The following is a 71,588-nucleotide window of genomic DNA, read 5'->3' on the forward strand; positions in this document are numbered from 1 at the left end:
ATGGGCTTACTGACTCCGTAAAAAGTCTCAGGTCTTTGTGACCACTGGAGATCCTGTGCGCAGGAGTCACAGGAGAGCACAAGTCAAGCAAGGAGATGTGCAGATTGAGTCAAGGACTTAATGAGAGGACAATTACAGGTCAGAAAGCGGTCACTATGCCTTCATAAATTCTGGACACACCCATCTGTAGTCAGACCCCCAGGTTCCTCAAAGTCCTGGGAAGGCCCAGCAACAAGCAGGCATTTGGCTAGATGACAGGCAGGTCAGGCATCAATGGCCCTGTTGCCCTACAGGACCTCCTCTCAGACTGTGACCCTGGGCCATAATCATTCCCCAGGACCTTCTCTGTCTGTGGCAGGAGACCATACACATCAGAAATAAATCCATTTGATTAGGCAAACCCCTGGGCCTCTCAAAATCCCCAAGGTGTTTTAGAGGAGATAGGGTTTGATAGTCTGGGCCTCGTCTAGCTCATCTGGTCTGCCATGATGATTCCTGAACTCCCAATGTGAGCGTTTCCTTCCTCAATCAATGTAGTTCTCCAAAAGCCCTCTGAGAACAGTAGACCAGGAGGAGGGATGCTGGGCCATTGAGGTTCAGGGAAGAATCAGATTCTAGACAAGAAGAGGTCACAGGCACCACAGGAAGCTTTCTCCAAGCATCATGCCCTTTTCCACAGGCCTGTCCATTACCCCATGATCCACAGCCCTGCCCTGCCTTGGAGTAGGAGCCGGGCTTACAGGTTCATCAGAGAAAAAGGGACAAGCTGTCAACGACATCTATGAGGTACAGCCCTATTCCTTAAACTACACTTACATCTCAAGCCCATCTCCTATGCTTGGCCAAGACCTTGTAGGGTTTAGGGGTCAGACATAGCACTCAACCCTTCAAATAGGCCAGGTGTCCTCCCTGTCTCCCCCCACCCTGATGACTCCTGGGTTCCACAATCTTTAAGGGAGGTTCAAAGATGTAAGAAGTTTTCTTACCCCAGAGCACTCTGGATCTGGCACCTTCTCCAGTTCCAGGTTTTATACTTTTAGTGGGATAAGGACACAGACTGCACTTGAGATCGAGGAAAAAACAGGGGCAGGAGTGTGACTTGCAGATGAAGGAGAACTCAAAGTAGCAAAGTAAAATGGAATAAAGAAGCAGAGAGGAAGTGGTCAGCTTGGGTGTTTGTTATGTTATGTTGATGTATAAACTATATGAGGAAACGTGTGAACATCATAGATGTACAGCTCTGTGAATTGTAACAAAGTCTACACGCCTGTCTTGCAACACACACATGAAGAAACAGAACTAAACAAGTGCCCAAGCGCAGATAAGAATTCATGTGCTCCGTGAGCCTTGAGAGTTTGGAAGAGGCTGACGGGATTCGCGAGAATTGTGTGTTTGGGATGACTGATGTGTCCAGGAGTCTTAAGGTGTTTGGGAATGTCGATGGGCTTGGGGAGTTTTTTGAGTCTAGGAATTAAGACAACTCACCAGTTGGGTGAGGTGGAGTCAAATGCAGGAGGGTCTTCTTTATGTAGTTCCATCCACAGTGACCGGGTAGAGAGGGTGGGCAGGAGCTGGGCATGCACAAGTGAATGAACTTGATGTTTTCAAACAGACAGAGCTCCTGGACAGGACGGGAATTCAGGAAAGCAGCAACTCGCATGAGTTCTGAAATCTATCTAAAGAATTCAAAGCACAGCAAAGTCACTTCTTCTTCTTTTTTTTTTATAGATTTTATTTATTTATTTTTCCCCCCAAAGACCCAGTAGATATTTGTATGTCGTAGCTGCACATCCTTCTAGTTGCTGTATGTGGGACGCAGCCTCAGCATGGCCGGAGAGGCAGTGCATGGGTGCGCGCCCAGGATCTGAACCCAGGCCGCCAGCAGCGGAGCGCGCGCACTTAACCGCTAAGCCACGGGGCGGCCGGCAAAGTCACTTCTTGGCTCTGCATTACTGTAGTCCCCTCCAGTTAGAGAAGAGAAGTGAATCAGGTATTTGAGAAGACAACGTGAAGCCTCGGTGAAGCCACAGAGCAGGGAGATGGTGAAAGTTTGAGAGTGAGGTGGAAAGGAACAAGTGGAACGAACAGAGAACGGACGGCACAGGTCGCGACGGGATCGGAAAGCAGAGAGAGAGATCAGGGAATGTGGTCGAAGAGATCGGGACAATGAGAGGCATTGGGGAAGAGGAGAGAGTGCAGGCCGGTGAGAGAATGCAGGAAAATGAGGAGAAAGCGGGGAACAGGAACGTGGAAAAACAGCAAGGAATATGGAGAGAAAATAAGCCATAGTCCCGGAGCTGCAGGAACAGCTTCGGGGGCTGCTTATGGCACAGTTCCATCCTACCTTTACTCCACCAGGAAGTCTTGGTTTTGCTCAAAAAGGAGCACCTCCCAGGAATCTATATGGCAATATAGTTCCTTGTTATGCAGATAACTTTGAGGGAACACCTGGTACAACATTAGAGCCAGCACGTGTCCAGAGAGCTGCATAAAATGACACACCATGGTTCATAGGGGTCAGTCTCAGAGCCTCAGAACAGCCTGAGGCAGATAAAGAATCCATGAGGACTGCCTGTCCTGCCAGCACAGTGTCCCGGTGACAACTCAGAGGGCAGAATGCCTGGGGTGAGGGACCCTATGTTACCAGATCTGTGAATGGACCCCACTAGAGGGATTCGTGCAGGACCGGGGGATTGGTATAGGTCAAATAACCCATGTGAGGAAATCTTTGCTGGAGAATCCTGCCTCATTGGTGTTCTCACACAGAATCACTGATGAGGCTATTAGAAGATAGCAAATATCTCTCAAAGCTTGTGATCCTCTATAAGGAGAAAAGGAATGCATCAAGTGGGACTGAAGAGCTTCTAGAGGGTGAGAGGCCAGAGTCTTGTTATTTCAACAAGATCTGCTGGAGACCTGAGACCCTCCTTGCTCCCTCAGCCACAGCAGAGTTAAGATGGGGGGTGTCGTGGGGATATGAGTACAGGGAAGCATTGAAGGATTTACCCCGCTGATGTTGAACTCACGAAAATGTGTATTCTCAGCTGCCCTGGCTGACATCACCACCAACACTGTATCAATATAATATGGATGAATCATAGATACCAGAGACTTGTAACAAGTTCCTATAAGAAACAGTGTCAAAGAGAATGGAAGCAGACCTTAAACTACCCTAGGATCAAATCCAGGATATCGCCTTTGTCCCTCGCAGTTCTCCATTTAAAATGGGGATAATTTTGACTTCCAAGGTTGTTATGAGTAATTAAATAATTATTAAACATATAAAGGACACGGAGCAGTGCCCAGCACATAATACATGTGACTCTAGTATTATTTTTCTCAATTTACTTGCACTAAATATTGTAATTATTATATGGTAGCAATAATTAACATTACATGATAAATGAGGTTACATCTCATTTAAGTCTCTCAAAAGATATTGTAAAGTATGGATTATATAACCCTACTTTATGAAAGCATCTTCACGTTTAGTAGCAGTACTAATTGCAATTATATTGGTAAAAATAATTATAATGTCAAAGAGGCATTGTATTTATGCCTATTTCACAGTTGATGATAGAGAATAACAAATTGTCAGACAGTGATGCTAACTATTGCTATAACGGAAACATAATGCAAATGAACAATGAGAAGGTCACCTCCATTTCACATGAGGAGACAAACAAGGTGCAGTGATGTCTTTCACCAGGCACAAGCCCACACACTGGAGGGTGATCTGTGAAGGTTACACACAGGGCAAATCCTAGGGTCCCGACCGGGCCCTCCTCTCAGGCCTGGGCAGACACTCTGTGGATGGTCTGCCAGGTTCTCCCCCACCAAGTGCATATCTAGGACTAGTCATGAAATTACACACACACAGGCCCTCTTGTGAGAGAGGAGTCTAAATTTAGGCTTAAGATTGTGTATGTGATAGAGACCTCCTCTGTTTTCTTTTCACCCATCTGCCCTGCACTAGCAGCCTTCGTATCACTTATTGCTACACAGGACATCAATCTCCTCAGTCCTCTCCCAAGGCCAGACACATGGAAGGATGTCACAGGCATGTTGGGGAAAACCTACCATACACTTGACATGCATATGCACATTTGGCCTGACCCTGCCCCTCAGGCTGCAGTCACTTCTAAGGCCCAACTGTCCAGGCCTATCTGTATCCTCTGGGACCATAGAGGGCCCATCTAGGACTCTGTCCCTCCACACATCCAAAGTCCCCTTCCTTGACACCACTGCTGGGCTTTTTACATCTCAAGTATCCTTAAGGAAGTTTCATGACATGCACTGTCTGGTCTGATCCAAGAGCTCTCTGGATGCAGCATCTTCTTTAGGCCCAGAGTTTATGCCCTCAATGCGGGCATAAGGTTAAGGATGGAATTATTGGATGAAGAAGAGTATGGAGGACTAAAAGCTTTGAATGAAGGAGCAGATAGGATCTGACAACGGTGAGTTTTCTGTCATTTTTTTGGTAGTTTATTGATATTTGATTTTTTTTTGAAGTTTATCGATGCGTAATCTAGGTAAAAAAATATATTCACATTCTAAGTGTACATGTCTACACATTTTGACAAAGGATACACACCTCTTATGCAGCACCCAGATCAAGATATGGTCTTTAAATAGCACTCGAAAAAAAGACAATATTGGAAATGCTGGGAGGGGGCTACGAGCTTCATGAGTGATGAGTTCTTTGGGAGTTTCATGGTCTGGTGGATCTTTTGAATCTTCGTTGGAAGGCATGTCCCACAAGAAATGGATAGCCTTATTTATATATACCCGTTTGCAGAAACCAGGGGACACAAGCACACAGGTGCTGGTCTCAACATGTATGAGGACTGTAACTGGCAGGGCAGGCAAAATTAAATTATGTCTCAGCCACAAGTCGTGTACAAGTTATGCTGTACCTAGGCAGTTTTGAGAAACCATGCCAAGTGGAGCTTCCCAGTCTTCCCAGTCCTCAGTACCAACCCATTTAGAAAACAGAAGAGTGGCAGGTGCTAGAGATCAGCAAGTAGATCCAAGGAGTCTAGAAAAGGATCAGTTTCAGGTTTACAGAGCAAGAAATAGGTAGAGAACACAGACAATGAGAAGAACAAATTAAGCAACAGGCCCTGGGATGCAGGAACAGCTGAGGCAGCTCCTTACAGTTTGGTTACATCATTTCCTGTAGGATCTCTCAAGATTACACCAATGCGTGTTATCCAGAAAAATCTCCCATTCTCAATATCCTTAAGCTTACTCACATCTGCAAAGGCTGTCCTGCCACATAAGGTGACATTTACACGTTCCATGAAATAGGGTTTGGACATCTTTAGGGGCCATTATTCTGCTTCCCTCACATCACTGTCACTACTGCTTATAAGGAATAAAATTATAACAGTAATTAGCACTGCTCCACAACGAGGGTTCTAACTAATTTAAAACTCATAAAAACTTATGTGCCGTAAGGATTTTCTTACTCTACTTTACAAGAACATCTGCATGTTTAAAGTAGTATTAGTTAGAATTATAAAAATTAAAATGACAATAATGTCAATAAAGCATTGCATTTATACCTATATCCATATGATGGTAGAGCATAACAGGATTGTCAAGTGGCAATTGGCACTGATTGGCACTAATTATTGCTACATGGTATCATAATGCAAATGGATAACCGAAGAAGAGCACCCCTGTTTCACAGTAGGGAATAGAGAAGGGGCTTTGGTGACAATGATGGCTTTCACCAGGCGCAAGTCCATGGACAGGCAGGAACTCTCTAGAGGTCACACACAGGACAAAGCCTGTGGTCCCGACTGGGCCATACCCTCGGGGCTGGGCCACTCCATGGATGGTCTGCCCCAGGCCCGCCCCTACCCAGTGCATACCCAGGACTAGTCATGAGATTACACACAGGTCAGTGACTGTGAATATGCACCTGCTCCACCCTACACCTAGGGGTGTCCACACAGTAGCCTCACTGTGGGTCAGTTTCCATGCTGTGGTGAAAGAGGAACTCAGACTCAACAGTAAATATGTGTATGTGATAGGGGCCTCATTTGCTTTCTCCCGACCAATCTGCCCTACACTAACAGCACCCTTATCCTCTGATCACTGCATAGGAAGCCAATCCTCCAGACCTAATCTCAGGGCCAGACACGAGGAGGGATATCGCAGACCTATGGAGGACACACTAGGCCTAGCTCTGGTCCTGAGACTGCCCAGGCCCAACTGTCCAGGCTTGTGTATATCTTCTTGGAAGGTACAGGGCCCACTTAGGACTCTGCCCTACACACATTCAGTCCCCTCCCTGGGCCCCAACCCACAGGTATTTTCATATATCCCAAAGTTCTTTAAGGAAATATCATAACATGCCCTGTCTAGTCAGCTCCCAGAGATCTCGGGATCTAGCACCTTCTTTAGTCCCCGTGTCTTATGCCATTAAAAGAGAGGGAGAATGAGAGACAGTGTGCTTCAGGGTACCAAGGAGCATGGTTATGGAAGTTATTCCTCCATGAAGGAGAGCCCAAAGAGGCAGGAAGAAGAATTAAAGATGCTGAAAGGATCTGTAAAGAGGATAAGGATTCAGCCATTTCTTTGGAGTTTATTGATATTTAAGGCAGAAACTACATAAAATATGTGCACATCATAAATGTACATGTCTGCGCATCTTGACAAAGGTTACACACTCTTCACTGTAGCACTCTGACTAAGAAACAGCCCTTGAGGAACATCCTAAAAAGATGATAATTAAAACACTTGGAGTGGTTCATCAGCTTTACAAGAGTAGTGTTCCTCAGGAGTCTCATGGTCTTTGGGCAGATATTTGGAAATGCATGAGATGATATGATGTGGGAGAAATAGCGAGATATTAGATGGGTTCATTTATATTTTTCCATTGGCAAACAAAAGGAGACACGGGGATGCAGGCACTGGTGTTGTACAAGTGTGAGTACTCTGTGGGGCTGAGCTGGGAGCGGTCCCATCGGCATGCCTGGACTGGGTCATCAACCAAAGCTCTTTCATTCTCGGACTGTATCTGGAGAGTGGAGAAATCAGTCAAGTTTGTCACTTTTCCTCCCAGGTCTCAGCTCCATCCCATAGGAAAAGTGTGGGAGGTCCCAGAGGATGGAAAGTAGATCCAAAGGGCGTACAGAAGAGGAAGTTTCAGGTTGAAGGAGCAACGGACAAAGACAAGAAGCAGGTGATAGGAAGAAAGAAATAATTAACAAATCCTGAGCTGCAGGAACAACTGAGGGGACTACTCACGGTGCAGTTACATCCTGCCTCATAGTGTCTGCGAAGACCTTGTTTCTGGTGTTCGTTGACGTTCTCCCAGGGCATCATATCACACTTTGTCACATTTAGTTGATTTTTATTAATCAGAGGACCTGAAAGGAACAGATGCTACAACAAAAGGATCACCATAGTGTGTCCAGATGTCCACAGACAGGCATAAATTTTTGTCCATAGGTTTCTGACTCAGAGTCTCACGACACTCCAAGGCAGGTATAGATTCAGCCAGGTCAGAAGACAGAGTATCCTGCAGAAAACTCCATGGGGAGAGGGTCTGGGGCGGGAGTTACTGTGTTGCCATCTTCATGAATGTGGCTCACATCAAGGAGTCCATGTTGGGGGATTAGGGGACATGAGGCTTGGGTTAGGTCAACTCACCCCATATGAGAAACTTGTCATTGGAAAATAATATCTCCGTATGGATGTGTTCACAGGCATGATTTGATCTAAATTCAAAAATTTCAAAGGATGCAGTACCCTTGATGATCTGTGAGAAGAAAGTAGGAGAGTGATGTCAGATGGAGGAGTTCTGGTGGGGTGGTGGACATCACCAGGACCCACTGCACTTCTGGGACCTCCTCACTCCTGCAGCCGCAGCAAGGTCCAGGGGCTTGTGTGTCTGTAGGGAGATGAATCTGGGGAGGAGATGATGGATTTACCTCGACGATGGGGAAATCATAAAACAGCAGGTTTGCGGTAACATCAGTGATTCTCGGGCCTTTACCAACAAAGACTGTGGGTAAGAAGAAAATATTCAGGAAAAACTCTGCCCCTCCTCATGTTTAGGGATTCATGTTTCTCTTCATTCACCTGTATCCAAGCTTCCAAGGGACAGCGTTTATGGAAACCAATGAGTTTCCCTCTCCAGCCACCTTTTGGAGGAGGAGATTTTTTTGCCCTTTAGTAACCTCTGGTGAGAATCCCCATGAGACCCATGGTAGTGGCCCTTCTAGGGCCCATCCAGGCATACCAATGTCTGAGTTGCAATAAATCGTTTGGAGGTGAGGCTGGAAGCAATTACAATGAGGCACAGCAGGGGTGACAAACAGGGACATCACCACAGCAGAGGTCAGCAAGAGGGTGTGTTCCATGGTGGAGACCTAAAAGGCACAAAGGAGAGGTAAATTGCAACTCTCTCACAGTAAAACTTATTCCATTCCACCCACTAATGTCTGAGATAGGGCGAATTTTGTAAAAACATCTATCATCCTTAACTTCTGTGGCCCTGGGGGAAATGGAGTGTTTCTCCAGAGACTAATGGCAGAAAACACACTGAGTTCCTACCTACCTTTGCCAGTCTGGAAGGTTCTGCAAGAAGCCAAAGCTCAAGAGTAGATAGTCATTATCAGGAGGGTGTGGTCTGGACATTCATGGGCCTATGAGCCACACCTCTCACTCTTAATCCTTCTACAGATCAAGCTCTGGCCATCTACCAGAGTGGAGAAGAGGAAATGGATGGCAGTAGCCAGGGCTTTAAGAGTTTCATAATCAGACTTTCAGATCATCCTCTTGTCTTAGCTACATGCACCTTTACTTCCAAAGGGAACTCCTAGTTCATCATTCCTCTTTCCTTCCATGAGTGGTGGGCACCATTCTTGGCATGGGAGACCCACAACATGCCCTGGAAAGTTAAGTAGGACCCTTTGATAAATAGGAAAATGTCAAATCCCATGTTAGCCACAGACAAGGGAAGGAAAGGAAACGCGACCCTTTTAGTGATTACAGTAAACTCTAGCCATGTTACGGATCAATATACCACAACTGGAGATATTCTGTCTTCTTTCAGGCAGAAAGCTTGAGGCAGGTAGGACAGGTGGGGAACAGGAATCAAGCTAGAGAACAGAGGCAGCCATGATTCACTTACTCAGGACTAGGAATTACATTTTTTCTGAGCTTTTTCCTGTTTAATTTTATTTATAGCCTTAGCCTGATTTGTAGGAAAATCAGATGCAAGTTGAAGATTAATGAATCTTCTATGAGCATTTGATGTGTGTGAATGTCATGCTCAGTTCTTCTGACCTGATCTGCTTTATGTGAGCCCGCTGACATTGCCACCGCCAAAGCATCAATATAATATTGATAGAACATGGAAACACATATTCAAGATCTCCCAAAAGTTCTCCTTTAATCACCCTGAGAAGAACAGTGTTGAAATGAATGAAGCCAGCCTCAAACTACCCTAGGATGAAATCCAAGATATGTTCCTTCCAGGCTGTGGCATCTCAGAGCAGGATATTTATCATCTCTGTTCCTCAAAATACAGTATTAAAATTAAAACATGCAAAGCACATGGAGAAGTACATGGCACACACTAGTGACTCAATATACATTACTGGTGTTTTGTTTTTATAAATCTTCAAAATCATTGTGTATTTCTTCTCTTACTGCTGTAACAAGACACCATAACCTTAGCAGCTTAAAATCTCACAAATTTACTATCTTATAGTTCTGTAGGTCAGAAGGCACAAACAGGTCTAACCACGCAAAAATCAAGGTGTCACCAGGGCTGCTTTCCCTCTGGAGGTCCTAGGGGAGAATCTGTTTCCTCGTTTTTGAAGATTCTATAGAACACTGTCATTCCTTGGCTCTTGGACCCCTTCCTTCCTCCATCTTTAAAGAAAGCAACATATCATCTCTCCGATGTCCTCCTTCCATTGTTAAAATTCATTCTGAGTACAGCCAGGGAAGGTTCTCTGTTTTTAGGATTCATGTTTTAAGATTGGACCAATCTGGATAATTCAGAAAAATTTTTCCTTCTAAAGATCCTCAGACTTAACCACATGTGTAAAGTCCCTTCCACCATGTACGACAGCATATTCACAGGTTTTGGGGAAAAGGAAGTGGACATCTTTAGGGGTGATTGTTATTATTTCCACACATTACTTTAATTACTATTTATTAGGCATAAAACTACAGCAGTATTTAACACTGCTTTACAAATAAAATTCTGACTCATTTAAAAAAAATCATCAAAGTGTGAATTGTCTAACCCTACTTTACAAGAACATCTATATTTTTAAAGCAGTATTAATTGCAACTATAGAAATAAAAATAATGAGGTGGGAAGAAGAATTGAATGAAGGTACAAATAGAATCTGTCAGTATGATGAGGTTTTGACATTCTTTGTAGTTTATTAATATTTGAACTTTTCTGAGTTTATTGATGCATAATCTAGATAAACAATTGTGTGCACATCTACGCATTTTGACAAACGTATGCCTCGTTCGTTGCAGCACTCAGATCAAGAGCAAGTCATGAAGAACACCCATAAAGATAATATTTGAAATGCTTGGGGAGGCTCATGGGTTGCATGACTAGGTGTTCTTTGGGAGTTCATGGTCTTGAGATCTTTGGATGTCCATGAGATGGCATGACATGGGAGAATTGGAGGATATGTTGAGGCCTGTTACCAGGAGATGCAAATACTGGTCTAATACAAGTGTGTGAGAACAGCAAGCCATCAGGGAGGATAGAGGGACAACAGCACCATTGTATTATGATACTGACTTCAGTCATATAAGTGCCATAATAATTTGGGAAGTAGAAAAACCTCAGCAAGTTGACCCCCCATTCCTTCTTCCTTGAGTCCCGTTCCATTTGGAATAAAGAAATGTGGCAGGTGTGAGAGCACAGGGGATGGGCCAAGAGTGGAGAAAAGGAGCACTGCTCAGGTTAAGGGAGCAAGAAATGGAGAAGAAACAGACAATAAGTAAAAATCAACCCCAGGGCTTCACTGTAGGACCTGCCGAGAGGCTGCTTAAACTAGAGCTACATTCTTCTCTATAGTTTCTTTCAAAACAAAATCTTGTTTCTGATCTTGGTTGACCTCTCCCCAAGAAATCATATCACACTCGGTCAAGTGTAATTTATTCGTATCCAAATCACCATGGAGGAACAGATGCAATAGCAGAAGGGTCAGCACAGTGCGTCCAGATGTCCACCGCCCAGCGCACACTGCTTGGAGGTCATAGGTGGTCAGTCCCAGAGGCTCAGAAACCCTGAGGCAGGTACAGAAGGAGCCAAGGACTGCCAGTTCTGTAAATACAACCACCAGGGGGTAATTCAGTGGGTGGAATTCCTGGAGTGGGGCATCCTGTGTGACTCGGGGCACACATGGGGCCCCAGTTGCCGGGGTCCATTCTGATAGTTAATACGACAAGAAACGTGGCAAGGGTCAACATGCCCTGTGTGAGGAAATCTTTGTTGGAAAGCCAACCTTGTTGGCTTTAGAACACAGAATCACTGACTTAGCTAATTTGAAGATATCATATTGTCCCTCAGGCCTTTTAATCATGTATGAGGAGAAAGCGTGTGAAAGAAAGGAAACTGAAGAACTTTGGTGGGGTGGGGAAAAAGAGTCCTGACATGTCACCAGGACTTGCTGGACCTCTGAGACCCTCCTGATTCCCTCAACCACAGCAGTCAAGGCTGTCGTGCTGTGGGGAGATGAGGAGGGGAATGCGTTGATGGAATTATCTTCCTGTTGTCGAATTCCTGAAGCTGCATCTGTTCACCTGATCTTCTGATATCAATATTGATTGATATACTGACACCAGCAGTATATCAATAGAATGTGGACAAAATATAGATACTAGAGACTTGTAACAAGTCTCTGTTTAATTGCCCTGAGAGGAACAGTGTTGAGGAGAATGGAGCCAGGTCTCAAACTATCCTGGGGATAGTTTGATATATTCCTTCCAGGCTGTATTTCCTTAGGAAAGGACATTTATCCCCTCTGTCTCTCAGATTCTTTAAAGTAATATAAGAACAATTTTGTCCACCAAGATTTTTGGGAAAACAGCATTAAATAATTTAAAGCACATATAAGACACAAAGCTGTGTCTGGTACATGGTAATCCTTCAGTGCGTGTTGCCATTATTATTGTTTTTATTAATTTCTTCATAATTATTATGTATTAGTTTTCTCTTGTTATGTATATAACATAATACCACAACCTTAGCCACATAAATAACGCAAATTTATAATCTTATACTTCCGTACATCAGAACCACAATAAAAGTCTCACCAGGCTAAAATTGAGGTATCAACAATGCTACCTTCCCTTCTGGAGGCTCTACAGGAGTATCTGTGCCTGACTTTGTGAAATTTCAGAGGCTGACAGTATTCCTTGGCTCTTGGCCTCCTCTGTACATATTCAAACCAGCAATGTAGAATCCCTCTGACTCTTACTTCATTTTCTTAACTATTTATGATTCTTTGGGAAATGTTCTCCACTTTTAAGGACTCATGTCAGAACATGGAGCCACTGGATAATCCAGGGTAAATCTCCTCAACTCAAGTACCTTAAGCTAAGCATGTCTACAAAGTCCCATTCACCACATTAGGTCATATATTCAAAGGTTCAGGGGATTGGGATGTAGGCGTTTTTAGGGAGCCGTTATTCTGAATACCAAACATGACTAGCACTAATATTTATTCAGAATAAAATTGCAGCGATAGATAGCAAAGCTTTGTAAATGAGGTTCGACCTCATTTAAGCCTGAGGGGAAAAACAAAAAAAGGAAAGAATGAACTGGCAGGTGCTCTTTGGAGGTCACACACAAGGCAAAGCTTATGGTCCCAATTGGGCCATCCTCTCAGAGCTGGGCAGACACTGTGAGTGGTCTGCCCCAGGCTCTCCCCTACCCAGTGCATATCTAGGACTAGTCATGAGATTACACACAGGTCAGTGATTGTGTCTATGCACCCACTCCACTCTAACCCCAGGATGGCCATAGAGTAGCCTCACCCCGGGTTAGGCCAGGCCCTCTTATGGGAGAGGAGTTTGGATTTAGTTTTAATATTGTCTATGCGACGGGGGCCTCCTCTGCTTTCTTCTGACCCATCTGCCCTGCACTAGCAGCTTCCACATCCCTTATCACTACACAGGACATCAGTCTCCCCACCCAACTCCCTGGGCCAGACAGACAGAGGAATGCCACAGGCATGCTAGGAAAAAATCACCACAATCCTGACACTGATACTTGACCTGGCTTTGCCCCTTGGGCTGCAGCCACTTGTCAGGACCAACTGTCCAGGCCTGTGTGTATCCTCTGTGGGGATAAAGGTTTCGACCTAGGACTGGACCCTCCACAAGTCCAAAGTCCTATTCCTGGACCCCAACCCACAGGGCTTTATACATTTGAAAGAAAATTAAGGAATGTTTATGCCATGCCCTATTGCGGTCTTACCCCAGAGCTGTCTGTATCCAACACTCTCTTTAGTCCCAGGGTCTTATTGCTCCCAGTAAGGAGAGACAATGTGCCTCCAGGTAAGAAGGAACAGACACATGGATGTGCCCTTGGATGAAGGAGAGACCAAGAGTATAAAAGAGGAATTGAGTGAAGGTACAGATGGAGTTTCTGGACAGCTTAGGGCTTTTTTTAAGTCCAGGAACTTTTTCAAGTTTATTGACATACAAACTATATAAAGAAATTTGTACTTGTGATAGGTGTACATCTGCGTGAAATTTTTTTAGGTTCACAACCACTCTTACCAGTACCCAGAGCAAGAGACAGTCCATGGAGAGCACCTCAAAACTGACAGTACTTGATGGTCTTGGGGAGGTAGGATGGTTTGGAAAGGCTGGTGACATCTGTAGCCTGCTAGAATTGTGGGGACTAGTATGTGGGCAGTTTTGTATGCTGGGGAGGGTTGCTTGCTTGGAGAAGCCAGAGGCTTTGAGAAATTGGAGAGTTCATATTTTGGGGAAGTTTGGATGTGTTGATTTGAGGAAGGCTGGAGATTGAGAGTGATTGTGGGTTTGGAGATGTTGATGGGCTTGGAGATTTTGGCTTTGTGGATGATGTGGGATCAGGGGACAAAGGAGTATTTGGAGAATTTTAAAGAAATTAGCCATTTTGCAAGTTGAAGAATCTGGTGGATTGGTTCAGGGCTTGATAAACTTGAAGTTAATGAGATTGGTGGCTTTGGGGAGTTAAATGGACATGGAGATTTGAGCCTCATGGAGAATTTGGGATTTGAGGAGCTTGGAAGGTTTGGAAATGTTGATGCCTTAGGAGAGGCTAGAGGTTTGGAGAGTTTGATGTGTTCGAGCCAGTGGGTATATTTGAGCAATGTGGTGTGTTCAGGAAGTTTGCAGGTTGAAAGTGATGAATGGCAAAGGGATATTGGTGGATTTGGGGCAGTTGGTGGACATGGGACATTATCAGGCTTGAGGAGGTTGATGGGCATGGGACAACGGTGAGTTTAGGGAGATTGAGGTTTTGGTGTGTTTGGTTTTAGATGTTGGTGTTTTTTGGAAGGTTGCAGACTTGTGGAACTTGGAAGCTTTAGGGATGTAGGTAGATTCATGGATGTTGGGGTGTTTGGGAAGATTAAGTGTTTTGGACATTTTCTTGGGCTTGAAGAGTTTGAGAGCTTGGGGAATACTGTTGGGTGTGGTGAGGATGGGGTTTGGGAGAGGTTATCAGATTTGAGGAGGCATAGTTTTTTTACATGGTTTTGGGGAGGTTTTGGAATTGGAGACAATGCATGTTTTATGGAGGTTGATGACTTAGGTGTGTTTAAGGGGTTGTATAAATTGGTAAATTTGAGGATTTTAGAAATTTGAAGAAGGTGGTTGGCTTGGGGAGGATGGCAGGCTTGGGAATGGGGACAGACCCCTGTTGAGTGACACAGATGGAGTGCAGAAGGCTCTAAATTTGTGGTTCCATTTACATTGATTAGTACCATAGGGTAGGCAGGTGCTAATCTTGTTCAATTTTTGAACTTGATGAATGCAGGGCTGGGGGTGTTCCATTCAAAACTATGTATCTCGGAAAGCATCCAACCTTTTCACTGTGGAAGTCTATTTGAAGAATGCAATAAATGCAGCTAAGATCATCATTCCTCTTCTCCCAATTCCTGTTCCCAACCCCATAAGGGTATCAAAGACAAGAAGAGTGACAAGCTAAAGAAGTGGCAAAGGATAGGGTGACAGAGCAAGGACTGAAGAAATAGAGCAGAGAACAGCATGACGGGGCAGGGAAAAAAAGTAGGAGCAGGGAGCAGTGATACCAACCAGAAGAGAGCATGGAACAAGGTGAGGGGGCATAGAAAAGGCAGAAGGAGCAAGGAACAGCAAGAGGGGGCAGGTAATAGGGAAATGAAGGCACTGCGCACTCAACCAAGGGAGCCAGTCACAAGTATACAACTACACAAATGCACTACAACTTGCCTTGTTTCTGCTCACAGTTGTGATCCTCTTCCCAGCCCAATTCCCACTGTATATATGCAAGTTCAATTTCCTAGCATTCAGGAAGTCCAGAAGGAAAAAACCCCACACTGTGAGAGTCATCACAATGTATCAGGATAGGCATAGACAAGTTCCTAGTAGGTTATGAATTGTCAGTTCCAGAGGCTCAAGACATCCTGGGGCAAGTATAGACCTAGATATGGTTTTCAGTGCTAGGAATATAATGTTCTAGTGACCTCATGAAAGAAAATGTGCATAGAAAGGGACTCTTTCCTGGGCTTGCGGGTGGGGCCCAATATGGAAGTGTTCGTGCAGACAGTGAGACGGCAAGGATCTGGAGACTGATCAGTTCACCTCAAACGAGGACTTTCTCATTGGGGATGCCCATTTTGGGATGTAAGCACAATTATTCTCCATAGCAGTCATATACATGAACTCAAATACCCTCTGTTGCCTTGATCCTCTGTAATGAGGGTTGAAAAGTATTTACATGAATCCAGGGTCTTACTATTTCACCAGGATTCACTGGACTCGAGAAACTCACTCTACTCTTTTGGCCAGAGCTGTTTTTTAATGTCTTGTATTTTGGTGGAACATGGATGAGGGAGGAGTTGTTTACCTGATGATGTTAATTCACGAAAAAGCATATTCTTGCTGACATGACAACGACCATGGAATTTAGCAGAGCACGCTGAGGGAAAGGGAGTCACAGGGAACCCCTGTTGTGAAGGGATGGGAGAGTTTACCCCTCAATCTCCTGAGGAGGGAGTACTCAGAGTCTGTTTCTCCTAAGATTCTCCAACGTAATGAAAATCCTGCGGGCGATGGAGCTGGGGGCTTTGCCCAGCGGGGCTCCGGACGGGCGCCACTCCTGGGAGAGAGAGTGGGAAGCCAGAAACCAAGAGCGAGCAAGGTGAGAGCGACAAAAAGGCAGAGAGAGAAAGCGAGATACTGGAGGAGAGAAAACTAAAGAACGACTGAGAGACACAAAGATCTAGAGAAAGACAAAGAGCTGAAGGAACAAGGAGGAGGGCAGACAGAGATACGCAAACATAGACACGGGAAGAAAGACAGAGATGCAGAGCAGAGAGACAACCAGAGAGAGAGAGAGAAAAAGACAGACACGGAGTCGCAAGCAGAGACATTCAGAGCAAAGGAGAAGGCGTGTTCCAAACCCGCGCTCGCCCTCACACTAAAATTGTCGGCTAGGACCCCCTGACGCCAACCGGGATAAAAAGATCAGACGCAGCGGCCCCACTCCTCTTTCTAAACTGGCGCAGACACCCTCCAGGGGCAGGTCCCAGCGGCGGAGGCGTTGCGCCTCCTCTCACCCAGCCAATGGAGGTGCGCAGAGGCCGGAGGGGCATTTTCCTCAACCAACGAGGACCCAGAAGAGTCTCAAAGCCACGCCCACATGCGCCCAAATTATGCCCGGGCTCCTATCTGCATAGATCCGCCCACAGAGCCCTGTTTTCGGAAGTGAGGTCAGCTTGGCCTTTTGCCCATCTGGGCAAACCCTGGTCAGCCTTTACACTGCCTTCAAAAACTCACTCCCCCGCTCCGTGAGCATGTTCACGGCTCGCGCTTCCTTTTTCCACAGGCCGCCGAGTCCTGTGCCTGGCTGAATACTTCCTACTTCGGAGAGGCCCGCCCCTCGCTTTAGCAGCCGGGTCCCACAGCTGGCCAGGCTGCGCACAGCACTCCGATTGGAAGCGGCGACTGTCCGTCAAGCATACCTCTCTGCCCAGACTCTTCTCCACTCCCCTTTCATCCCCCCGCCTTTCCTGGTGGATAAGAGAGGGTGAAGGTATCTCAGTTTGGGGGAGCACGTCTATTGGTCGGGCACGGGTACCTATCATGACGTAAGGAGCCGGCTTCTCTTGATTGGGCCATAAGGGAGGCAGGGCCTCCCTCCATACTCCGGATTGGCTGAACTTGAGCCGCGCCCCCCTCACGCCGACAGCCTTCAGAACAAGACGTGGGCCCGGCCGGCCTCCGTTAGCCGAGCGAGCCAGGGCGGTGGGAAGGAGTCCAGAGGGGGCTCACTGGGTTCCCAGCCAGGCCCGACGTAGATCTGGGAGTGGCGCGCGCCATCTCAACGGTGAGGGAACACCGGCGGGCGGGAGGAGGGAGGAGTCGGGCGCCGCGGGGAGTCGATAAAGCTCTGCAACCGGAAGTGTCTTCAGAGGGGCTTCGCACCCGGAAGTGCGGCAAGACAGCAGCTGCACCCGGAAGTGTGATGCTGCCGGGGCTACGGAAAGTAATGGTACCTGGCCAATTGAGATACGGGGTTAAAACACGTGTTTATGTACCTTTATTTCCCGAGGCTCAGCAGAGCCTCCCTTTTCGGAATGTGTTGGAGGGTGCAAGTATTTGGTCATGTGTTTGAATGTCTCGTCGTGTTGAAACCCGAGGGGAAACGAGCACTAGAAGTGTGTCCAAGGGGCCAGGCTCAGGAGAGGCTTTAAAGAAGTTTCTTTTTCTGCCTGTCAATCTCAATTCCCCTCCCCCGCAGGGATGTGCAGATGGAGGCCGGAGGAGACACTGCTGCCCCAGCCCCCGGGGACGCGGAGGACGCGGAGGATACGCGGTTCCCCAGTGAGGAAGCTGGAGACGGTGGAAGTGTTCACAAGGGCCCGCCGGATCCTGAAGACGAGGGCCTGGAGGAAACAGGTATGTCTTCCCCTCACTAGGGTCTTGGATGGAATCCCTAGGGGATGTCAGTGGGGGACCAGTGAGGAGTCTTTGGGGACTCAGGAAGTAGCTTAAATCATAGCGGAATCAGTAGGAGGTCATTGTGGACTCACGGTTTAGTTTAAATCATTGAGGAATGAAAAGGAAATCAGTGGGTGTCAATGGATGTTCACTGGGGACTTGCTGTGAGTTTAGATCTTTGAGGAATCAAAAAGGGGCAAGTTTGGGTCAAAGAGGGGCATTGGGGATTTAGAATGTTTAGGCCAATGAATGACCAAAAGAAAGTTAATAGGATCAAAGGGGGACTATTTAGAAGTCAATGTCTTTGGGGCTAGAGTGTTATTTAAATCATTGAGGTGGGAAAGGGGGTCATTGGGGGCCAATGGGCACTCAGACTATTTACATCATTGAGGAGTTAATGGTGAGTTGTTGGAGGGAGTCTTTAAGGAACCAGATGTTAGTGGATGTTAATGGTGATCCTTGGTGGGGAGGCAGTGGACATCAAGAAGGTTATTTGGAGAAGTCAGAGGACCAGTAGAAGGGTCTTTGAAGACCCAGGTGGATGTGTGAAGGTATTTGGTGGAGAATCAATGGGATTCATTGGGGAATCAGAGCTCATTGACCATTGTGAAACGAGTGGGTGTTAATGGGGTCATTAGGAAGGATTAGTAGACATCACAGAGAATAAATAGTGGTGGAGGGGAGGTCTTTGAGAACTTGGGAATTATTGGCAAGTAATGGTAGGTATTGGGAGGAGATAATTGGCAATTGGGGGCATGGGGGGGGTGGTCAGTGAATGTCAATGAGAGAATGAGGGAATACGAGGTCATTGAGATTCTATGGGAAAATTGTTGAGACACAGTTGCCAATGGATAATAATGGTTGTTATTGGGAGATCAGTGGACATCAACTGGAATAAATGGGAGGGGTGTCAGGGGACAATGAAGTTGTGGGTTTCATTGGTGATTGTTATTGATGGTTATGGGGAAGGGCAGTGTAGGTCATTATTAAAGTCCTGTGTGTTGGTGTATAAAATGGTGGTTATTGTAGGGAAGAGAATGGATATTAATGAGAACAAGGCGGGTTAGGGGAGTCAGTGGAGATCCCTGAAGTCCTGGGTGTTAGTGCAGATTAATAGTGGTCATTGGGGAAAAGGCAGACTGCAATAAAGTCGAGGTCATTGGAAGTCTTGGATGTTAGTGGAGGTTAATGGTGGTCATGGTGGGGATGGAGTGGACATGGAGTAGAATAGATTGTGGGTCAGAAGAGTCATTAAAAGTCATTGAAAACCCAGGTATTAGTGATGTTAATGTGGAGTCATTGGAATGTTAGTGAACAGCAGTGGGAGTAAAGAGGAGGTTAGGGGAGTCCCGAAGATCTGGGTGTTAGTGTATATTCATGGGTGTCATTGGGAGAATTAGTGGTCATCACCAAGAATGTAAATGGGTGACCAGGAGAGTCAATGGGGTCATTAGGGATCAGTGGACATCAATGAGAATAAATAAGGGATTAGGGTGGGAGGGGGGCATTAAAGATCCAAATATTGGTAGATATAATGGTGTCCATTGAGGGGTGAGTAGATATCAGGAGAATAAACAAGGGGTCAGAGCTATTAATGGGGGCTTATTGAAAATGAATATATTACTAGTCATTCAGAGGCAATGGGGTGCTTTGAAGACTTCGGAATGGCCCTTATTGAAAGGAGTATAATTGGTCTCTAGGGATATAGGGGGTTCAATAATGACAATGAGAGATTGGATTATTGTGGTTTTAGGGGAAGCATGGACATCATTGAGGGGCAGAGGAGACACCCTGGAGGTCTGTGTCTGCATCAGGGGTCATTGGGGGGCTGGTAGGAATTTAGTGGGTCCTTGGGCAGATGGACTTAGTGAAAGTCCACAGGCAGATGACCCAACAGGGGTTCCCTTTCAGGATTGGAGACCAAAGACCAGCCACCCAGCCTGCTGTCACCACTGCCGCAGTCAGAGGCCCCATCATGCACCTGTGGGCTCTGGGGTCCTGCAGCCTCTGAGAATAGTCCCATGGGTGGCCCTGAGAGTGGCTCTGGGGGCCAGGGCGGGGACCCCAGTGACGAGGACTGGCGCAGCAAGCGGAAGCACGTGTTTGTGCTGAGCGAGGCAGGCAAGCCCATCTACTCGAGGTACGGGAGTGTGGAGGCACTATCAACTACCATGGGTGTGATGACAGCCCTCGTGTCCTTCGTGCAGAGTGCGGGAGACGCCATCCGCGCCATATATGCTGGTGAGCAAAGGGGCACGAGGCAGGACAGGGGATGGTGACTGGGAATATGGCTGGCTGACTGGCTGTAGGTCTGTCTGGCTGGCTGCCTGGGGGCTATCCAGCCAGTCAGAGGTGAGTCAGTGTGTGTGAATGGCTAGCCAGGCATCTGTCTGTCAGCAGGGTGCATCTGTCTGTCAGCAGGGTGCATCTGTCTGTCTGGCCTGCTTGGTTCTGGGCGATTAACTTACTGGAATCTTAAGTGACTGGATGGATACTTTCTTGTTTATCTCAAAGCGTGACTTTGGGGGCTGTGTGGCTGAGTTTCTTTCTGTCTCTCTTGTCAGTCCTTGCTCCATCTTCCTCTGCCCCATGCTGTGTGTCTAACCTGATCCCTTGACCATCCCATCACATCTCTACAAATGTCCAAACTCTCCCAGCTTGTCATTGCCCTAGTCCAAGTGTCCATAGACCAACCGTGTGAGCTCAGCCCAGGGATGCATGTGTTGGGGGAAAGGGCGGAAGAGCCCCACCTGACTCCCTCCGGTCACCACTGACCCATCTCTACCCCCTGCCCCATCCCTTCCCTCCCCCAGAGGACCACAAGCTGGTGTTCCTACAGCAGGGCCCCCTGCTGCTGGTGGCCGTGTCAAGGACTCCTCAGTCAGCATCCCAGCTGCGGGGGGAGCTGCTAGCTGTGCACGCACAGATCGTGAGCACGCTGACGCGCGCAAGCGTGGCCCGCATCTTCGCACGCAAGCAGAACTATGACCTCCGCCGCCTCCTGGCCGGCTCGGAGCGCACGCTAGACCGGCTTCTGGACAGTGTGGAGCGGGACCCAGGTGCCCTGCTCCTGGGCGCCGTGCGCTGTGTGCCCCTCGCTCGCCCGCTGCGGGAAGCGCTGGGTGCGCTGCTACGACGGTGCACAGCACCCGGCCTGGCACTGTCAGTGCTGGCGGTTGGCGGTCGACTGGTGACAGCAGCCCAGGAGCGGACTGTGCTGGCCGAGTGCCGGCTGGACCCAGCTGACCTGCAGTTGCTGCTCGACTGGGTGGGCGCCCCGGCCTTTGCAGCAGGAGAAGCTTGGGCACCTGTGTGCCTGCCCCGCTTCAACCCCGATGGTTTCTTCTACGCCTACGTGGCCCGCCTGAATGCCATGCCTGTCTGCCTGCTGCTGCTTGGCACCGACCCTGAGGCCTTCCATGACATGGCCACCTGCCGGCGCCTGGTTGAAGACGGCATGCACACCCTCGGTGCCATGCGTGCCCTTCGGGAGGCTGCCGGCTTCTCTAATGCCCCCTCAGCCAATGCCCCTGCCTACAGTGTGCAGGCTGTGGGGGCACCCGGCCTCCGGCACTTCCTCTATAAGCCGCTCGACATCCCTGACCATCACCGCCAGCTGCCCCAGTTTACCAGGTGGGCCCTGACCCTATGGGCAATTGGCCAGGTGGGAAGGCTTATCTAACTGGAAGGCTCAGCATCTCGGTAGACCTGACGGGAGAGAGAGCCAGCCATGCTCTAGAAAGATGGAATAGAATGGGGCTCTGTCCGATGTGGGAGGCTCAACCACCAATCTCAAGGGATCCCTTATTCTAATGCAGAAGCGGGCCCCAGTACTCAAGGAATCCCCTAATTTGATGGGGAAGCTGGGCCTGTAGCCACTGAGAATCCTCCAGTCTAAGGGGGGAGGCTCAGCTCCCTGACTTAATTGAACTCCCTTGACTGAGGAAAGATGGGCCAGCCGGGAAAGCCCTAGACTGACCTTGTCCCCCGCCTTCCTCCATCACTGCAGCCCTGAGCTAGAGGCCCCGTACAGCAGAGAGGAGGAGCGGCAGCGCCTGTCGGACCTGTACCACCGCCTGCACGCGCGCCTCCACAGCACTTCCCGGCCCCTGCGCCTCATTTATCACGTGGCTGAGAAGGAGACGCTGCTGGCCTGGGTGAGTCGGGTAGGGCTCTCCAGGAGTTAATTCCCCACTTCAAGCCTCCTTTCCCTCCACTGTATGCCCTCTGGCCATAATAGCCTCCATCAAGCACTCACGCCTTTGCCTCCAACACTTGTCCCTGCCATTACACATGTGTCTTGGAAACCCCTGAGGATCAATCACAGTGTCTACAACTCTCCATTAGCCCCATCATTCTGTTGCTATTCCCCCATTAGCAACCAGTACGGTGTCTTGAACTTGCAAGAGGCTCTGTTAACAGCTATCACTGTGCCTGCTGATTTCCCATGAGCCCCGCCTGTGTGTCTGCAGGCACCAGCTCAGTTTGGACTCCTGAGTCCCCAGCACTCCTTGAACACTACAGGCTTGGTCCCGCTGTGCCTTCTTCCTGGGGTATCCTTCCCTAGGTCTCTTCAGGGCTCCTGTCCTACTGGTCTATTAAAGGTCAGCTCTTCAGGAAGTTTGGTCAAGATGACCCCATTGGAAACAGCACCTTCCCGCAGGCTCTGCCATTTAGCACACATTTATTAAATCATTTATTGCACACCTATTGTGTATCAGGCATCGTTCTAGGCTGAGGATTTTATTTAAAATTTTTTACTTAACTTTCATTTTCAAGCAATTTTAGACCTACAAAGAAGTTGCAAAATACTGGAAAGAATTACTATAAATAGGTCCTTCACCTAGTTTCTCCAGATGTTAACATAACCACAGGAACTTATCAAAATCAGGAAATTAATATCAGTACAATAACATCTAATCCACAGACTTCATTCAGATTTCACCAGTTGTCCTACCTGACCTCTTTACTGGTCAAAATCCAGTCTGGGATCGCATGTTGGATTTATTTATTGTGTCTCCTTAGTCTTTATCCTGGAACTATTCCTCAGTCTTTTTTGTCTTTCGTGACCTTGGCACTTTTAAAGAATACCAGCCAGTTAGTTTGTAGAATGTCCCTCAACTTGGGTTTTTCTAATATTTTATCATGACTAAATTGAGGTCATGCATTTTTGGCAAGAATATCACAGAAGTGATGTGCCCTTCTCTGCCTCATGTCAGGAGGCCCACAATGTCAGTTTGCCCCACTGTTGATGCTGTTATCTTTGATCACTTAAAGTGGTGTCTGTCCGATTTCTCCACTGTAAAGTTAGTATTGTCCCCCTTTGTAATTAGTAGATATCTTGTGGTGATTACGTCAGTGTCCTATTTTTCATCATACTTTCATCCACTAATTTTTTTTGGTGAGGAAGATCAGCCCTGAGCTAACATCTGTTGCCAATCCTCCTCTTTTTGCTGAGGAAGACTGGCCCTGGGCTAACATCTGTGCCCGTCTTCCTCTACTTTATATGGGACGCCACCACAGCATGGCTCGATAAGCGGTGCACAGGTCCGTGCCCGGGAACCCATGAACCCCGGGCCACTGAAGTGGAGCACGCGAATGTAACCATTATGCCACTGGGCAAGCCCCTTTCATCCACTAATTTTACTATCCATTAATGATTCTTGCCTTCAGCCGTTATTACTCTGGTGTTCACCAGATGGTGATTTTTCTAACTCCATCATTCCTTCCACATTTATTGGTTGTGATTCTACTAAATGGAAGAACTTTTCCTCCTCCTATTTGTTTGTTGAATTTTTAATTTTATATCAGTATGGTCTCATGGATTTTTCTTTAATTCAGTGGGCTAAAAGCCTTTTCTGTCATTTACTTTTATGCTCCAGTTGTCTCTGGTTTAGCCAGTGGGAACTGTGATTTCACCACGCTGGCCCCTGTGGCTTTTTGACATGTCCCCATCACTGCTTGAGCGCTTCTTACTTTCTGGCATAAGACATTCCAAGCTCATCTTGTACTTTCTCTGTGCTAGTCCTGAAATCAGCCACCTGTCCAAGGAGCCCTTGTACCTTTTAGTGGAGAATGGTATTTCAAAATCAAGATACACTAGGCCCAGCATTTTAAATTGGGTGGTCACGGGATGCCTCAGTGAGGAGGTGGCATCTAAGTGGGAGGGGAGGTAGTGGACCATGTGGAGGAAGAGTACACCTGGTAGAGGGAAAGGACTCTGCAAATGCTGTGAGGTGGGACTGAGCCTGGTTATGTTTGAGGAACAGAAGGGAGAGGCTAGAGTGGCTGGAACAGAGGGAACGAGGGGGAGAGCAGTGAGAGGTGGTGCGGAAAGGTGTGGTGACCTGGTCAGGTTAAATCTCTCAGGTTGGTGTGAGGATTAAATTGAATTAATCCTCATATTATGTCCAGGCTACAGAAGATGAAAACATAGGTGTGTGGAGCTTAGAAGAGGCCCTTGTAGACCACAATTGCTCATTAAATGTTAAGAATTATTGTTATACCCAGTCTACAGATGAGCAAACTGAGGTCCAGAGAGTATACACACACACACATACAGCAAGGATCACCAAATTGAAGCCACTAGATCTAGCTGATCCTTTGGCCAAAGTGAGAACCCCAGGCCCACCCATGACACAATAATGTCAGCTTACCTGCTTTAGCACAGTGACCAGGCAGCACCAGGTGGGAGCTGTTGCCAGTGCATCTTCCCAACAGGAGACAGGCATGAGGCTATGGTGAGGGGACAGGATTGGGCATGGGCAGCTCCAGTCCAGCTGACTGTCTCCTCTCAAACCCACAGGTGACCTCCAAATTTGAGCTCTATACCTGCCTCAGCCCCTTGGTGACCAAGGCAGGTGCCATCTTGGTAGTGACCAAACTCCTGCGCTGGGTGAAGAAAGAAGAGGATCGACTCTTCATTCGTTACCCACCCAAGTACTCCACACCCCCAGCAGCCCCAGCTGCCTCCACGGACCACGCTTCCCATAATGGCTTGTTCACTGCACCTTGAGAGGCAGAGCTCCCAGATTGGGAGGGACCACCTTTGGCTTTTACCTTCTGTCTCCACCCTAGAAATGGGGCAGGGATGGGAGGTTGGTGGTGTCTGTGGCTGGTGCCTGTCTCCCTGGACAAAGGGGCAAGATCTGAGGGCCTGCCCAGAAATGAGAAATGGGTGGCAACATGATTGCACACAGGTGAGCAGGCTGCTTCCCCAGCCCCCTCATGCAGCTCCACCTCTGGGGAAATCCTTAGGCCTCCCGCTTCCCCTCCCTCTGCCTCACCTCCTCCACTTGGATGATGTTCAAGCCTCTGCCAGGGGTTGCCCCCTCCAGTCCTGGGCACCACACCTGTCCTGCATGGGGAGTCTGCCTCCTCGATGGGATCTCAGCCCTGAGTGTCCAGAACTAGCCAAGGTCTCTCTGGGGGCCCACGGGGATTCTGGAATTGGGAATGCAGGGCCATCCTGTGCCTGGAACTGGCCTGAGGATATTTTAAAGAAAAACTTTACACGAAAGGTCTAAAACCAACCCCCACAGGGACACTCCTTTGCCCTTCATGTACTTCATCTTTATTCTGTCAAAAATACCCCCATCAATGTTGCCTGCTGCTAATATTAATGAGAAGGTGGCCTCCAGGGTCTACCTGCTGTGTAACCCAGGGCAAAGCCCCTGACCTCACACGGTGGCTAAGATCCAGAATTTTTACACAGGAGGTACACTTGGCTTCTAGGCTCATCGTACTCATCCGCGTGAAATGGAGATGACCTCTCATAGGCTGTTCAGTGAGGATTTGTGAATGAAAAGGGACTCAAACTCTTGTTTACCACCGCAGAGCACGTGCACATTTGTCCCAGCCCTGCACAGCCTGCACAACACAGGCAACCTGGAGAGGGAAAGACCTCTCTAGAGTATGTGTGGATTCGCACAACACCCACTCTCCAACCGACCGACATCAGTAATTCTGCCCTCGTTTTTGTCTCGTGGTGTACGCATGCGCACTGCCGATCAAGGGCTCGGGGCCCTCCGCCTGCCGGGACCTGAGACCCCGTTGCTCCTCTTCCTGGTCAACTGATGGGTAAACGCGCACTGCACGCATGCGCACTGCAGGGCCTTTCACCCTCGAGTGTTTTTTTTTAAACCAATCGTGTTCCACGGCGCACGCGCGCAAGCCCCGCGTTGGAAAATGGCAGGAAAGTTGAAGTCTTTGAAGGTGGAGCCGCCGGAAGTCGTGGAGGACGCTGAAGGTAGCGAGGGCATGCGGGCCTCTCCCGCCAGGGCGGAAGGGAGGGAGTCTTTCCTCCCATTACAGTAATGAAATATTGATAGCAGTGCTAAAAAAAAAAAGGGTAAAAGAAAATACTGGAGATAAATAACATACATATTCTCATCATCTAGATTAACTCTTGTCAACTGTATTGGATATATTGCTTAAGTATTTTAAAGTACACGATAGACTCAATACTTCAGTATGCATTTCTTCAAACGGTTAAAGGGGGTGGATGTTCTTACAAAAATCACCCTGCTGCCGCCATATCTAAGAAAATGAACAGTCATCCCCCAATATAATCATTTCACACCCAGCCCATACCACACTTTGCATGGATTCTTTAATCTTAATTGGTAATGGCCGCTTCCGCAGACAGCTTCTTTTCTCCAGGGCATTTTGTGGATAATGACACCCCACCCCTTAGAGAGAGGAAAAAGAATTGTCCTAAAGACAGTTGGAAAGTGCAGTCTAGCCAAAAGAAGAAAATGTTCCAAGACAACGAGCCACTACTATGCCACTAGCATTTTTGTTAATTATAGAAATTTTCAACATGTAGCAAAGAACAGAAAATAGCATGATGAACGCCCATGTCCCCATCACTCTGTTTCATCAGTTGTCAACTTTCTGCCCTCCTTTCTTCAATCTCTAACCCCTCTTCCTGCACACTCTTTCAACTGCTGTATTATTAAACCTGTTGGATGGCATCTTTCCAGACCTATATTTGCAGACATCAACAATAATAATGATGATTTACTTGTTTATTGTCTGTCCTAGGATGTGAGCTCCATGGGAACTATTTACTGCTGTTTCCCCAGCACCTAAAATAATGCCTTCTTGGCATATAGGGGGTGCTCAATAATTTTTTTTTTACTGTATGAATAATGGAATAACTTTGAGAGCTCTCTTAGATTACGGCCACACGTTGAATGCCAGCTTTCAACCAAGGACAGACAGAAATAAGATAGATGCAAATAGATCTCATTTATTAAGCACTTACTATAGCTGCCACTGCTAAAAAACTATGGTAGTATCAATCTTTCAAATTCGTCAAAATTGAAGTTATTAACTTCACCAGCAATGGAGAAAATTTTAAAGCATATCAAGTTACCATTTCTAGCCCATCAAATTGTCTTTATAAAGGGAGGAATAATATTTAGTATTGATTACTTTGTGGGGAACAAGGCTATCTCTTGCCACCCTGGGAGAACTGACCAGTAAAGGCTTTGCTGGAGGCAGAATATTTTTAGCATCTAAAATGCTGTTCCAGGGCCAGCCCCGTGGCTTAGCGGTTAAGTGCACGCGCTCTGCTGCTGGCGGCCCGGGTTCGGATCCCGGGCGCGCACTGACACCGCTTCTCTGGCCATGCTGAGGCCGTGTCCCACATAACAGCAACTAGAAGGATGTGCAACTATGACATACAACTATCTACTGGGGCTTTGGGGGAAAAATAAATAAATAAAAATTTAAAAAAATAAGTAAAAATAAAAAATGAATAAAATGCTGTTCCATATCTTTAGTCACCATGCTTGGTAATCAGGAGACTACACAGGTGTGTGGACCAGGAAGGGTCTTTGGAGCGTTGTTGGTGGAAGCAAAACACAAGAAGCAATCACAGAAATGGCTAAATTTAGGTATATCCATGCATATTGTGGAATGCTCATGTGGTGAACTTTATTTTTAAGTGACAGAAAAAATAATTAACCTCCAATTTAATTTAAAATAATTAAAAATTAATTTTTGAAAGGGTAAGCTCATGATTTTCTGACGTAGAATGAGCTCCAAAAGAGATCATATTTTTATGAGAGTAAAGCAAGTTGGGATTAAAAAAAAAAAAGGAAGGGCAGTGTCAACTACAGCCCTGTGTATGTTGCACAGAAAAATGTCTGAAGGCTAAAGACCTAACCGATGACTGTCAACAAGGGACTTGGATTTGGGGGGCTGGGCAGAAGTAGAGACATTTTTGTGACTTTTGTTTTGTTTTTTAGGAAAGTGTAAGTAGTACTATATAATGTTAAAATAGAAAAATTTGAATGGCATTCGAGGATCATATATTAATATTGATAAATATTAACATCCCGGTTTTGATGGTTATACTGCGGTTACCTGGTAGAGTCCCTTTGTATATCAGAAATATACACTGGACTACTAAGGAATAATGGGCCATGATGCCTGCAATTTATGGTACAGAAACGCTCACAAATGGGAACTGTGATACAGGGCAAATAGGAGCACTGTGGTCTGTTTCTACGACTTTTATCTATATCTGAAATTATTTCAAAATAAAATGTTCTAAAAGGGGGCTCATGCTCTACAAGATTTTTTTTTTTTAATTTTATCAAATGTTGGATTATTTAAAAGATTTACTGATCACCCATGATCTTACTCCATGACTGAGACTAGAAATGCTGTGGGGAGGAAAAACACAGAGCTTTCACAGAAATGGTTGCAAAAGCTAGCTGTCAAGGACATATGGGGACAATCGGGGGAAATCACATGTCTTCTGGGTATTGGATGATAGTAATGATCCAATGACTAGTGATGATTGTTAGTCTTGTCGGTGTGATTGTAGGATTGGAGTCATCTAAGAAAATGTCCTCAAGAAGTTGAGACTCTTAGTGAAGTAATGAAATGTCATGAATCCTGGGGTCTGCTTGAAAATATGGGTGAATATTAATGATCTTCAGATCTGGGTGATGAGTAAATCAGAGTTCATCATGGTATCCTGTCTACTTTTGTGTGCATATGGAAATTTTCATAATATTTAATATTTCAAAATACTGACAAAGAAAACAAATAATCACAAACACCTCCCCTTATTATTAGAGGAGCTTTAATTTTTTGGCTTAATTTCTAAATATTAAGAGTATTTAAAAAAATTTTAAAGTCTAAAAAGGAGATATGCCCACCTATGAACAGTGATTATATCAGAGAAAGGCAGTTAGATTTGGGGCCAAGGAGAGAAGGGGAAGTTTCATTTTTAACTTCACATATTTCTGTAGTGTTTGAATGTTTTTAGAATGTTACTTGGATAAGAAAGTAAAAAAGCAATACATGAAATACATTTTACTAAAAGATCCGAGTATCGTCACCAAGCTGTTGGCAGTGGTTACTTCTGGGAAGGGGCGTGACTTGGAGAAGGGGCTGTTGGTGAGGGGAGACTTTTACTTTTTACTCCATGTTCTTCTGCCTTTGTTTATTAAGCAATTAAAAACTTCAAATGCAAAATTAAATTAATGCATACTAATTTGTAAAAGATTTCAGGCAAGACAAAAAGGTGTAAAGAAAGTGACCATACCTCCAAACATTTCAACAAAATTTAATAAGCTCATGGTAAGAATCCCTGATTTACAACATGATTTTTAATGGCTGCAAAGAATTTTATCTTATGAATGTGCTATAATCAACTAAGGTATCTTTAGGTCGCTTCTGTCGTTTAAGATTACAAAATGAACATCTTGCTCACAATCCTTAATTATTTCCTTTAAGATAGATTCCTAGAAGTGGAATTGCTGATCTAGAGGACTTGAGTAGGTTTCTATATTTACTACCAGAAAGTTTGAAATGAAATACTGTTTTTGCCTATGAAATTGGCAAAAATGAAAAAGATTGAAAACATACTTGGCTGGTAAGATTATGGGGAAGGAATCATACTGTTCAGGCCTGCCTGAAACAGCTAGAGGGCAATTTCTTAATAATAGTCAGATTTAATAATATACATGCCTTTTGATCCAGCAGATAGCCTTCTGAGAATTTATCCAGTAATACACTCCCATGTGTGCACAAAGAAGAATGTACAAGGATGGTGTACTGGGTTGAATTTTGTCCCCTGCAAATTCATGTCCACCAGAACCTCAAAATGCACCTCATTTGGAAATAGGGTCTTTGTAGATATAACTAGTTAAGATGAGGTCATTAAGATGGGCCCTAATCCGATGACTGGTGTCCTTATAAAAAGAGGGAAATTTGGACACAGAGATAGACTGAGAGAATGCAAAGTGAGGACAGAGACATGCACAAAAGGAAGCCCCAGTTTGTGATACTTTGTTACAGCAGCCTGAGAAAACTAATCAAGATGATCCCTGTGGCATTGTGGGGAAACAACCTAAATATACGTCAGTAGGGGACTGCTTTTAAATTATGGTATATCCATTCAGCAGACCACTATGCAGCCACTAAAAAGAATAAAAAGATTGCCAGTATACATTGTCAAATTATACAAATAATTTTAAAAGTAACACAGGCTCATGTTAAAAATATTTAGAAGTATATGTGATGAAAAGTGTGCTTGAATCAGGATCCAAATTTTTTTAAGGTCTATTCATTACAATCGATTGATGTACGTCTCTTGTCTCTTTTATCTCCCCTCTCTCTCTGTTTCTTCTTTGCAACTTATTTGTTGAAGACACAAGATTGTCCTGTGGAGTTTCCCAGAGTCTGGGTGATGCTGATGGCACCCCCGTGATGTCATTTAACATGTTTCTTTGCCCGTTGTGTCTCCCCTGAATTGGTATTTAGACATGGAAACCTGATAAGATTCTTTTTGTTGTTGGCAAGAATCCTTCATAGGTGGTGTTATGTTCTTCCATCAGGGGCTCGTGATATCTGGTCGTCTTTTTTTGATATTAGCAGTCATTAATATCTATTTCCTAGATCCATCAGTGCGTTAAGAATTTGCAAATTGTGGCCTATAATTAAAGAAATTCATGTGAAATCTTTCTGCCCTGTTAATTGGTTAGAACTTCATACTGATTTTGAACAGCAGTAGCAGCAGCAAAAGTGCATCCCCTTTACTCATCCCTGAGTTTCAGTAAGGGGATGTTTGTGGGGTGCTTTGACATCTCAGGGAGAAGCTGACCATTAAGGGTCCTGATTCATCCAGCACACACCACAAACCACAGGGACAAGGGACCAGGTCCTGCCGGGTCTCTACTCTGGCTGGAAACCTGCCCTTCAGCCTCTCCTTGGTTCCAGCCAGGGGTGTCTGCAGAACCCACTGGGACTTTCTCCCTCCTTCCCAGGTAGGCCTGGACCTTTCCTCAGTCCCTCTTACTCTCTCTGGATCCTTTAATTCTGGTTTTCATCTCCCCAGGGCAGACCAAGTCTTGGAAGAAGACTGAAGACCTGCTGGCAATGGTGAAAAAGCTGCAGAAAGGTCACGTGTCTCCTTGTGTCTGAGGTTTGGAGTCAGGCATGTGGTGCAAACCCAGCCCCTCAACTCACGACCTTGGAAAATTATCCCACTGCACTTTCTCCCTCTTAGACTATTTAATTCTTTGAACCAAAAATACAGCTTCAAACTTCAAGCAGTATAAGAGGATGGAAAACCCTACCCTCTTAAACAGACACACACACACACACACACACACACACACACCAGCCATCCATTTCCCTCACCCAAAGGCCAGCAGTGACTATTTTTTAATTCTTAAGTATTTTTCCAGAGATTTATTTTTAAATACATCCGTGGGTGTGTATTCTTTGCCCGTCCTTTGTATATACAAATGGCAAATGGCAATGCAAATGGCTTTGCACCTTGCTTTGCTTGTTGAGGAGGCCTGGGGGCCAGCCTGCATCAGGGTTGTGGCAGAGTGCTGGCTGGGTTTGAGGTTGGACCCCACCCCCCCAGCCCCTTCACAGGTTAAATTTTGCAATCCATTTATCTGTTCCAAACAAAAGGAAACTCCCCGCCTCCTCCTGCCCTGCGGCCACCTGCAGAAGTGCATGGCGGCTGCTGCCTGGGCTAAAATTGGGTAGAGAAATTGCAAGACTGGAAATGCAGAGTGATTCTGACCATCTCCAGTAAAGAAAAGACCCCCAGGGATCTGTACGTCATAGTCAGCACCTTTGAAGCACCCACTTTCCTAGAAGTCACTGGAGGTCAAGTTGGTGGCCTCAGAAAATCAAGGGCTTGAGCTTATCAACTTGAGTGTCAGGGGTTGGTAGTGAGACCCAGCAAGGGCGGGGATGCTTTCTGCCCCAACTCCATGCTGCCGACCTGGAAGCCAGAGAGGGACAAGGAAGAAGGCACCTTCAGACAGCACTGAAATTGGGGCGGTGGGAAGTTAGAGAAGGCTCTCTAAAGAGACAGTGATCTCTGGAGAACTTGAAAGCTGTCACCCACAGAATGAAAGCAGAATTTTTCCCATTTAAATGAGGCCAGTACCAGAGTCAGACAGATGGATGTGACAACCTGCCCTGCTAGGCTTTTAACAGGGTGGGGCAGGCGGGAGGTCTTCATTGGCTCCTCCACACTCAGATTTACATCTAGAAGACTCCACAGTGTCCCAGGAGGCCTGTGTTACCTACCACCCTCACTTCCCCCACCTCACCTTCTCCTCCTCTCCACTTGCTCACCAGAGTCACACCGGCCACACCAGCCCCTTAGCCATTACTTTGGGCCATGCCTCACTGACTCCCACTGCAGGGGTGACTTGTTGTCCCTCTGCCTGGCATGGTTCCCCCTCCGCTCTCCCCAGCCCCACAGTACTGCAGGGCTCCTATCATAGATCCTTTTCAATGTCCAGCTCTCCCACCCGGAATGCAAGCCCTGCAAGGGCCTCTTACAATGCCCAGCACACAGCAGGCACTCAATAAATGCATGCTGATGGACAGCAGCAGAGACAGAGTGCCAACACCCACCCCCTCCATCTGCCTTGGACAACCAGGCATCTGTCTTCTCTGGCTCAATCTTGCTGTCCTTCTGCAGAGGGAAGCCTGGAGCCACAGATCGAAGACCTAATTAACCGGATTAATGAGCTTCAGCAAGGTAAACTCTGGGACCTAGGCTGGCCAGCTGGCCAGGAAGGACCTGGACTCTGAATGCCTCCACTTCCTCCAAATCCAGTCTGCTCTAGGTTGTTTGAAGATGGGTGTGCAGTGTCATGGTCTGCGAGAGAATAGCACGCCCAGAGGCTGCACTCACACAATGTCTTCTTCCCTTCTTTGGCCCAGCAAAGAAGAAATCCAGTGAGGAGTTGGGAGAAGCCCAAGCTCTCTGGGAGGCCCTGCACAGGGAATTGGACTCATGTAAGTGAGACCAAAAGAGGGACCCAGAGATCCACGACCACTGCTGATGTTCCTGTGTACACCTTGGGGTCTTCGCATGGGCTATTCTCTCCACCTGCCACGCTCGTATCCTACATCATGCAGATTGCCTCTTGCTATCTCAAGTCATCTTTCAGCTCTCAGCTCAAGCTTCCCCCTAACAGGTTTACCTTGATGGTCCCATCTAAAAATGGAATACCACCTTCTCTCTGTCACTGTTACTCTCGTACTCGATTTGTTTCTTCACAGCCTTTATTTCCACTTGACATGGTGTTTTTATTTATTTCTAGTCATTTCTCCCCTCAGTATAAACCTTGTGCATTCTGCAGAGTCTTCACTCCTTTGGCAATGTAGGCACTGATGGGGAGAAGCTGGATCAGGATGGTCCCCAGAGGAGATGGGTGCAGGGTGGCAAGAAGATTCCTCACCTCCGCTGGGGCTGTACCATACCCTCTGTGTGACCTTGGGCATGCCATTTGCATGAAGTTGCAATGGGGGCATAGGATATGCCCGTGGAGGCTCAAAGTGTCACTATGTTTTCCAGTGAATGGAGAGAAAGTGCACCTAGAGGAGGTCTTGAGCAAAAAGCAAGGTATTTACCAGCTGCTCTGCCTTCATTATTCTACCCCATCGCTCCACAAAAGCCCACAGTCCCTAGAACAGCCAGAGGAATCCCACTGAACCTGAGCTTCCCCTCTGCTCAGATCTCTGCCTTAGCTGCCACCTGACTCAGAGTTAACACTAAAGTCTCTCACTGCCCTCCAATGCCCCATCTGATGTGAGGCCCATTACCTCCACCCAACCTTGACTCTCCAAGAGCTCTCACAGGGCACCCTTGGCTCCTCTCCCCACAGAGGCACTGAGGATCCTCCAGCTGCACTGCCAAAGCAAGGAAGGTGAAGCTCAGAGGTAGGAGGTCCTGCCCAGCTCTTCTACACCTTATTCCCCAGCCTGAAGGAGGAGGAAGCAAGAGCTAGGGAAAATACATCTTGGACACACACTCCTCATTTTCCCTTTCTATAAAAGGGAGTAGCTAGACAAGAGACTTCCCTGCTCATCTCTGATATTAGGTGGTGGTGTTAAGATTAACTCACTCATTTAATCATTCATTGCTAGTTTCTTTATCAAATTTCATCCACTGGTATTATTCTGTCTTCCCCTATTGGTTTTCCAGCTCTTCTGCCATCCATTCATTTGTTTATCTGTCTGCTAATTTAGTCATTCATTTACCCACCCATCCATCTACCCATCCATCCACCCACTCACCCATCCATCCATCCACACTTCTATCCTACTATCCAACCCTTCAGCCAGCCAGCCAGCCAGACATTATCTCTCCAGCCTTCCACCTAATCATCTTCCATAATCATTCATTCATCCTCTCTTCATCTTTCCAGTCATCTGTTCATCTGACTGCTCATTTCTTCACCCAGCCATCCATCCAGACATCTATCCATCCTTCCAGCAATCGTTCCTTTATTTCTCCATCCAGCCATCATCCCTCCACTCATCATTTCTCTAACTAGCCATCTTCTCTTCAGCCAGCCACTCACCCATCCAATTAACTGTCCATCTAACCATCTACCCATCCATCTCTCCATCCTTTGAACCTTTACTTAACACAGTCCTGTGGCTAGAAGTCTCACACCTTGGTACACCATGATTTTAATTGTGTTGGAAAACCTGATGATGGATAGTTAAACTGTGTGTATGCTTAACCACACCACACATACATTGTCTGATAAGCAGTTTATGTTCATTTATCAACCTAATCCTCACAATGACAATTGTAGGAGTTAAGGGCTAATGTCACCCTCCCACCACTACCACCATTTTACGTAAGAGGAAACTGAGACCCAGAGAGTTTAAGTAACTTGTCCAGGGTCACAGTGGAATAGCAGATCCAGACTTCAAGCTGGGACTTTTAGAGTCTGTGAAACTAAACTACTGTCCTCCCTCACAAAGTTTTCTTGGGAAGGCATGGTTTAATGGGGGACAGGGTGATGGTCTCAACAGAGGCCACATTCAATCAACAGAAGAAAGGAGAATGATGAATGTTATGAACAGACTCCACTCCTGCAGGAGGGAGTGGGGATCATTCAGAGAATATGACCAAGGGTTTGGTCTTTCCCTTCCCAGGAAGCATGCGTTGCAGGAGTGCCCGGAGCAATTTTCTTTCCATAACTCTCAGATCGCAGAGAGTCACAGACAGAGGAAGCTGGGGTAACCACTGGGGTAACCCTGGGTCTAGGGCCTGGTTTGGCTCTGGGTGGGGAGTGGGAGTGGGGCTTGCATCAGGGAGACTTTGTTGGAAGAGGAGCTACTGGAACCAAGGCTTGGAGGATAAAGCCCATAAAGGGGCACCTAGCAGAGGGAGCAGCAGGCAAAGATCTGAAGGCCTGTGCACCAGAAGCCCCAGACCGGGCTAGGCGGGTGTCAGTTCTCTCTTTCTTGGGTGTCGGCCCCTAGGTTGCATGTGGAAGAACAGCTGGAGGACTTGATGGACCAGCACAAGGACCTCTGGGAGTTCCATGTGAGCCATCCTCATTGCCTCCAACCAAAGCCCCTCCTCTCCTGGCCTCAGTGTCTCCTCTGACTGGCCCGGGGTCCACCTACTGCTCAGGCCCAATGCCATGGGATAGTCCTGACTCCTTTCTTCCTCTCGCCCGCCCACTGAATCCTTCAGCTTTCACCTTAAATCTGGCCACCCCTCACCATCCCCCCTCCACACCCGGCATCCATTGCCCAGACTGTTGCAGTAGCCATCGCTGATCCTGCTTCCCTCCTGCTCACCTAGAGAGTGCTCACCTTGCCGTGGCAAATGGGAACCCTGAAAAAGCAGTGGTCAGGGCATCCCTTCATTCAACTAATATCACTGGATGCATCTGGCAGCATTCCAGTCAGGAGGAGGCAGTGGGGAACCAAAGGGGCCAAATCTGTGCTGTCCCCAGGATGGTTGGGGGCAGGCAAGGCATACCCAGACTCTAAACAAGAAAATAAGTAGATAGATCATGTAATGTCAGTGGGAAAGGCCTCTCTGAGCAGGTGACATCTGAATGCAGACATGAAGGAAGCAAGGGAGGAAGCCATGCAGGGATCTGGGTGCAAATGTTTCTGGCAGAAGGAAAGGCCAAAGGTCCTGAGGCTGAACTGTGCCTGGAGCATTTGAGGAAGAGCAAAGGGGGTGGGGGGCAGGGGATGAGGAAAGTGGGAAGAGATGGTAAACGGGGACATGGGGAGCGATTGGGAAATGTGTCTCCATCAGCACCCAGTCACAGCAGAAACTGCACATTCAGTTAATAAATAGTTGACTGAATGAATGAAAGACCTAATTCAGGTAAGGACTTCCCGAGAGCGCGAGGGAGGAGAGGGCCAGGAGGACAGACAGACGGACACGGCTCCTCTCTTTCCTCGCAGATGCTGGAGCAGCGCCTGACCTGGGAGATCCGTGCGCTGCAGAGCAGCAAGCAGCAGCTGCTCACTGAAGGTGGGACTCCAGCGCCCGGTCGGGGGGTGAGGGGGCGGGGCCTGGCCGCTGGAGCTCCTGGCCCCGCCCATGACGCCCCCCCCGCCTCCCGCAGAGAAACAGGCGCGGGCCAAGCTGAAGGAGGTGGGGCGGCGGCTGCGCTCGCCGCCTGAGGTCGAAGGCGCCCTAGCAGTGCATGACGAGTGAGAGCGGAGAGGGGATCTAGGGAGGGAGAAGGGGCCGGGAGGAGGGCAGTGGGCCGACGTCCCCCCGCAGCGCCCCCGGTGTCCCTCCCAGAAGGGCTGGCTCGGGGGCGGGTGGGCTCTCCCCCACACCGGCCTCCTTTGGCGTCCGCAGGTCTTAGTGGCTTCCTCCGGTCCCCTCCACACTCGCTCTCTGCTTCCTCAACTGTCCTCTGCCCCTTCTCCGCAGGCTGGAAGAGGAGCTGGAGAAACTCGGGGGGCAGGTCCCCGCCCAAACCCAGAGCACCCCAGAGGGCGGGGTCGGCCTGGGAGAGGTAGGGACCCGGGGTGGAGGCGAGGCGGGCACAGACAGAGCGGGCGGGGGTGTCCCGGGAGGCCCTCTGAGAGGGGTGTGTGGGGGCAGGGCGCCCGCGGGGGCCAGTGGGAGGGGGACAGGGCACCGGTGGCCGCGGGCCAGCGTGGGCGGACGCCGGGGCGCTCAGCTCCCCGCCCCCAGCCTGACTCCCGGCTCCCGCAGGCCGGCTTGCAGCGGCCGGGGAGCTGGCCCTGACGCTCTCCTAGGCCAGCAGGACCCGCCCCATCCCCGCCTTCCTACAAGGCCCGCCAAGAAATAAAGGCGATGATTGCGGACCGTCCTCCACCTCCCAGGCTGAGTCTGTGCGCCAGGAGTCATGGGGCGGGCCCCTAGCTCCTTGGGGAGGGCGGGGGCGAGGGGTGGTGAGGGGAGAAGGAGGGGACACCGGGGAGAAGGAGAGGGGTCCAGGGCACTCTGGGCGGGGCCTCGGCCGGCCTCCACCAGTCCCTTGGTGGGCTCCCGCAGAAGCTCAATAAATGCTCCTGAGCGGCTCAATGAATGAATGGGTGTCAAGGCCACTCCGTCTCCACGGCCTCATCTCGGGTTCCTGAACCATCTCTTTTACCAACAAGAGCCGGAGGGAACGTGTTAAAAACCTATGCGAGGTCCTGTTGGTCTCCTGTGGTTCAGAGTAAAACCCCAGCCTCCCAGAGTCCGGAATTCCCCGCAGACCCCTGCTGACCTCTTGGACCCCTCCGACCTGCCCCACTACCTGGGCTCCCCCTCACATGTTGGATTCTAGCTGCACAGCTGCTTTCCCACTCTTCTTCAAGCACTGTGTCATCTGAGGGCCTTTGTCCTGCTGTGTCCTTATGTAGGATGCCCTTCCCCCGCGTCTCCTCAGACCTCAAGTCTGTCAGCTGCGCGAGGGGCTGGCCTGGAGGACCCAATTCCAGGTGCCACCATCTACTAAGCAGGTATGGATTAAACAAGCATTTGCTGCCTGTCTGCCGGGTACCAGGCACTATCGCAGGCCCTGGATTTTTAATAGCGTGGTCAGGGAAGGTCTCATGGTGGACGTGGTGCCTGAGCAGGGAGGTGAGGGGGCAGGTGAGGGAGTGAGCCATGTGGGTATCTGGGGAAGGATGCACCTGCAGAGGGAGTGGCCACTCAAAGGCTGTGAGGTGGGACTGAGCCTAGTTGTGTTGGAGGGGCATCTGGAGAGGCCAGCGTGGTGGAGCAGAGTGAGGCGAAGAGGGAGGGCAGATAATATTGGAGAATTGCTGGGGACCTGGTCGAGTTGGGCCTTGTCTGTCTAATCAGTGTGGTCTTCTGAGAATAGGAGCTGGCACACAGCAAACCCTCAGTAAATATTCACTGTCACTTACTATGATGATGATTCATTATTTTTCCCAACCCATCAGTGAGGGAGACCGAGGTGTGTGAGGCACTTAACAGCGGTTTATAATCTAAGTGTCTCATAAATGGTTCCTATCATTTTTATTATTATTATTATTATTATTATTATTATTATTATTATTCCCAGGCTGCAGATGAGGAACACCAAGGTGCGTGTATCTCTTAGAACAGAGATTTTTATGCAATAAATGCTCAGTAAATGGTACCTATCACTTATTATTCTCATTACTAGTCTTATTATTCCCAATCTAGAGATGAGGGAAATTGAGGCAGTGAATGTGTACAGTCAGCCCACAATAAGTGTTGGGTCTCACTATTGTTTCTGTTATTATCCCAAGTCCACAGAGGAGGCCCGGGAAGCTTTAATCCCTGTCCCATGGCTCACACCAGGCCCAGCTGACCGCAGGCCTGGGTTCCAATCCCCTCCCCCCCGACACTGCCCCTCTGCCTTAGACTAGCCTCCAGGGATCTTTAGGGAACTTGAGTATCTTCTTCATCATCCTCTCTGTGTCAGACAAATGAGAACAGCCTGGATATTCTGCTGACTTACATTTTCCTCCTAGGATTCAAATCCTGGCTTCCCTGCTCACTGGCTGAGTGACCTCAGCAAATTGCTTAATGTCTCCAAAACTCAATTGCCAAATTTGCAAAATGGTGATACCAACCGCGCAGAACTTATAAACCTAGCCAACTCCTCACTCCTCGAGGAAACCTCCCTGAACCCTTGATAAGCTAAATTGTCCCTCATGTGGATATGGTGTGGTACAAGGAGACGGTTGGTGCCAGGGATTGTCTCTCCCAGACTGAACTCTGTGAGTGGAGACTGACCAGACCCACTTTGTCTCCCTGGGTTCTAGTAAAAGGCCTGAAAAAACACTAAAAATAGCGCCCCTTTCAGTTTCCGCCTGTGTGTTTTTGCACGTGTATGAAATGCCGCTGAAATCCCTTGAATCTGAAGACTATTGATGATTGTTAATTGTTTCCCTGTGCTGATAGTTCTTATTCTTAACCATTTTCCTTCTCCCATCTAAAATAAATATTGGTTTACTCCACATTCCTGGAGTCCCCAAAAGCTTTTACTTTGGGTGATAGCTTCTTTACTCTCACACATCTCCGTTTCTCATCTGCTTTTCAGTCAAGAGCAGTTATTAAATATATTCCCCCGAAAGGAATGGATCAAATGGTATTCTAGTCAGGGAATATTTTTTAGCCTTTTCGTCTTTATTCTGTTGGGATTGTGGGTTTGGAAGGGGAGAGAAAAAGGACCAGAGACTGATATTTGGGAATGTTGAACAGCAATGTGAGAACTGCGCCTTTGAGAGACTGAGTCATCGATTAGAGCTGTGCCATCCAGTGTGACAGTGATGGCCACATGCGGCTGCTGAGCACCTGCAGGTGGCTGGTCCCAATGGAGACGTGCCTCAGGTGCAGAATATACACTGGACTTCAAAGACCTGCAACAAGAAAACAAATTTAAACATATCCTTAATAATTTGTATATTGATTACATGTTTAAATGATAATATTTTGTGAATAGTTATATTCATAATACTTAATGAATATATTGGCTTAAATAAAATATTAAAGTTAATTTCACCTTGTTTTGCCTTAATTTTTTTTTTTTTTTGTGAGGAACATTGGCCCTGTGCTAACACCTGTTGTCAATCCTCCTCTTTTTTCCTGAGGAAGATTGGCCCTGGGCTAACATCCATGCCCATCTTCCTCTACTTTACCTGTGGGACATCTACCATAGCATGGCTTGATATATAGCATGGCCCCTGCCTTAATTTTTTAAATGTGGCTAATAGAAAATTTAAAATAACATATGTGGCTCACATTTTATTTCTGTTGGACAGTGCTGTTTTATTAGAGAGTATTGAAGGGGATGGGGCCATCTGCTGGGCTCCTGGCCCCTTTGTAGCCATTATCTGTGGACCACATCGTTACTGGTCCACTGAATGTCCTGATCTAGCTTGATCCCTTTGGTGCACGAACACAGCATTGAAGAATGCAGCAGTGGTTTTTCAAGTGAGTGCTGACTCTGAGATGGATGGACATGTACACAGAGCACACACCCAAGGCTCTGTATCCCAATCTCTTCTCTGTGTATGTATCAATGTGTGGATGAAGAGATCACATAGTCTTGCATTTCAGACATTTCACAGACATTTCAAACATTTTGAAACCGAGCATGAAGAAGTAAAAATCTTCCCTAGAGCGAAAAAACTTGGAGATAAGCTTTGCTAACTGCAGCTGTGCATATTCAGCATAATCAACTGTTGTTTAAAACTAACCAGGTCTTTCTGTCCCTCCTTAATACAGGAGTGAGCTGTCTTTCCCAGGAAGTCAAGGTCCAGACATCAAGATTCAGCCTCACAAGGCCAAACATAGGCTGAAGATGAAAACTAACCAGAAAAGTCCAGAAAGTCAAGGGAAAAGAAATTCAGTCTTCAAGGCCAAACGCAGGCTGGTGGGAAGGCACCAACCAGCAAGGCCACATGCTCTCCCTCCCCTTTCTAAAACCCCAGCACACGCTCTCCCTCCCTTACCTAAAACCCCAGATAAAAACCCCTACCTTTTTCCCTTTGACGAGGTGGATCTGAGTTCTAACTCCCATCTCCTCGTCTGGCTGCCTTTCGATAGTAAACCTCTTTCTTTGCCACAAACCTGGTGTTTCAGTTTTTTCTTTATGGGCCCTACTATGCAGCAGGTAAACGAAACTGTGTTTGGGATTCAGTAACAATTTGGTGAGCCAGCCAGGAGACTCTTTGCCCATGGCTCCACAGCCCTGGGCCAACTGAGATTTCCTGAAAGGAGTCCAGCAGCTGCCTAGGTGATTTGTCCTAGGGACTGTCCTCAGTACTTTCAGTCTGATCCGACCCTGCTGGCCCTAGGCGCATTTTTCTTGTGGCAAGGAAATAGGCTCTAGATTTGTTTGTTTGTTTCTTTTGGCTTCTGGTTTGGGACTGACGTCCTTTTGGTGAGTTTCTTCATTAAAACCAACCGAATCCCATTTTTCCTTTCAATGTTTGCCTCTGTGTCAGGGGTTTTGTCCCAGGTTACTGGAGTTTGTTCAGGGGGCTCCGATTTTGTTGAAAGGACTAGGGATCTCACTCAGAAAACTCTGGTCCCCATTTGTTTTGGTTAAGTTGCCTCATTAAAACTTACTGAGTCTTATTTTTCCTTTCATCTGTTTGCCTCTGCTTCAGGGGTTTTGTTCCAAGTTGCTAGAGTTTGGTTGGGGGGCTCTGACTTTGTTGAAAGGACTAGAGTTCTCACTCAGAAAGGACTAACTCTGAGCTCCGTTTGTTTTGATACTTTTGTGTGTGTGTGTGTGTGTGTGTGTATGTGTGTGTCTGTGTATGTGAATGTGTAGTTTGTTTGCCTCTGTTTCAGGGGTTTTGTTCCAGGTTACTGGAGTTTGTTTGGGGGGAGCCCTGATTTGTTGAAAGGACTAACTCTTGGCTCCGTCTGTTTTGATACTTGTGTGGATATGTGTGAATGGATATAATGTGTGTGTATGTGAGTGATGCCATAATGGGAAACTTGGTTTTGATTCCCAGTGGCAGCCCTCTGGGTTATTTATTGCAAAATTGGGATGTTTTCAGTTATAAACCTATGAAAAAGAAAAAGATTAAACAATTAAATTTGGGGTATCAGCTTCCTCTCGTGGTCTTACAGATGTTAATGAAAACAAGTTAACAAAAGAATAAAAAGAAGCCAATAGAAAAATAAAAGGACTCTTCTCAACAAGGTAGAAATTTTTTAAAGGTTTTTTTTTTAAAAAAAAAAGGCAAATAAGACAGTGGGGTAAATAAGACAAATATTAAAAGTGGGGGAAACAAAGGAATCAGATAGGGAAGTGTCACAGGACTCATCTTAGCAGGATAGAAATCTTTAGCTAGTTATTAAAAAGAAAAATGGGATAAAATGGACATGAATGAGGTTAAAAGAAAAGTTTTAATAAAATACTGCCTAAGGTTGGGTGGACTAAAAAAAACCCCTATTGGCCCCCAACATTAAAGGACCTCAAACAAGCCCATTCTATTCACCCGAGTTTGGAAAAAAAATTAAAAAGCGAGAAGTCAGAAAATCACAATGAGAAACCTGACCAACAATTGTTTGGGGCAACAGTTAGACTGCTAAGGTTGATAAAATTATAAAGATTAAAATGTTTGAGCTAATATTATGTGACGAGGTCATGTCAACTTTGCGTGAATATTTTTGGGGGAAATGGATGTTATGTCTGGCTGGGAATGCTTCCCCTACTCAATATTATAAGACTGAGACTTATTGATGGAATCCTAATGAAAGCTATGATTAGAGGTATAGAAATTGATAAAATTTTGTAAAAAATTTGTTTATTTAAATGGGCTTTATGTAAAATGATTGCATCTCTTTTTCCTGATTATATTATAGATTATGTTATGTATTATAGATTATGTTATGGGGATAAACATTATGTCTCACTGGGGAATGTTTCCCCTGCCTGATATTGTAAAAGCATATAAATCCACCCTTCAGGCAATGTTAATTAAACATGCTAAAGGAGAGCTCACTTTAAAATGGCCAAAATGGGGTAATTTCAGTTTACCCAAACTGGTATATTTACATATACAATTGGAAAAAGCCAGCTACAAAGTTAAACAACCAATGGGAAACCTCTTTTAATCTTTTGAGGCCTCTAAATGAAATCAGGGCTACTGTACTGCCTCTTTAAAAAAAGACAATTTAATAATTAAACATGCCAGCAGCAAACCCAAATCTTCTGCTCCTCTCTCCTCTTTCACTGAGCTTCCCTACTTTGATTTCCCCAAAATTCCTAATCTAAAATTAAGCAAATGAAAATAAGTAAACTTTTAAGATAATTTGGAATTATAATGGCCATTCTGGGGAACCTGTTTCAAGTCCACCTTGAGGGTCACCCTTACAAGAGAGGATTCAAAACCTCTCAGAAACAATGGAATGCAATCTTTGGTTAATATGCAGAAACTTCTAGAAGATAAAATGATTTCAAAACAGCTCTAAAAAGGATCCTTACAACAAGAAAAGAATCTTTAGTAAATATATTTGGCTGAACAGGTCCATCTGCCAGAAAAACAGTATAGATTGAACTGTTCTTCTGAGTTTTGTACCTGAGAGCTGGCTAAATTTTAAAGGTCTCTGTGTCTGTCTGTGTGTAAGTCTTTCTGTATATATTTGTCTGCCTCCAGATGATATAATTTCTAAAGGAGCTCTAGTTGGCTTGAAGTAAGTGTGTATATAAATTATTTCTAAATGTAATAGAAACTAGTCCCAATGTCTTTCAAGTTAACATGATTCAAAATGATCTTTGCTAAATAAAATTTTTTTGTTTGTTGGTTTGATTAAAATAAATATGTTTTCAGAGTTATCAACATTGAAATTGGTGCAAACATGTTATCTCTGTTACAAAATTTGTCAGCAAAAAATAACTTAGAATAATAGTTTATTTTGTCTGATGTCTCATGAAGGTTTTGTAGGCAATCTAAATATAATTATTGGAAACAAGGTAATATAAATAGATATGAAAAGGATGAAAGTTTCTGGAGGAGCTTTTTAACAATAATTATGTGTTATGGTGTATGTACTTAAAACAACTCAAGATGATGGCTAATTGATTGAATAGCACATGATGTTTTTGTGAGTAATCTAAACATAATTGTTGAGAACAAATAATTTAGATAGATAAAAATGAGTAAGAGGTTTTGGGTGCAATAATTGTGTTTTATGGTCTATATGCTTGAAAAACAGCTTCCAAAATCTTTTATGGTAACTTAAAACTTTAGAATTTTGTTAAATTAAGTTAAATGATAAAAATTTGTTGTGTTACTAGGTCATTTCTGCATAAGATAAAATATTAGAAATTGATTACTACACATAGATTTGTCTGCCTTTGGTTTTTTATCTCAAAGAAACTAAAACATATTTGAGTTTATTGATAAACATGTTTTGTGCATACTGAGAAATTTTCTATGAGAAAGCATATATTTCTAGAAAGTCTGTATACAAGGAAAGTAAAATGTATGTTTTCAGTAAAAAAGTTATAAAGAATAGAGATATTTTTGTTTGTTTAGGACAAAGATAAATTTGTCCTAAAGTACTAGGAAAGAAAAAAACAAAAGAAAGCATGGGACAAATTCTGAATGTAAAAAGTAAATAACAGAAGGTTTGTGGAAGTAAAACCCCGAGGAGTTTTGTGCATGGTCAAGTTGACTGAGATTAAAAAGAATTCAATTAAGTAAATAAATTTCAATATCAAATGTAAGCTGGTGCAAAATTAGAATTTGGCTTTCTCTCTTAAAAAGATAATTCTCTTGAACTTTTGGTCTGTTCTTGATAAAGAGGTTATAACAGGTTTTCATTTGTGTAAGTCTACCTAAAAGACAGAAAATCTATGTTTTGTTAAAATAATTTCCTATGTTCAAAAGGACTGAGATCTCTCATTAAGGTTTTTCTTTTTACTGTTTTAACTCTCTGTTTGCCTTTGACGTCTTCTGTTGTCACCTTGATTAAATGGATAACTAAGCATTGTTTCCTATTTGACCAAGTGTTTTAAAACTTTTTGATATTTTTGACAAGCTTTCCCCAAAATTAAAGTCTTTCTTTTGATTTAAAAAGAAAAGTTTGAGAATTTCCAATTATCCCTGAGACTTCTCAAGGAATTTGTTTTCTCTTTCTATAAATAGGAAGATATTAAATTAATTAGACTTATTTGCTATGTTAGATTACATGGGAAGCATTACCAAATAAATGACAATAAGCCTTCCTAGGTTATATTGTGTGGGTAAATGTTATTAATATAAGTGTTTAAAAAAATATATAACATTCCAAAAATTCTGATCTGTCCTGGTTGTCAGTCATAATTCTAGTTATTATCTCAAAGTGTTATGTGTCACAAAAATAGCCAAATGTCTTTGTCAATTGCCATTTTGCCATTTGCAGATGGTTGTTGTTTTACTATGATGTGTTTGCAAATATGTTTCATCTTCAGTGAGATTCATGGAAAGTATTCTGACACTTGCTCTAAAATACAGGTTTATGATAAATGTTCAGATTATGAAACTGAGCTGGGTGAAAAATTACAGAACTGTAACAGAGAAACTGATGGGCTCACGAAACTACTAATAGAAGATCAAAAGTTGATATCATAGGACTGAATAAATTGATGAGGATTATTATAACTAATATGATGAGGATTATTATAACTAATAATATTATGTTATTATAACAGCAATATTTCACACAATGATGACTTTTTGTTTGAAATATTGCTGAACTTTTAAATGTTTTGTTTTCCAGATTTAAGGAAACTGTTTTCTCTTTTCTCTTAAGCTAACTATGACATAACAATTTGGTAAATTATACTTTTATAAGCAGAATTGAAACATTTATCTTTTCCTCCCTACCTGATCCCTCCAGAATTTGGAAACTCTTAGTCAGTAAGTATTGTTTTCATGGCAAATAGTTATTTGCATGAGTTCAGTAAGACTCTGTTCTCCTTATAGCAGTACACAATTAGAAACACTGGTTATATTACCAAGGCTTTGACTGGAATGTCATATTTAAAAAACATGCAGGCTCAGATATGACCAGACAGCTTTTGAGGAACAAAGATTGGACTTTATGGAATAAAGCCACTTGGAAATATTGGCCTGGTGCCTTGCTTACAGGGTGCCCAGCAACCTTACGTGGTGAGTAAATAAGATCACTTCCCTGACAGGTGCGAGGAACCTCAAGATATTTTGGGGATGTTGAAAAGAGAGGAATTCACCCATATATGTAGGTATTGCAGGCAGAGTCTAATGACAAGTCCTAGGCTTGGCCTGGCCTCAAGAGGCCTATAAAGTTGAATCTGAGGTTCCTTATAAAAAGTTCCAGCAAAGCAGATTTAAAAGAGCCTATATGATCAACTGCTATTCTTGCTGTACTTATGTAACTAATTGGGCCAAGTTTATTGAAACTAAACTTATTTTGCAAACCAGTGAGTCTTAGTTTAGCTACCTTTGGTAAAAATGAGGGTGATTTTAGAGAGAAAAATCATGTTTCAATAAAAACCATAATACATATTTGTAGATGTTGGATTCTGGTTCTGTTAATTGTCTTCGAGGGTTTTTTTTTTTGTCTATCTGTAAACTGAACTGGATCCTGAATTCTAGTTTCCTTAAATATCTGGCACAGGTCTTCAAATTAACGTTTTCAATTTTTTTTTCTGTCCTTTTCACTTGGAATCTTTGAGAACTAAAACCACCCTTTTTCCTGAAGCCCTGCAAATGGAAGCCGGATATAAACCTAGGAGAGAGCACCATGATAGCCCATGTTTGGATAATCTTCATGCCTGTTGCTGTGTAAGCCATTCAAAAGTGTTACCTGAATGCCTGATGACATCATTGGAAACATTTTATACTGCAGGGGATGCTTCAACCCTGACATCTAGAGATCTTCTTGACTACTGTCCCCTGCGCTCAGAAATTAGTTTATAATTTGCTCCAACCATTAACTTTGATTTTCTTTTTTGTTTCTCTAGAAATTCTTCTTATTAAATATCTGGTTACTTACACAATCCAGGCCTAACTTTGGGACACCCTTCCTATGTTCTGGAGATGATCCAAAAGACCTGGAGGGAACTCATATTAAGGAGCTAGACACTGTCAGATGTTTCTCTGTACCATCTTTGTCATGGAAACTGGGTCCTCTTGAAATCCTGGAAGCACAAGATAGGACGATACAAGAAACACCACAGGGAAAGGAACCATGCCATAAAAGTACATCACAACTGTGATCACTCAAACCTTGGCTGATTACATACTCTACAGACTGACTTCTCTGAATGGTCAAATGAACCCCTGACAGACCACAAGTTGCTGTTCAGAAGACAGTCTTCTTAAGATAAGTAATAAATGACTCCCAGATTCTTACTTTACTTGTTGGACAGCAGGCTACTCAGCTACATCAGATTTCACCTGAGAGTCTAGGCACTAACCTTGATTGGTTTAGAGGCCTCTTCTCCTAGATTCCCTGAGAATTGAGGTCCATAATGGAGGAGATACTAAAATTTGGGCTATTTTGCTACTCTATGTGGTCATCTATGTAATTATAAAATGTAAACTTACATATAGTTCCAAAGCCATTGATCAGAGTACTAAAATATTAGTCATGCAAAGCATATCTTGCTCTCCCCACCTGGTACCCAAAAATATTTTAAAATAAAGGTAAAGCAGTTTCATTCCTCTGATCCTGGTCTTTGCCTTTTCACAGCTGGAAGTAGCTAGAGCAGTCTTCACCCCCATTCCCCAAGATTGAGGAATGATCATAAGACAGTGGGGATTGAAACTGAGCATGAAGAAGTTAAAAATCTTCCATAGAGCAAAAAAAACTTGAAGATAAGCTTTGCTAACTGCAGCTGTGCATATTCATCATAATCAACTGTTGTTTAAAACTAACCAGGTCTTTCTGTCCCTCTTTACTATATGAGTGAGCTGTCTTTCCCAGGAAGTCAAGGTCCAGACATCAAGATTCATCCTCACAGGGCCAAACACAAGCTGAAGATGAAAACTAACCAGAAAAGTCCAGAAAGTCAAGGGAAAAGAAATTCGGTCTTCAAGGCCAAATGCAGGTTGGTGGGAAGGTGCCAACCAGCACGGCCACATGCTCTCCCTCCCCAACCTAAAACCCCAGATAAAAACCCCTACCTTTTTCCCTTCAAGGAGGTGGATCTGAGTTCTAGCTAACACCATCTCCTTGTCTGGCTGCCTTTCGATAGTAAACCTCTTTCCTTGCCACAAGCCTGGTGTTTCAGTTTTTTTCTTTATTGGACCTACTATGCAGTGGCTAAACCAACCTGCATTTGGGTTTGGTAACAATTTTATGGACTTGAAGGACATTATTGGGAAATTCTTGGTGTAACCAGATTTCCTCATTAGCTCAGGCAAAAGTGCTGATTTTATCCCCTGAACACCCAGATTAGTATAAAGTTTCTTCTAATGCCATTAGCAAGAGGCTCAAAATTTGTAGACTACCAAATTACCAGGCTTCCAGAATGCATTTTACACAACTGTCATGCCGCCAAAACTGCTAAATCCGTTTACCTGAATCCTTTCTTTAATGCCCTTCATTATTTAGACTCTGGGCTTTGCCTGATAGAAATCTAACCATTATCCAACATTGAGCTTTGGTGTGAAGTTGCAAGCCAAAGTCTGGTACCACCTCTCAGGGCTTAGAATGTCATAGAAATCACTAAATGCTCTGGCCTGGATGTAAGGTGATCTGGCCTACCTTCCTTCCCTGCCTTGTCTGTCTCTGCCTCAGCCCACTCCCACTTAGAGATCTCATAACACCAAAGTGCTGTTTCCCATGACACTGCCTTTGTTCATGGCATTCCCTCTGCCTGAAACACCCTCCCCAGTCTTCTTTGTCTGGTAAATATCACTTGTGTAGAATCCAGAGCTAATAGATAAGACGTATAGACAAACAACTCCCACATACATTTTCAGACTGTGTTATCAACAGACTTGCTACTTTACTTGTATTTATTGAAGGGTCTCATGTATTAAGTTTTTATCTTAAGAAGAATGTAACTGATATGACTTATCTATGATCCTGTAGCCAGTTCCTGATAGAGCCTAGGTGAATCCTAGCCCATGCTACAGTGGATACATCAAAATGGTCAGTTTGAGGGTAGTTCAAGCATTAACAAATAGTGACACTAATGAGGAAGGCAAGGGACTGTTCTAGGTTGGGGGAGACTAAAGAGACATAACAGCCAAATAACATATTAAATTTTAAAAATTGAGTCCATAAAGATACTCATAAAAGTAAAAAGGAGAAAGAGGAAAATGAAAAAGCTCTTCTTTACAGATGAATGACAGCTAATAAATGAGGAAGGAGAGAGAGAATTTAAAGATGCCCATTTTGTAATCTACAATGAAGTAAATGATTCAGGAATAAATGGTGAATGGATGCTACCACCACTGGTGAATGGCTGTTGAGGAGCAGGATATCAGGTGTTCATAAAGATTCATCCTACAGCTTAATAATTAACTCCAAAGGAGCATGTGCCTTTACAATGGGGAGATCGGAGAGGTACCGCCTGAACCGAGGGCCAAGTTGAGCATGAGGAGCAGTGGGACAGTCTGACCTATGTTCCTCTTGGTACAATGAGTGGGAAGTACATATCATCACCTATGTGAAGTTCTTGATGAAGTTGTTTAACTTAAATTTAATCAATAGGAAATAGACACAGTAGGAAGTTCTGTAGGACAATTGCCCTGGACGCCTGAGAGGAGTCAGTATCATAAAGAATAGAGGAGGCTCTGATGTATTGGTTTCCTATTGCTGTGGTAACAAATTACCACAAACTTGGTGGCTAAGAATACAAACTTATTACCTTACAATTCTGGAGCTAAGAAGTTTCAGTTCTGGAGGACTTACTTTACAGTTCTAGAGGACTAAAATCAAGGCATCATCAGAGCTATGTTCCTTCTGGATGCTCTCAGAGAGAATCTGTTCCTTACCTTTTCTAGCTTCTCAAGCCTGCCTGAAGTCCTTGACTCACATTACTCTGATCTCTGCTTACATCATCACATCTCCTTCATTGACTCGGACTCTCCTGCCTCTCTCTTATCAGAACCCTTGTGATTACATTAGATACTCCAGGATAATCCCCCAACTCAAAATCCCTAACTACATCGTAGCTGCAAAATCCATTTAGCACATAAGGTAACATATTCACATGTTCTGTGTATTAGGACGTGCATATCTTTGGGGGCCATTATTCTGCTTACCACATTGCAGGGACTGTTCTCAAATGAGAGAGACCAAAAACACCAAAGGCAATTCATGAACCTTGATTGGATCAAGGCTGGGGGAAAACAGCTACAAAAGACACTTGGGGGGCCTTTGGGGAATTTAAATATGGACAGAAATTTGAATGGCATTGTGGAATTAATGTTGATTTTCTAACAGTGATATTGGTGATGTGGTTGGTTGGAGAATGTTCTTGCTTTGGGGGAGATGAGGGCTGAAGTAGGTTTTAAGTTTCATGATGTCTGCCACCTATTTTTGGATGGTTTCACAGATGGGAAGTATGTGAACGTTGATATTCGGAGAGGGGGAAGGATGAAGTGGATGTGAAGAGGTATTAATGGTCAGTGAATCTAGATGTTCATTGTATGGTTCTTTTTCATAGATTTGAAATTCTTAAAAATGAAAAAATAAACCCTAATAATAAGTGGTAAATTGGAGCTCAGTTTCCATGGTCCTTTCCTATCTGCCAGAGTTCCCAATGAGAAGTCCCTGAGATGACAGACTTTATATTTTACATGAGCACATAGAACTGGACTTGAGAATCTACGCCTGATCCCCAAGACACGCACACCTCTTCCTTCAAACTCTTTTTCCAGAACTGAATTTGCTCATTTATGGTGTTCTTCTTAGGTCCAAACCCAACTCTGCCTCCTCAATGAAATTTCTGTATTAGTACTTAGTTCCTTGGAAATGAGAATGCATCTCAGGCTCTTACCAAAGGTCTTTTCATTTCTCCCCAGTCTCCGTTGCTTGTCAGGAGATTTCCACTCTCTCCTTGGCTAGGGATTTCGGGAATTATAAGGGAGAATGAAGCCTGCCTGGCCTATAGGAGCCTCCATAAAGACATGACTCTGTTCTCACACTGGTGGCCTTTCCTGGTCAACAGCAAATCTGTGTCTTTTGATTTGCCCTGTGTTCTCCGGGCTCAACTGACCTCGGAGGCAGAGCCGCTTCACATTGAAATGATTGATGGCTGCCTTGGGTGTCTTCACTTACTTGCTCCAATAGCACTTCTTCCTCCCCTGTCCACCTCCTCTGTCCACAGGGCTTGTATTCAGTTCCCATAATTTGTTCTCAGAACTTTGCTTCTTTATCTTTCCAGTTCAGATGTGATTGGACCTGAGGGAGTCCAGCATTGCCAAAAGGTTGAAAGGCATGCCTAACGAATTGAGCTAGAAAGAATCAACTGTGAAAAACAGGCAGAGGAGCCAGAGGAGGGACTTGAGGAGGTGCACGCCTGAGCAGCATGCTGGACATGCTGGACGTGCTGGATGAGGCATAGGGGAGGGAGTGGCCAAGCGACTTCATTAGACTCTCCAGGTGGATAATAATTCCTCCCCCTAGGCAGGTGATGGAGCATACTAGTTAATGGAATAGAACCCAGAATCCAAGCTCTGCTGCACACTAGCTGTGTGACTCCAGGCTAGTTACTTAATTTCTCTCTGCCTCAGTTTCCTCATCTATAAAGTAGAGAGTTGTTGTGAGGGTTAAACCAATTGATAACAGAAAGTGCTTAATACAACACTTGGCGCGTCATCAGCACTCTGTTGGTGGTGACCATCATTATTATTACAAAGAATTTTCATATCCTCATTTGGTCATCACCCCAGTAATCAATCCTACACAATCAATAGCATATGTTTTCATCAGTAAAGGAAACTAATGGTGACTAGACTAAAACTCAGGACAGAACTAGTATTTAAGCACGGGTTTTCCTACCTCAGGTCCCAGTGGGTCTCAGCCTGGTCTCTAGAAATGCTAGAGGAGGAAAAATAATTTTCCCTCTACCCTTTAAGGTGAGTGCCTAGCTGAGACCCCTTTTTCTCTGGGGCATCTCGTAAGTGGATAAGCTTATCTAGGTCGAAAGTCGCCACTGTAATTCAAAATTATCTTTGGTAAGGTTAACCTGCTTGTTCAGCCTTAAAACAAAATTTTGCACACCTGAGACCTCACACTGGCTCCAGTCCAGCTTACATCAGAGCCAGTATAACTCCTGGCTGGTTTCTGGACCCACTCCAGAAAAAGAAATACTCCAATAGTCTGAAAGCGCCTAACAGCAAAAGCCTCAGAGCTAGGATCCAGGATGCTAGAGACGTGCCCAGCAACTCCAGAGGAGCAAGAAAGCAGCGAGCTCAAGGACTCAACAGGTACCCTCATCTGGTTGCTCGTTGCTCCTGGGGGCAGTTGGGGGTCTCCTTTGGTTCCCTCTCTGACACTAGAACTGTTAAAAGATAAATTGAGGCATATTAAAAATTTAAAGTGTTTATTTGAACAAAAATTGATTCGAATCGAGCAACATCCAATCCAGCAGGTAGAAAGGAACTCTGAGGAGCTGTACAGAATGAAATACTTTTATAGGCAGAAGGGAGTGGGAACAAGGAAGTTTTACCAGGCAAAAAGCGGGTTGATTACTGCAAAGTTCCTTTCCTTTAGGCGATGGCAGGGGTCTGTCAGGCAGATTACTCGTCTAGTGCTGATCAGGCGAGTCCTTTTGACTGTTGTAAGATTCCACTCCTGGTAGAGCAGAAACTGTAATTAAGTCTCGATTTGGTGACATGGGGCGTAGCATAAGTGACTCCACTTGGGCCTGTTGTCTTGCTTTTAACAAAGGCTGGGGGCTTTATCCTTGGTAAAAAGACAGGGTGGGGGTGACATCCCGGGCATTTGAAATGGCAGATGCACATTTTCTTTATAGATCGTCTGTGTGCACATGGGTTCCAAGTGTTCCTGCAGACCTGGTGAGAAACACAGCTTGTGGGCTATGGCTTTATTTCTGCACCTGAAGTCAGTTCTTGTTCACCATCAATACTTAAGTACTGCTCTCGTTTAAAGAGAAGCTCGAATCAAATGTCGTCACTCTTTCTGTTGAAAGAAGCATCGCAGATTCTGGTGCTCATGGCACACGGCAGCCTCTCGCTGAAAAGCCTGGCTCAGCCAGGAGCAGGAATTTGTCACATTTCCTCCTCATTTCCTTACAGAATTTAGGAACAGCTTATGAATGGACACCATGGGCAGCAGACACACATTATAGAGCGGACTTCAAAAAACTGTATTATTATCTTTTGGCCTCTGGCCAAAGAAACAATGTCTGGGAACCGACTAAATGTAAATGCTAACCTCCTATGGCTAAACTCTAGATGGGTTTGTTGTTTATACACTTTACTAAGTGTGTTAGTGAAAAAAATAGAAGGAAAGAGAGAGAAAGAGGAGGAGGAGGGGGAGATCTGGGTGGGGGAAGGAAAGGAGAGGACAGAAGGAAGGAAGAATGGAAAATCTTGCATTCGAGATACAAAACAAAGGATTATTCAGTAAAGAGTGAACTTGCTGGATAGACCATGAAGGGGGTTCTCAGACTGAAGCCTATGGCTGGACTCAGTAAGCTCTTCATGGTGACTTGAAAGAAGTTGCAAAGCCAAAGCAGGGTCAAAGATATGCCTCCATCCTGGGTTCTGAACCAAGACTTGGAAAGGAACTCTGTTATCGGAATGTCAGATGTGTGAATTTGAGAAGTAGTGGAGGTCAATAACACTTTAGACTTTAAAGCACTTTTAACTTTTTATAGAGCACTTTTTAACACTATAGACTCTGTATTGTAATAAAGTGCTTTTGTATATCCATGATCTCATTTAATTCTCAAAATAATAATGTAAATGAAAGAGGTAGATGTGGCAGAAACTATGAGGTTCCCCTTGTAGGAAGAATTTGAGGATGACCCCAATGATCCAAGACCATGTGTAATCTATCCTCTGGATTGTGGGGGCACCTATAACTGTGATAGGCTCTCACTTCCTGATTAGATTATGCTGTCTGGCATGGCTGCCTTTAAGAGATGGCGATTATCTTCAGTGGGCCTGACTTGCTCAGGTGAACCCTTAAAAGGGACTGGATACTTCCTGGTGAAGAGATTCAAAGCATGGGAGGGATTCAACCCAGGGATATTCGCCCTTGCTGCTTTGAAGTTAGAGGGGTCCACATGACAAGGAATGAGGCTGCTTCCATAAGCTGAGGGTGACATCCAGCTGACAGCCAGCAAGGAGCTTTTCAGTTTCATTTGCATTATTAATATTTTCTCCATCAGGTTCTGGAAAAATTTCTTGCAAAGGGCCTGCTGGTAAATATTTAAGGCTTTGCAGCCATAGTCTATCTCTGTCACATATTTTCTTTTCTTTTCCTTCCTTCCTCCCTCCCTCCCTCCCTCTCTTCCTTCCTTCCTTCCTTCCAAATGTAAAAAATTCATTCTTAGTTTAAGGACTGAACCAAAACAGGTTGTGGGCTGGTTTGCCAGCTCCTGGTCTAGATAATCAACAAACAATAAATTAAGGCCTAAACTGCAGTGTTTGCCAATTTCTGTACTGTAAACACACCCGCCGTGATTGACTTCAAGCTGCCAACACGAAGTTTCTTCACTGTCAGGAGAAGGGATGCAGTAGCATCTGATTATATAGTGTTTCCATGTCTAAACAGTAGGAGTAAATAACCATAAGGGCATAGATGATAGTAAAATATAGTGATATAATTAGGAAGGTTGAGTTCTGAGTATCTGCCGCCCTTGTTTTTAATAAAATTTAATTGTGAGTTTCTGTAATTTAATGTTTAATGAAGGCTATGTTTAGCAACCAACTCATGTAATTCCTGAAAAGTTAGCAGCTGGCTCTCCTGAGCTGGTACTAGCCACCCCCAGCACAAAGTGTTGTGCCCTAAAGGGAGAGGTGTGTGTTCCAATCCCCGTTTTCTCCTCCTGCCAGCTGCAGTGTGAGCCCAGCAGATCTGATTGTGGGCCTCCTTTCACCCTGGAGACGTGACTACAGCATCAGGGATGGGAGAACCATAAGCAGGAGGAGCCTGAGTCCCTAGCACAGTGCAGCTACCCCATCAGGCCTGGGCCTCCCAGGATCCTCTCCCAAGGAGGCGGATCAACCTCTACCTTGTTTGAGCTGCTCTTGCTTTGGGATTTTTTTACCACAATGGGCTCTACATTCTAATTGGATATTGTAATTCCCTTGTTTGAGTGAGGAAACCGATGCTTAGAGAGGTAAAACTGCTTTCCCCACGCCACTGGGCCGAAAGTCTCACACTCAGCATTTTAAACCACATCTTTGAACTCCAAGTCCATTGTGATTTCTATTACACACATCTGTTGCACATCCAGTCAATCAATCAGTCAGTCATTAATCAGTGCAGGCATCCAGCTTGGGGTTTTAGCAGAGGCACAACACTGCTCTTGACTGACTAGTGGTCCTGTCTCTGGAAATGTTGTACTATTAGGTAAATGATGTGGTTTGGAGAAGGCAGCCTGTGACAGGATGAGAGGAGGGCCCTGCCCGGGCAGTCGGGGAGGAGGACAGGCTGCAGCAGCGTCCTCTCACCTCTGAGACTTCATTGAACACAAACAGGGACCTCATCGCTGTGCTGCTGCTACAGGGATCACAGAAACACAGAGGGAAAAGTCATCTAATGTCCAAGTGTTTGCATACCCACCTGTGTTAGGTCTAACGCCCTCCTGTTAACATGCTCCAGGAGCACTGTTGAGGATTACAGTCTTACAGGACCACTCGAGCCCCAGGACCTGACTCATTCATGACTCAGAGACTGACACACAGACGTGCTTTGTAATCATTTTTCAATTGAAATTTTCTAAGTTCTTGTAACACAAATATGTATTAATTAAAATAATGATATTAGTATTTTCTTATGCAGTAAAACAGTCGAAAGCATTGTCGCATCTCATTTAGCCCGACTTTTTCCTGAATTAATGCTCTTTCCTTGTTATGTGTGTAGGAATGTTTATACATCAAAGGCAACAACTTTTCCCTCAAACTAACTACTTTCAGGCATAAAAGTAGTCTTATATTCTCTTGGTATTTTGTCTTAGTCCTGGTCAGCCTAAATTAAATCCTTAATCTCAGGGGAGGAGTTAATTTAATTTTCACTGTTTTTTCTCTGTACTCACACCAGCTGAAGAAAAATAGTGGAGATTATCATTACTAAATATTATGATTGTATTCTGCTCACTCTGCTGGGAGGACAGGTGGTTAGATATTCCAATAACATAAATTCCAGGGTGATACAGCGTTCAGATTCCACTTTCGGCAGAATTATCTATTTTTCTCAGGATGCTTTATTGCATTGACACTTCATTGGTCAGAGTCTTCCATGTTAAACTTGAATGTGTCACATTTCTTTTGGCCTCATTATGCTTAGGCTTTTGGCTACTTGTTCATGGAGAGAGTCCCAGCTTTTGCTGCCACCTCCAAACCATGGCCACTGCCACATCATCTAGTAGCAGCACAGGCTATCTCATCCTTCCTCAGGATGAGAGCTGGCATCGGGAAAGTCTCCTGTGTCACCACTGAATGGGAGATATGGAAGCTCCAGCAGGCAGCCCTGACCTGATGGCCCATGAGGCTCTAGTTCCTCCCCACACTCTGAGCAAGAATGAAGCGCCATGGCCCAGAGCATGCCATGTCATCAGCACCAGTGGGTGTCTGAAAATCTCAGGTGACACAGCTGGAAATGAGGAGGAGTCAACTCCTAGTGGGGCAAACTTTGACCAGTGAGAGGCAGGAGATGAGAAGAGGCTGGAGACACATGCTCTCTGTCCTCAGATGTGCTGATCTGCAGGAGGGAGTTGCTGTACACAGTCCAGAGATGTCCTGTGTGACTGAGAGACCAGCGGTTTCTCTTTGTGAAGCAGCGGCCAGCTGAGTAACGCACTACATTGTCTTTGCTTCCTGACTGTTCCTGCCTCTCCCTCTGTCCCCTCACTCTTTTCTCTGGGATTACGTCTCCTCTTAAAGCATTAGCACTTACTTTTATTTTTTTAATTTTTAAGCCTCGATTTGTATATTGTAAAGCAGAGACAACAGAGGATCATGGGAAATAATTCCTCAGTTTTCCTTGTGAACATGATACAAACTGAAAACAGGAAGTCAACCCTTATGTGATTACATTCACAGCATATTGGCATTTATGATAAGTTGGAATCCACATGGAAAAGTAGAAATAAAAGTACAAGCAAGTCTTGCATGAGATAACCTAATAAAATGAATCACGTGGGTTAAATAACACATCCGAGGACTCAAGTTGCCCCTGTACAGATATTTATAAAGTTGGGTTACAAGTACAGAGTATATGTTGAAAAACAAGACAGATTACTGTAAAGGCCCAAGTTACTGAGAAGAATCAGCCCCTGACAACAGCAGTAGCAGAAGCTAGATTTCTGCTTAAGGAACAGTCACACTGAAGTCTCCTTTTCAAGTGCCAATCAAGCAGAAAACGTTGTTTCTCACTCCCCTGTGGAAATATTGGAGGCCACCCAAATGAGAACATGCAGAAGCCGTTTATTCCGAGTCTGCTATAGCAACGGAGTGAGCCACTATCACTTGCATTTGGCAGAGACTCAAAGGCAGGCAGCGGAGAAGGAAAGCTTCATAGTGGAAAAAGGAGAAGGCTTCAGGTGTGCCCTGACTGGAGGCTGTTGGCACAGGGAAGCTGTAACTGGGTTAACCACAGACAGATAATCCTTGTGATTGGTTAGGGGCGCCTTCTCCTGCTGCACTGGGTAAGCCTTTCTCCTGCTGGTCCTGAGTAGGAAGTGAGGGCAAAAATTAGGGAACCTGTCAGTTACTAATCAAGTCCTGGCCGTTTGGGGACAATTACTAAAGGAGTAGTTGTTTGGCCTCCTGGACTGGCTGCTGCGTGTCGTGGGTTGGCTTCCTGCACGTTGTGGTTGCTGCAGGTTGTGGGTCAATTCGTTTTCGTATGTGTTCTGGCTCTTGTCCATTTGTGTATTCAGTCTCTCAACCCCGAGCACAATGAAGTGGTCAAGAAAGAAATGTGTTGTGTTTAAGTCAGTGCTGTACCAATGAGCTGATGCTAAATAATAAAGTTGGGGCCATAATCTATTCTTAATTGTTATTTCTCTGGAGAATTATATCCTAGATGTAAAAATGAGTTTCAGGAAAAAATTAATCTTGATATGATTTTATTTATTTTTTTTTTAAACTTTTTTTTTTAGGCAGTTGAATGCCATTTATTTATTTATTTATTTTCCCCAAAGCCCCAGTAGATAGTTGTATGTCATAGTTGCACATCCTTCTAGTTGCTGTATGTGGGACGTGGCCTCAGCATGGCTGGAGAAGCAGTGCGTCGGTGCGCGCCCAGGATCCAAACCCAGGCCGCCAGTAGCGGAGCGCGGGCACTTAACCGCTAAGCCACCAGGCCGGCCCCAATCTTGGTATGATTTTAAATGTATAGGAAAGGCTGAGTGAGATTGGAGAGGTGAGGCAAAAAGATGAGAAGATTTCCAGGGATGCCCTCCATCCTGTGTAGTATGGTGGCTGCATGATTGACAAGATAAAGGACAAACTCAACCCGAAAAGGGAAACATTTAGGACGTGGGTCATGTGGTCTGACAGGAAGTTGCACTGCATTCACAACATTTAAAACTTAGAGAAAGTATTGTTCTTTTTCTCTTTCTTAGCCCTAGAAGAGTTTCTGTTCATGGTTTTGTTATACGCATGAGGTTCATGGAAGTTAGAGATAAGTGGAACCATATGAAGCCCTTCAGGGGTTTGGTTTGGTAAAAAGGCAGTGAATGGTATTTCAATTGTTCAGGCCAACAGGTAATCAACTCAATGCATACAGACATGACTTTCTCCCTCAATGAGTTTGTAATTCAATTGTTTTGAGAAAGGAAGAACAAACATTTTAAATAAAAATATAAGAAGATAAATTGAAGTCTAGAGAGAAACTTAGAAGGAGCGTCTACACCTCAAATAAAACCAACTGTAACGTTAGCTGTTTTGTTTGCAATTGTAAATGGAAAGTAGTGATTTAATCTAAACACTATAAATGATTCTGATTTCTCACAGCTTTCAGGTACACCGTAGAAAAACCTACATTACCTCTTTCAAGAGACACTGGAATCAAGGGGCATTTGGCTTCATGAGGAAAATGGTTTTTATTAGTAAATAAAAATTCTTTTCTGTAAGTGATGGTGTACAAGTTTACTAGGGTTGCTGTAACAAAATACCACAAACTGGTTGGCTTAAAACCACAGAAATGTATTCATCCACAGTTCTGGAGGCTGGAAGTCTGAAATCAAGGTGCTGGCAGGGTGTCTTCTGGGGGCTCTGAGGGAGAAACTGTCCCACGCTTCTCTCCTTGCTTTTGGTGATTGCAGCAAATCCTTGCTGTGTCTTGGCTTGTGGACACCTCACTCCAATCTCTGCCTCCGTCTTCATGTGGCCGTCTTCTTTGTGCTTCTGCGCATCTTTTTCTCCTCTTCTAAGGACATTCTCATTTGATTGAGAACTCACTTGAATCCAGTATGATCTCCTTTCAGTCCTTACCTAATTAAATCTGCAAATATCCTATTTCCAATTGAGGTCACATTCAGATGTTCTGAGTAGACATGGATTTTATGTATTGAACCCACTACAGATGGACTCTCTGAATTAATTATCTTAGAAAAAGAACCAAACGAGGCACCTCAAGCTTTTTAGTTCAAATTTGGACTCATTGCCTAACTGGAAATATGACCTTAACAAACCAATCTTGCAAAATTCTATGTCTAGATGTCTTCACCTTTAAAATATAAATAATATTGATTTATCTATTAAAAAGCATGGCTGGGGCCGGCCCCATGGCGTAGTGGTTAATTTTGGTGCCCTCTGCTTTGGTTGCCTGGATTCGTAGGTTTGGATCCTGGGCGTGAACCTACACGACTCATCAGCCATGCTGTGGCAGCAACCCACACACAAAATAGAGGAATATTGGCACAGATGTTAGCTCAGAGCTAATCTTCCTCAAGCAAAAAAAAGGGGAGGATTGACAACAGATGTTAGCTCAAGGAAACTCTTCCTCAGCAAAATGTAAAACTTTCTTACACCAAAGTTATAGACAAAATAAATTGCTTAAAAAAAAAAACCACCATGGTTATGAGCTTTGAATGAAATACTAATTATTAAATTTAGTTGGTTGCTTGGCTTTATGTTTCCTTTCACTGGCTCAATTTCTTCCAATTTCAAATTGGTTTGTAATTTTAAAACACGATTTTTAAAAATTTACGCACATCTTCAAGTCTATAGGGCTGGTGTAGGCATTGTTGGGGATCATCGAAGCAGATGATAATTTATTTTGATTAGAAATATTGTAAAGAAATACATATCAGAAAATTTCTCAACTCTTCAAAATCCATGGTGATTGTAAGTCAATATTCAAAAGCTTATTTAGGGACAGTGAGTAGTATCATCCATCCTCCTCACAGAACCTAAAACATGCACATTGTAGATTTCCACGTTCAACAACTCTAAGTCATAAAATTATGCTACTTTAAGATTATTCAGAATTTATTATATCCCAAATCTTAGAAATGAGGAATTAAATCAATGCATTTTTTACTTTAGAATCAATACACAATTTTAGTATGCACTAAAAATAGTAAAGAAGGAGCAGCAAAAACATACACAGATATTTTTAAGAAAAAAATCAGTAATCTCTCATGATAGCAATCCTACAAAACACCAGCAAGACATCTGAATGAAAATGATAGAAACAAGCAAAACTGGGAAAAAGTTTTATCTAAAGTAAGGAAAACAGAAGAAATGATATTTCCACGGATAGCAGCTTCTTATTTTTTTAAGTTTGTAAAGTTTATATATAAATATCAAAAGGAAATTTAAGGGAAGCTGAGATATATCTTGAACCATGTGTTAATCACCATCTTCTGTATAGTATTACATTTGGGAAGACAAATTTCTAAAAAATAAATTTAATTATTTAATACCATAACCTGAATCTTAGTAGATCCCTCAACTTGTTGCTTTATAGAGCCTTCAAATTCAAAATGTCTTAAAATAAAAATTGCAGGTCTTATCAAATTACCTTGTGATAACCAGTATGAGAAAATTGCATCATGGAAAACTTCTATATCTAATACATAGTATGATCTGTAGTAATCAGACATAGTATATATCGTGATGGTATGTGTTTAGCCATCAAATAATGCATTAAAATGAAATGGTACCTGTTCTATCACAATTTTAATTTTTTGGAATGAGTCCCTTTATATCTTGGATGATTCCTTCAGATTATTAGTGGAAAATAAATTTTAATATCTTATTTAATCTGGAAGCAAAACATAGAAACTCATGAAGGATGTCAGTGGCTAAACAACACTGCTGTGTGACAACAGAGCCCTTTATGGAAATTGAAATATATGAGAGGGAAAAAGAATAAATTAAAAAGGAGGGGCAGAGAGGAGGGATTCTGGAGAAGACCAGATGAACAATTGTATCTTTAGTTCATAACACAGTATCTCTCACAGATAAGCGCACACAATATGTGTTGAATAAATGCATGATCAAAAGATGACTATAGTTCAAGACAACGTCATTGTTGAGAGTGGCTATAAATGATGACTGGATATTCCTAATCATCCAGATGGCTGGCCAGATGAGTCCCATCCCTTCAAAGGCGACAATGGTGATGCTCAAACACAAACTTATTTGAAATTCTTAACTGTATTTTAGAATCTGAGGTCCATTGTTTTCAATAGTTCCAATTATGGCATTATATTTTTTCCCTTCCTAAAATGGAAAGTTTAGTGTTTTGTAAGAAGTTGAAAGTCATTTGATTACTAAAAAGGAAAAAAGTAGAGTATGTTTTATTAACTCTAAAGTGGAATTATATGAGAATGAATCATTTCTACTTCTAAATGAAACTAGGAAAAAGAGACCAAAATGCACTGAACAATATTTAAAGTAAGGTCCTGGACCTGGACCAGGAGGTCCTGATAGTTCTTAAGGAGAGTGTTTCTTAAATGTTTTCTCATTTCTTAAAATAGTGGTTTGAAATGTTCTGTGTAGAGTTCTTGAGCAGCTTTGTAGTGGATCAATGCCTCAATCTGGATGTGTTTTGATTCTATGTATTTCTATATTTTATTTTCTTTTTTTATTGTGCGTATCTAGAAATAAAATTGATTTTGCTATATTTACCTTCTATACAACGACTTTGCTGAACTCACATGTCAATTATAATAGCCTTTCTCTGTATTCATTTGGATGTTCTATGTGCACCAAGTCATCTGGGAATAATGGCACTTTTATTTCTTCATTTTCTAAGCTTGCCTTATTGCATTACATAGGACTTTCACTAAAATGTCAGAGAGAATTGGTGATAGCAGGCCTCCTTGTCTTATTTCTGATCTCAAGGGAAAGCTTTCAATATTTCACAACAAAATGTGAAGTTTGCTGGAAGATTCTTCTATTTTTTATCAGATTAATGAAGTTCCCTTTTATTCCACCTTTGCTAAGAAAGTTTTCATTAATGAAGGCTGAATTTTATAGATAGCTTTTCTGAAAAAATGTGAATATTTTATTTTCTCTGTTACTTTGTTAATGTAGTGAATTAAATTGTTTCCTTCTTTTTGGGGGGAAATGTTATTGAAGTATAACATGCATACAGAAAAGTACAGAAATCATAACCGTTATAGCTCAATGAATTTTCACACATGAAATCAGAGTTATCAACTGTCAGAAGAATAAACAAGTCATTACCAGGACACCAGAAATACTCTATGTCTCCTTTCAGTATAGAGACTGGGTGACCAGTATCTTGACTTCAAATGTCATAGATGGATTTTGCCTTGTTTTGGTGGTGGTGGGGGACATCTGGCTTCCTTCGTTCAACATTGTGGTTGTGTGATTAATCCTTGTTATTGTAAGTAGTTGTAGTTTGTCTACTCTCATTGCTGGAAAGTATTCCTTGTATGAATATTTAAAAATCTATTTACTCATTCTACTGTTTATGGACATTTGGTTTGCATCTTTTTTTTTTTTTTTTTGCTATTATGATCAGTGCATATATCAACATTCTTAGAGAGGTCCCTTTTGTCTGTATCCATGCATTTATTTTGAAGATACACACACACACACACACACACACACACACACACCCTTAAGAGTAGAGTTTCCGGATCAGAGATTATGCATATATTCAGCATTAGTCAACACTATCCAGTGGTTTCCTAAAGTGATTGTACTAATTTATTCTTTCACCAGCAGTGTATGAGAGTTCATAGTGTATTCTCATTATATAATAGGTGTTACTATTATTAGAGAATATCCTTCCCTCGTACAGAGGTGATAGAGGGCAGTAAAAAGTAGTGGGACTGGCCTCAGGTCAGATGGAGTGGATTACATGGTGTCTGGTTCTTATATTTTCCTTGGTGTTGAACATATTACCTTGCAGCAAGTAGCCGTCCAGTAAGCTTTAACTGAATTGAAAGAAATTACCAAAGATCTCCATCATATCTGGCTGGTGGAGTGAGCAGATACAGAGGTGATATATTGGTGGATGTGGGCAGTCTGTAAGCACCATAGTAGATATGAGTGTTGCAGAATATGAGATAGGATTATATAAGTAGATATGGAAGGACCTTGAAGATATGTTTCCTGCCTTGGTTTTTTCTCAGGGTTGTTGGTGATGAATAGTCAATGTTGATTATTCTGTCTATTATCCTTATCATAGAATACTGTTCAAAAACTGGAATTGTTTTGGGGGCAACCTTAGAGGGATAAGGGGGAGGTCTAGTATCCATAAATTCAGCTCCTCTACCCACCATTATCCCTTTCCACGTTCAGACAGGGCATTTCTACCCATTTAAACTGACTGCCATGCAAGATTTTATTTAAAGATACTGTTCTGCTAAAAGAGAAAAAGAAACCATTGACACAGTAATGTGTTTCGTGATAAATACTGTTTTCCGTTTCCTATCTCAACCACCTGTTAACCATTTTAGCGTTTCTTTTCAACTGTCACATGATGATAATGTAGGTGCATGTTTTTCTTTGTGCAAGGGTCATTCTGACACATTGGGTTTTTTGTTTAGTTTTGTTTTTAATCACAGCACCTGTTGCTTATATTTTTTTCATCTTTCAGTGTCTTTCTATCCGTCTTTCAGTGACACCTAACTGTGATATTTTTACCATTCCTAATAGTGACCATTTTTTGTAATCAAAAGAACTGGAAGCAGATTTTTACATCAGTGGGATTTTAGCAAAGCAATTACATCTCGATATATATGACCTGACATGAGTAAGCCAGTTTTAAAATTTCTCCTCCTCTAGAAAAGAAGTGGATTCTGCTAAATAATTCTCGATGGTACTATAAATATTGGTAACTAGGAAAAGCATGATTTATTTAATGATTTATTTAGAAGAAAAGGCAAATTTCTCAGGGAAGCATCAATGTTAGTTAATAACAAACATTGTATAAAAAGTATTTGTTTTTGTCTTTTAGTGATGTTAGAAATAGAGAGATTTTCCATTGTGATCTAGTCACTTTTGAGAATTTAGTTCTCCTTTAGTTTTTTGTTGTTGCTTATTCTGTTCCAAGAACAACGGTTAGTTGCTATAAATGTTTTACAATACATGCCACATAGAATATGGGATCTCAACTTCCTTTTGGCGTATTAGCATCCTGCATATGTACATGATGTCAAGAGGTGTCTCTCCGATTATTCAGATTTAACTGGCAGCCCCAGTTTTAGGAAAGTAAGTTAATGTTTTTCTTCACATGACTTTGAAAACATTCCTAGTTTATTGACTTCCAGATACTGAGCAATTACTTAGGAAGTATCTGCACGTGTATAAATCATGTATATTACATATGTTCATGTATAAATCTCTTGTTCTGAACTCTGAGCCGTGAGCCGGGAGCCGCCTTAACAGCCTCGTGTGGAGGTTGGGAGTTGACACCGATGTTGTTTAGTCTCAGTCACTCCCTCCATTGTCAGAGTTGAGGAGTTAACTGATACTCAAGGTGTCAGGACACATTCTTCTGATTATTTGCAGTGCTGGAAAGAATTGGTTCTATACCTTGGACTCATAGATTCAGCTCTTCTCTGCTTTTTGCTCAAGTCTGGTTTTGCCAGGGACCAACATTAGACAAAGCTCTCTTTTGAGGATTTGCACTGTTCTTGGTTTCAGAGTGCTGATCTCTCTGACAATGGTTCACCATGTTCAGTGGTCTCAGAGCTCCTTCAGGGCATCAGAGGCTTCAGGTCCCGTCAGAGTCTCTGCAGATTTTGAGGTCACTAAACAGGCACAGTTCAATTTTAAAGACTCGGATTTTCCAGCTTTCCGTGCCTTGTTACATGAGGGTGTCCTTCACCAAAACGAGAGGACTAAGACTTAAGGCAAAATATAGCAATGGCGAATTACAACCAGTGTATAATACTAGACCCGCCTTAAAACACATAAACCTTGATAAAATCTTGAGGAACCAGTTCTGAGAGTTGTGGACACGGGCTCGTGAAAACTTTGTCTTACCATTCCTAATAACTGGCTGTGAGAATAACTCATCAGTAAAATTGTCTATGAATTTAAACTTAAGAAAAAAATCAAATATAGACATTGGCCATAGCCCTCAAATCATATTTTTCTTTCTTACTCAACAGTCTCTTTTAAGTCACATAAAATGAGAACGGTATCATTACTTAACAGAATTTACCATAATTTCCAGCCTTTATGTCTGCTATGGTCTGAATGTTTGCATCCCCCCAAAATCCATATGTTGAACTCTAGCCCCCAAAATGATGGTGTCAGGAGGTGGGGCCTTTGGAAGGTGGTTAGGTCATGAGGGCAGAGCCTCACGAATGAGATTAGCGCCCCTATAGAGGAGACTCCAGAGAGTTCTCTTGCCCCTTCCACCATGTGAGGACACTGCAGGAAGTCAGCAGTCTGCAGCCTGGAAGAGGGCTCTCCCCAGAGCCCGACCCTGCTGGCACCCTGATCTCAGACTCCCAGCCTCCCGACTGTGAGAAATGCGTGTCTGTTGTTTATAAGCCTGCAGTCTGTGGTTTTGCTATAGCAGCCTGAACAGACTAAGACAATGTGCGTGACTATACAATCTCTTCTCCTACCTTACACGTCCTGTTACAGCATCTTTCCTGACCCCAGTGTAGGACACTCCTCACCATCATGAAGATTCTGCTTCTCTCCATGGGAGAGGGGCAGGAGGAGAGGTGCTATTGGGAATTCAAGCAGTGGCGCTGAGGATCATGGAATCCCTTAGGCAGCCACTTGATTTAAAAGTTAAAGCATTTTTCCAAGTTGTCAGCTATCTTTTTCTCATGGGACAATACGGTATTTGCACAATCTTTCCAGGACAGATTGATAAAATATACACATATGGGATTTGCTAAATAAGATGGTTTTGCTACTGACATGTTGGAGAATGAGCGCACATGGTAAGCAGGTCCCTGTTCGTGTGTGGGGCATCCGCATCCCAGGTGTGATGTCAGTCCGCGGCGTCAGAGCTCCCCCCGCAGGAGTGGCCGGGGTTCTGTGGAGGTGCAGGGGTCTCCCTGGAGGAGCACAGCCAAGGGGGTGGCCAGATCCCGATTGCTCACAGAACTTGCATCACAGAGAGTCTTGTTCTGTCCCCTTTTTCCTCCCACATTTCTTGCCACATTGTGTTCAGCAAACCTATACTTGGAATTGTTTTTAAAATTTCAACTTCCAATTTTGTTTCCTAGCTTGGTGAGAAAAGGTAATGAGATTTTGTTTTATCTCAGAAAGAATATTTTCCTTCTTTTATTTAACACGTTTACTTCTGTAGGGTGCGCATCTGCCCAAGGGCTCTCAGGTATCTGGAGAAGGAGTTTCCTTTTGAGTTTGTGAAATCCTACTTTTTTTTTTTTGATGGGACTGTTCAAATCCCCACCCTGCCAGCTCCTTTAAAATACCCACCTCTGACTTAAAACACCCTGTATTCATTTAGAGTTTTCTGACTCTCCTAATTTATTGAACATTCTAGCACTTGGCTTAATGAATTTCTCCCCACCATCTAATGTGACATTTTTCATGGTGATTTTACCATCTTTGTGACGTTCCATGCAATATTCTCTCTTCCTATCTCACAGATACTTTGTTTTCATCTTATCTCAGCCATCCTATCCTAAAAGAAGACCCTAGATTTTGCTATCACCAGTGACTCTGCTGCCTCTCCAGTCCCTCTGCCCACCTCTCCTGTGTATTTCCAGCCCCTCCTCTGCTGCCTGCACTCCATCCAGACCCCCCGACTCATCCTCTCTGTGCAGGACGCTCAGCACCGTTTTACTGTCCACACTCTCCCCCTGTCCTCATTTCTCACCTCGTGTGGTTTGTCTCCACAGTCCTTGGTTATACTGATGCTCTTGTGGACTCTCAACTCCCTTGTCATTTCTAACCCCATTGTAGTCACTGGGCAGTACCCCTCTCAGTTGAATAAATTGTTCCACCTCCTCTGTGTCCAGGATGAGCAGCTCACTGTGGCTGAAGAAAAGACCTGGACCCTCCTGACGGGTCTCCCTTTAATTAGTGAGCACTGGCCTCCAGTGGAATTCCAGACTCTTTGCTGGTACATTTCTCTTTTATTTCATTTTTCAAATTACTCCTGTCTCTTACTTTCCCAGAAAACTGAAGTAGAACTGTAACTTTAGTCATCTATGAGAAGACTAATTTAACAGACCAATTTAACTAGAGGCCAACTTAACAGAATATTTTTATCAAAAAATTATAAAGACTCCATGAATAATTTATAGCCAGTATGAATTCATATGACTTAATTGCTATGGCCTGTATTTTTGACTTCCATTATTGATTATTTCAGCAGAGCTTCAAAATGAAAACAAACAGACATTAATTACAAATGACTCAATGGTTTAAAAATATATGAATTTCCATTTCAACTATCTAAAATTAACATCTAGGCTATTCCACTGGGGGAGCAATTATGAATGTCTGAGTGTGAAATGAACACAGAGGCAGCATGGATTTATTTTATATCAACTTAATTGTTACCAATAAAACAAAATGAGGAGAGAAGACATTTGTCTTCCACATTTGGAGTAATTCTAGTGTTTTGTGCCACTATTGATGGAGCAAACAGTTATTGCTTCTTATCAATCCAGGAGAAACCACCCACCTCCCCAATCGAGCCAGCGCAGCCCCGTAAATGAGTAAATCTGATGGTGTGTTCCAGGTGAGGACGCCTTCCCATCGGCCTGGGCAACTTCATCGGAAATTGAGAGAAAGAAATTTCAGTTACTGAGGGGCAGCATAAGAAAATGGACCCACTGAAAGATATTGAAGCTGTTTCCAGGCTTATCTTTGTCTTCATCCTGGTTTTTCTCTCAGACTCTTTTTCTGGGTGTTATTGTGGAAACCTGGCAACACAGAAACTGGTAATTTAGTTTTTTCATATAGTGCAATTCTCTAAAGAATTTTATGAAAGAACTTTAAATTGAGTATTTCTTATATGAAATAGACAGTAAAAATAGGAACTTAGGGGAAGCAAAGAAATAAAACACAGATGAAGGAAAATAACAAGATCCACAAAAAGGAGAGGAGAAAGGAAAATGAAGAGATGATTTGGGATAGAAGATATAAAAATGAAAAAATGAACTTAATCATGAATAATCAAAAGCATTCAAATTACTATAGTAGTAATAATTTCACTGACATTCATTTAACGCTTATCTAACGCCCAGGGCTTTTCTGTGACTTCATATGGATTAACTGACTGAATTCGGATTATGGCCCTAGAGGCAGTTGATGTTATTATTCTTATTCCCGATATTTAATAAAACAGGATCACACTCATGGTTGTTGAGGACACAGCGCATTCATGATTGATAATGGAAAGTAGGACAGACATTTTGGAACGCATTTTGGTAACAGGCATTGAGAAGCTTAAGAATATTGGCCCACTAATTTTCAGTTAGATCAGCTCTCCTCAGGAAGCAATATTATATATAACGAAGTTTCCATAATTGAAAACGTTTAAATTAATATGGCTTAACAGCAAGTCAGAATGTTGTGCAGACTTTAACAACTCCTGGAGCTTAAGAACAGTACAAACTTGTGAAAACATGTGCAGTATAATAACCGAAAAAAGCACACTAATCATAGGTACTTTAGGATTCTTGTTTTGTTTAAGTGGAAATACATATAATTATAGAAAAAAAGACAAGGAAGAAATAGAGCAGGATATTTTTTTCTGTAGTTAGTGAAATATGGTGAATTTTACAACTTTCATAATTTCCAAAGATTCTACCATTAAATCAGATGTGGTGGATTGATTGCATCAGTGCTCCCTGTTTCCGGACCTTTCTTTAGTGCCCTCCCACACTGATTCTGGTCTCATATCACTTGCTTTAGCCAATGGGATGGTAGCAAATTAGATCCTTGAAAAACACTGGTGCGTTTCTGATCTCCCTTACGCGTATCTGTGGTCACCATGAGAATTCCCTGCTGGGGTCAGGAAGGAAACATGGAGGAGAGCTCAATCATCCCAGCCCAGGCCATCCTACACCTGCTAGCTTCCAGCTGACAAGCCACCTACCACACACACAGGAGCAAGCCCGTCAGGCAGGCCTCGCCTAGACCAGCGGGACTGCCCCCTGACACCTGGCGCCGGGAACCAACAAATGGCTGCTATCACCCCACTCACCCCACTCACCCCACTCATATTGGGGGTAGTTTGCTTTGCAGTGAGTTAACTTACATAGGAAGTCGTTTAGATTTCAGAGCTTTGCTGGGTAGCAAACCCAGGTTTAAAAGCATTCATCAATAAAGATGTGTGCAAGGTATCCATTCCATTATTCATTTTTCGAATAACACTCTCTGTATACGTTCCAAGGTAACCTGGCTTTGTATCCTCCATATGTTTAACTAGATGCCTCCACTCATCTTTTTCTAACTACTGTGTAACTAGATTCCTTCTCTTCGCCAGCTCCCACTGATAACCTGGGCTTAATGCTATCTAGCGAGCCTCGTGAAATGCTCCTTCTCCTCAAACCCTCAAAATTCACGAGGAGACCCGGTTTCACTTAGCCTTCTGTCCTCCTTGCTGCCACACGTACAGGCTGACTCTGTGTACTTTTCATCGGAAGAGCTGGGAGACTCTGGCTGCGGTGTCTCCAGCTGTTCCTTCTCTACTTGAGCCGTCACTCCGTGATCACCGTCGCCCTCCGATGAGCCGACACCTGCATTTCACGTGAGTCTCGCCCCACGACTGACACTTTCCTGGGCCCCTCTTACTGTTCCTGTCCGTCTGTTTGCTTCTGCAAGCCTCCCTCGTTCTCAGGCTCCCCTCCCAGCCTTCCTCAGGCCAGTCCCTAAGGAGCCCTGGTCCAGCCTGCAGCTCACCGTCTTGGCTTCTGTCTGACGTCCGCGGTCCTGCTCGACCGCGCCCTCTAACGTTCCAGGCCATCCCCTTCATCCAGGCCCCACACGCCTGGGAAGGAGTCGTGTGACGGGCAGTGTTTTATGTGCTTTGTATTTGGAGTTTAATAGTCAATATTTGCTGTTTCCAAGAAAACTCTGGTTTAAACAGAAATAGGTACATGAGCAGATAATTTTGAAGCAATATATCAGTAACGGTCAAATCAAAGGCATTTATAAATTGCTGGCTTTGTCTTTTGTCTCTGTTTCCTACCTTTCCCAATCCATTGACTGTGTATGTGTGTGTGTGTGTGTGTGTGTGTGTGTGTGTGGTGGGGAGGCTACTTTGATGGCAAAACAGACAACCAGTTACCATGCTGCCTTTTGCGGGTGCAAAGCTCCCTGGCCGTGGGCTGGTTGGCACAGTCTCATCTGCAGAGGCAGTGGCAGTGGCAGTGGCAGGCAGGCGTCCTGAAACCTGATCAGCTATGACAGTGATTAATCACTGTCCAGTTAGGAGAAGTGAGAATGGGGTCAGCAGACACGTCCAGGTGTGTTGGAGGAAGCGCACAGGTGCCTTCACAGAGGAGGAGGCGACAGTGACCTGTCTCCCCTGGCTCTGCTGTCTGAATCCTCACAGGCTATAGGGAGTC

General features: G+C 44.2%; 2 protein-coding genes across 3 annotated transcripts; both read left to right on the plus strand.

Moving 5' to 3' along the window:
- Positions 1–17,447: 17,447 nt before the first annotated feature.
- Positions 17,448–28,791, plus strand: MON1B (MON1 homolog B, secretory trafficking associated). 2 transcript variants are annotated; one of them, XM_058528321.1, is made up of 6 exons: positions 17,448–17,587; positions 18,002–18,159; positions 20,113–20,442; positions 21,015–21,834; positions 22,211–22,358; positions 25,007–28,791. In XM_058528321.1, exons 2-6 carry the CDS (start codon positions 18,012–18,014, stop codon positions 25,214–25,216), a joined length of 1,656 nt encoding a protein of 551 aa, XP_058384304.1. In that variant the 5' UTR covers positions 17,448–17,587; positions 18,002–18,011; the 3' UTR covers positions 25,217–28,791. The 2 variants fall into 2 exon arrangements, with proteins under 2 accessions (XP_058384304.1, XP_058384305.1); XM_058528322.1 differs by lacking the exon at positions 17,448–17,587 and adding an exon at positions 17,657–17,752.
- Positions 26,389–39,000, plus strand: SYCE1L (synaptonemal complex central element protein 1 like). The gene is made up of 11 exons (XM_058528324.1): positions 26,389–26,449; positions 31,562–31,624; positions 33,179–33,238; positions 33,424–33,498; positions 34,061–34,108; positions 34,371–34,425; positions 35,986–36,049; positions 36,934–37,003; positions 37,098–37,185; positions 37,415–37,499; positions 38,359–39,000. The coding sequence occupies exons 1-11, from the start codon at positions 26,389–26,391 to the stop codon at positions 38,797–38,799; spliced, it is 1,110 nt and encodes a 369-aa protein (XP_058384307.1). The 3' UTR covers positions 38,800–39,000.
- Positions 39,001–71,588: the final 32,588 nt, after the last annotated feature.

This window comes from Diceros bicornis, chromosome 32, assembly GCF_020826845.1.
Source record: "Diceros bicornis minor isolate mBicDic1 chromosome 32, mDicBic1.mat.cur, whole genome shotgun sequence".
In the NCBI taxonomy this organism is placed as follows: Eukaryota; Metazoa; Chordata; class Mammalia; order Perissodactyla; family Rhinocerotidae; genus Diceros; species Diceros bicornis.

Excerpts from the sequence above, each read along its gene's own strand:
- SYCE1L (XM_058528324.1), top strand. The coding sequence starts at position 26,389 with ATGGCAGGAAAGTTGAAGTCTTTGAAGGTGGAGCCGCCGGAAGTCGTG. Across the intron at positions 33,499-34,060 it reads GCACAGGGAATTGGACTCAT|TGAATGGAGAGAAAGTGCAC; the intron begins GTAAGTGAGACC and ends TATGTTTTCCAG. Across the intron at positions 36,050-36,933 it reads AGGACCTCTGGGAGTTCCAT|ATGCTGGAGCAGCGCCTGAC; the intron begins GTGAGCCATCCT and ends CTTTCCTCGCAG.
- MON1B (XM_058528321.1), top strand. The coding sequence starts at position 18,012 with ATGGAGGCCGGAGGAGACACTGCTGCCCCAGCCCCCGGGGACGCGGAG. Across the intron at positions 18,160-20,112 it reads CGAGGGCCTGGAGGAAACAG|GATTGGAGACCAAAGACCAG; the intron begins GTATGTCTTCCC and ends GTTCCCTTTCAG. Across the intron at positions 22,359-25,006 it reads AGGAGACGCTGCTGGCCTGG|GTGACCTCCAAATTTGAGCT; the intron begins GTGAGTCGGGTA and ends TCAAACCCACAG.